Source organism: Coregonus clupeaformis, chromosome 31, assembly GCF_020615455.1.
Source record: "Coregonus clupeaformis isolate EN_2021a chromosome 31, ASM2061545v1, whole genome shotgun sequence".
Taxonomy (NCBI): Eukaryota; Metazoa; Chordata; class Actinopteri; order Salmoniformes; family Salmonidae; genus Coregonus; species Coregonus clupeaformis.
In genome coordinates, this window is record NC_059222.1 from 295,011 (window position 1) to 367,099 (window position 72,089).

General features: G+C 43.5%; 2 protein-coding genes across 5 annotated transcripts; both read right to left on the reverse strand.

Moving 5' to 3' along the window:
• Window positions 1-17,216: 17,216 nt before the first annotated feature.
• On the reverse strand, window positions 17,217-18,405 carry LOC121547942 (pentraxin fusion protein). Its single transcript, XM_041859344.1, has one exon. The coding sequence runs from the start codon at window positions 18,403-18,405 to the stop codon at window positions 17,938-17,940; it is 468 nt and encodes a 155-aa protein (XP_041715278.1). The 3' UTR covers window positions 17,217-17,937.
• Window positions 18,406-33,011: 14,606 nt separating this feature from the next.
• On the reverse strand, window positions 33,012-53,552 carry LOC121547203 (E3 ubiquitin-protein ligase CHIP). 4 transcript variants are annotated; one of them, XM_041858349.2, is made up of 9 exons: window positions 53,511-53,527; window positions 52,739-52,876; window positions 51,649-51,878; window positions 51,209-51,407; window positions 45,973-46,138; window positions 41,551-41,629; window positions 41,309-41,365; window positions 34,413-34,529; window positions 33,012-34,058 (listed from the first exon to the last, which is right to left on the reverse strand). In XM_041858349.2, the coding sequence occupies exons 3-9, from the start codon at window positions 51,760-51,762 to the stop codon at window positions 33,933-33,935; spliced, it is 858 nt and encodes a 285-aa protein (XP_041714283.1). In that variant the 5' UTR covers window positions 51,763-51,878; window positions 52,739-52,876; window positions 53,511-53,527; the 3' UTR covers window positions 33,012-33,932. The 4 variants fall into 4 exon arrangements, with proteins under 4 accessions (XP_041714283.1, XP_041714282.1, XP_041714281.1 ...); XM_041858348.2 differs by lacking the exon at window positions 53,511-53,527 and adding an exon at window positions 53,269-53,458; XM_041858347.2 differs by lacking the exon at window positions 53,511-53,527 and adding an exon at window positions 53,012-53,458.
• Between the last annotated feature and the right edge of the window lie 18,537 nt (window positions 53,553-72,089).

Below are 72,089 nucleotides of genomic sequence, written 5' to 3' on the forward strand. Positions count from 1 at the left end.
ACAGCGGAGTCACTCACCACCTTCCGGAGACACTTGAAACCCCACCTCTTTAAGGAATACCTGGGATAGGATAAAGTAATCCTTCTACCCCCCCTTACCCCACCCCAAAGAAAGAAAAAAAAACATATTGTAAAGTGGTTATCCGTGTGGTCCTCTGTAGCTCAGCTGGTAGAGCACGGCGCTTGTAACGCCAAGGTAGTGGGTTCGATCCCCGGGACCACCCATACACAAAAAAAAATTAATTATGCACGCACGACTGTAAGTCGCTTTGGATAAAAGCGTCTGCTAAATGGCATATTATTATTATTATTATCCCACTGGCTATCATAAGTTGAATGCACCAATGTGTAAGTCGCCCTGGATAAGAGCGTCTGCTAAATGACGTAAATGTAAATGTAAAAAGTGCATCTGTACACCTACGCAAGTCAATTTCGCGCGCTCAGACGTTTGGCAGTGCTTTGGCGCCCTACCGTGACAAAAATATTTCTACATGCAAATGTTTAGCGAGTACCACTTCCTCCCGATTTGGCCCGTACCTGGCACTATCTAGGGGCCTCTGCCTTGCTAGCACACATGTCCGCCTCCTGAAGCGTCTTACCAGTCGGAGCCACGCGAAAAGCTAGCTATTCACTCACGCAAGTGGGGACACTTCAGGCTGAGGAGTACGTTTCACACACCCCATGTTGAAGCACATCTCTTGCATTTCAAAGATGATGGAACAAAAAAAGATATAAAAAACGCATGTTTTTTTGTTTGTATTATCTTTTACCAGATCTAATATGTTATATTCTCCTACATTAATTTCACATTTCTACAAACTTCAAACTGTTTCCTTTCAAATGGCATCAAGAATATGCATATCCTTGCTTCAGGTCCTGAGCTACAGGAAGTTAGATTTGGGTATGTCATTTTAGGCGAAAATTGAAAAAAATAGTTAGATCCTATTCGGCTATTTCAGCTACACCCCGTTGCTGACAGGTGTATAAAGTCGAGCACACCGCCATGCAATCTCCATAGACAAACATTGGCAGTAGAATGGCCTTACTGAAGACCTCAGTGACTTTCAATGTGGCACCGTCATAGGATGCCACCTTTCCAACAAGTCAGTTCATCAAATTTCACAACTGCCTCTGGAAGCAACATCAGCAGAAGAACTGTTCGTCGGGAGCTTTATAAAATGGGTTTCCATGGCCGAGCAACCGCACACAAGCCATGCGCAATGTCAAGCATCGGCTGGAGTTGTGTAAAGCTCGCCGCCATTTGACTCTGGAGCTGTGGAAACACGTTCTCTGCAGTGATGAATCACGTTTAACCATCTGGCAGTCCAACTGAATAATCTGGGTTTGGCAGATGCCAGGAGAATGCTACCTGCCCAAATGCATACTGCCAACTGTAAAGTTTGGTGGAGGACGAATAATTGTCTGAGGCTGTTTTACATGGTTCGGGCTAGGCCCTTTAGTTCCAGTGAAGGGAAATCTTAAGGCTACAGCATACAATTACATTTTAGACGATTCTGTGCTTCAAACTTTGTGGCACTATGTCGGGAAGGCCCTTTCCTGTTTCAGCGTGACAATGCCTCCATGCACAAAGCAAGGTCCATACAGAAATGGTTTGTCGAGATCGGTGTGGAAGAACTTGACTGGCGTACACAGAGCCCTGACCTCAACCCCATCGAATACCTTTGGGATGAATTGGAACGCCGACTTCGAGCCAGGCCTAATCGCCCAACATCAGTGCCTGACCTCACTAATGCTATTGTGGCTGAATGGAAGCGAGTCCCTGCAGCAATGTTCCAACATCTAGTGAAACGCCTTCCCAGAAGAGTGGAGGCTTTTATAGCAGCAAATGGGGGACCAACTCCATATTAATGCCCATGATTTTGGAATGAGATGTTCGACAAGCAGGTGTTCAAATACTTTTGGTCAATCAATCAATCAATCAATTTTATTTTATATAGCCCTTCTTACATCAGCTAATATCTCGAAGTGCTGTACAGAAACCCAGCCTAAAACCCCAAACAGCTAGTAATGCAGGTGTAGAAGCACGGTGGCTAGGAAAAACTCCCTAGAAAGGCGAAAACCTAGGAAGAAACCTAGAGAGGAACCAGGCTATGAGGGGTGGCCAGTCCTCTTCTGGCTGTGCCGGGTGGAGATTATAACAGAACCATGCCAAGATGTTCAAAAATGTTCTTAAGTGACAAGCATGGTCAAATAATAATCAGGAATAAATCTCAGTTGGCTTTTCATAGCCGATCATTAAGAGTTGAAAACAGCAGGTCTGGGACAGGTAGGGGTTCCATAACCGCAGGCAGAACAGTTGAAACTGGAATAGCAGCAAGGCCAGGCGGACTGGGGACAGCAAGGAGTCACCACGGCCGGTAGTCCCGACGTATGGTCCTAGGGCTCAGGTCTCTCAGTTGGCTTTTCATAGCCGATCATTAAGAGTTGAAAACAGCAGGTCTGGGACAGGTAGGGGTTTCGTAGCCGCAGGCAGAACAGTTGAAACTGGAATAGCAGCAAGGCCAGGCGGACTGGGGACAGCAAGGTGTCATCATGCCCGGTAGTCCTGACGTATGGTCCTAGGGCTCAGGTTCTCAGAGAGAAAGAGAGAACGAGAGAATTAGAGAGAGCATACTTAAATTCACACAGGACACTGGATAAGACAGGAGAAGTACTCCAGGTATAACCAACTAACCCCAGCCCCCCGACACATAAACTACTGCAGCATAAATACTGGAGGCTGAGACAGGAGCGGTCCGGAGACACTGTGGCCCCATCCGAAGAAACCCCGGACAGGGCCAAACAGGAAGGATATAACCCCACCCACTCCGCCAAAGCACAGCCCCCGCACCACTAGAGGGATATCCCCAACCACCAACTTACAATCCTGAGACAAGGCCGAGTATAGCCCACAGAGGTCTCCACCACAGCACAAACCAAGGGGGGGGGCGCCAACCCAGACAGGAAGATCACGTCAGTAACTCAACCCACTCAAGTGACGCACCCCTCCCAGGGACGGCATGAAAGAGCACCAGCAAGCCAGTGACTCAGCCCCTGCAACAGGGTTAGAGGCAGAGAACCCCAGTGGAGAGGGGAACCGGCCTGGCAGAGACAGCAAGGGCTGTTCGTTGCTCCAGCCTTTCCGTTCACCTTCACACTCCTGGGCCAGACTACACTCAATCATATGACCTACTGAAGAGATAAGTCTTCAGTAAAGACTTAAAGGTTGAGACCGAGTCTGCGTCTCTCACATGGGTAGGCAGACTGTTCCATAAAAATGGAGATCTATAGGAGAAAGCCCTGCCTCCCGCTGTTTGCTTAGAAATTCTAGGGACAATTAGGAGGCTCTGCGTCTTGTGACCGTAGCGTACGTATTGGTATGTACGGCAGGACCAACTCGGAAAGATAGGTAGGAGCAAGCCCATGTAACGCTTTATAGGTTAACAGTAAAACCTTGAAATCAGCCCTTGCCTTAACAGGAAGCCAGTGTAGGGAAGCTAGCACTGGAGTAATATGATCAAATTTCTTGGTTCTAGTCAGGATTCTAGCAGCCGTATTTAGCACTAACTGAAGTTTATTTAGTGCTTTATCCGGGTAGCCGGAAAATAGAGCATTGCAGTAGTCTAACCTAGAAGTAACAAATGCATGGATTAATTTTTCTGCATCATTTTTGGACAGAAAATTTCTGATTTTTGCAATGTTACGTAGATGGAAAAAAGCTGTCCTTGAAACAGTCTTGATATGTTCGTCAAAAGAGAGATCAGGGTCAAGAGTAACGCCGAGGTCCTTCACAGTTTTATTTGAGACGACTTTACAACCATCAAGATGAATTGTCAGATTTAACAGAAGATCTCTTTGTTTCTTGGGACCTAGAACAAGCATCTCTGTTTTGTCCGAGTTTAAAAGTAAAAAAGTTTTCAGCCATCCACTTCCTTATGTCTGAAACACAGGCTTCTAGCGAGGGCAATTTTGGGGCTTCACCATGTTTCATTGAAATGTACAGCTGTGTGTCATCCGCATAGCAGTGAAAGTTAACATTATGTTTTCGAATAACATCCCCAAGAGGTAAAATATATAGTGAAAACAATAGTGGTCCTAAAACGGAACCTTGAGGAACACCGAAATGTACAGTTGATTTGTCGGAGGACAGACCATTCACAGAGACAAACTGATATCTTTCCGACAGGTAGGATCTAAACCAGGCCAGAACTTGTCCGTGTAGACCAATTTGGGTTTCCAGTCTCTCCAAAAGAATGTGGTGATCGATGGTGTCAAAGGCAGCACTAAGGTCTAGTAGCACGAGGACAGATGCAGAGCCTCGGTCTGACGCCATTAAAAGGTCATTTACCACCTTCACAAGTGCAGTCTCAGTGCTATGATGGGGTCTAAAACCAGACTGAAGCATTTCGTATACATTGTTTGTCTTCAGAAAGGCAGTGAGTTGCTGCGCAACAGCTTTTTCTAAAATTTTTGAGAGGAATGGAAGATTCGATATAGGCCGATAGTTTTTTATATTTTCCGGGTCAAGGTTTGGCTTTTTCAAGAGAGGCTTTATCACTGCCACTTTTAGTGAGTTTGGTACACATCCGGTGGATAGAGAGCTGTTTATTATGTTCAACATAGGAGGGCCAAGCACAGGAAGCAGCTCCTTCAGCAGTTTAGTAGGAATAGGATCCAGTATGCAGCTTGAAGGTTTAGAGGCCATGATTATTTTCATCATTGTGTCAAGAGATATAGTACTAAAACACTTAAGTGTCTCTCCCGATCCCAGGCCCTCGCAGAGCTGTGCAGATCCATGACAGCTAAGCCCTGGAGGAATACGCAGATTCAAAGAGGAGTCCGTAATTTGCTTTCTAATGGTCATGATCTTTTCCTCAAAGAAGTTCATGAATTTATCACTGCTGAAGTGAAAGCCATCCTCTCTTGGGGAATGCTGCTTTTAGTTAGCTTTGCAACAGTATCAAAAAGAAATTTTGGATTGTTCTTATTTTCCTCGATTAAGTTGGAAAAGTAGGATGATCGAGCAGCAGTGAGGGCTCTTCGGTACTGCACGGTACTGTCTTTCCAAGCTAGTCGGAAGACTTCCAGTTTGGTGTGGCGCCATTTCCGTTCCAATTTCCTGGAAGCTTGCTTCAAAGCTCGGGTATTTTCTGTATACCAGGGAGCTAGTTTCTTATGACAAATGTTTTTCGTTTTTAGGGTGCAACTGCATCTAGGGTATTGCGCAAGGTTAAATTGAGTTCCTCAGTTAAGTGGTTAACTGATTTTTGTCCTCTGACGTCCTTGGGTAGGCAGAAGGAGTCTGGAAGGGCATCAATGAATTTTTGTGTTGTCTGAGAATTTATAGCACGACTTTTGATGCTCCTTGGTTGGGGTCTGAGCAGATTATTTGTTGCGATTGCAAACGTAATAAAATGGTGGTCCGATAGTCCAGGATTTTGTGGAAAAACATTAAGATCTACAACATTTATTCCATGGGACAAAACTAGGTCCAGAGTATGACTGTGGCAGTGAGTAGGTCCAGAGACATGTTGGACAAAACCCACTGAGTCGATAATGGCTCCGAAAGACTTTTGGAGTGGGTCTGTGGACTTCTCCATGTGAATATTAAAATCACCAAAAATTAGAATATGATCTGCTATGACTACAAGGTCTGATAGGAATTCAGGAAACTCAGAGAGGAACGCTGTATATGGCCCAGGAGGCCTGTAAACAGTAGCTATAAAAAGTGATTGAGTAGGCTGCATAGATTTCATGACTAGAAGCTCAAAAGATGAAAACGCCATTTTTTTTTTGTAAATTGAAATTTGCTATCGTAAATGTTAGCTACACCTCCGCCTTTGCGGGATGCACGGGGAATATGGTCACTAGTGTAACCAGGAGGTGAGGCCTCATTTAACACAGCAAATTCATCAGGCTTAAGCCATGTTTCAGTCAGGCCAATCACATCAAGATTATGATCAGTGATTAGTTCATTGACTATGACTGCCTTTGAAGTGAGGGATCTAACATTAAGTAACCCTATTTTGAGATGTGAGGTATCACGATCTCTTTCAATAATGGCAGGAATGGAGGAGGTCTTTATCCTAATAAGATTGCTAGGGTGAACACCGCCATGTTTAGTTTTGCCCAACCTAGGTCGAGGCACAGACACAGTCTCAATGGGTATGGCTGAGCTGACTACACTGACTGTGCTATTGGCAGACTCCACTAAGCTGGCAGGTTGGCTAACAGCCTGCTGCCTGGCCTGCACCCTATTTCACTGTGGGGCTAGAGGAGTTAGAGCCCTATCTATGTTGGTAGATAAGAGGAGAGCACCCCTCCAGCTAGGATGGAGTCCGTCACTCCTCAGCAGGTCAGGCTTGGTCCTGTTTGTGGGTGAGTCCCAGAAAGAGGGCCAATTATCCACAAATGTTATCTTTTGGGAGGGGCAGAAAACAGTTTTCAACCAGCGATTAAGTGCTGAGACTCTGCTGTAGAGCTCGTCACTTCCCCTAACTGGGAGGGGGCCCAGAGACAATTACTCGATGCCGACACATCTTTCTAGCTGATTTACACGCTGAAGCTATGTTGCACTTGGTGACCTCTGACTGTTTCATCCTAACATCGTTGGTGCCGACGTGGATAACAATATCTCTATACTCTCTACACTCGCCAGTTTTAGCTTTAGCCAGCACCATCTTTAGATTAGCCTTAACGTCGGTAGCCCTGCCCCCTGGTAAACAGTGTATGATCGCTGGGTGATTCGTTTTAAGTCTAATACTGCGGGTAATGGAGTCGCCAATGACTAGGGTTTTCAATTTGTCAGAGCTAATGGTGGGAGCCTTCGGCGTCTCAGACCCCGTAACGGGAGGAGTAGAGACTAGAGAAGACTCAGACTCAGACTCCGACTCGCTACATAATGGGGAAAACCGGTTGAAGGTTTCTGTCGGCTGAATGAGCGACACCGGTTGAGCATTCCAACAGTATTTCCCTCCAGAAGCCATGAGAAAGTTGTCCGGCTGCGGGGACTGTGCGGGGGATTTATACTAACGTTACTGTCTGTACTTACTGGTGGCACAGACGCTGTTTCTTCCTTTCCTACACTGAAATTACCCTTGCCTAACGATTGCGTCTGAAGCTGGGCTTGTAGCACAGCTATTCTCGCCGTAAGGCGATCGTTCTCCTGTATATTATGAGTACAGCGACTGCAATTAGAAGAGATCATGTTAATGTTACTACTTAGCTTCGGCTGTTGAAGATGTTGATGAACCATGTCCAGATAAAGCGTCCGGAGTGAAAAAGTTGAATAAGGGAAAAAAGTTGCGATGGAAAAAAGGAAAATAACGTAAAGTTGGCAGCTAAAACGTACAGGAAAATGACTCTTCTGTCTCAGGATAAACGTCCGGGGTGAAAAAGTTTAACGAAAAAAGATGAGTGAAGATATTCACTGCTACGCAAATTATACACAACTTTACATTTCTGTGTCACCAGAGGATTTTAGCTTCACTTATGAATTATTATACTCTATTAGTGATTTAAAGACTTAGATGGCTCACAACTTCCTCCAGCTAAATCAAGACAAGACCGGGCCTCCCGAGTGGCGCAGCGGACTAAGGCACTGCATCGCAGTGCTAGAGGCGTCACTACATACCCCGGTTTGATCCCGGGCTGTGTCACAGCCGGCTGTGACCAGGAGACCCATGAGGCGGTGCACAATTGGCCCAGCGTCGTCCGGGTTAGGGGCAGGTTTGACCAAAGATAACCCTGAAGGACCTGCAAAGCTCCACAGCGGAGATTGGAGTATCTGTCCATAGGACCACTTTAAGCCGTACACTCCACAGAGCTGGGCTTTACGGAAGAGTGGCCAGAAAAAAGCCATTGCTTAAAGAAAAAAATAAGTAAACACATTTGGTGTTCGCCAAAAGGCATGTGGGAGACTCCCCAAAGATACGGAAGAAGGTACTCTGGTCAGATGAGACAAAAATTGAGCTTTTTGGCCATCAAGGAAAATGCTATGTCTGGCGCAAACCCAACACCTCTCATCACCCCGAGAACAACATCCCCACAGTGAAGCACGGTGGTGGCAGCATCAAGCTGTGGGGATGTTTTTCCATCGGCAGGGACTGGGAAAATAGTCAGAATTGAAGGAATGATGGATGGCGCTAAATATAGGGAAATTCTTGAAGGAAACCTGTTTCAGTCTTCCAGAGATTTGAGACTGGGACAGAGGTTCACCTTCCAGCAGGACAATGACCCTAAGCATACTACTAAAGCAACACTCGAGTGATTTAAAGGGAAACATTTAAATGTTTTGCAATGGCCTAGTCAAAGCCCAGACTTCAATCCAATTGAGAATCTGTGGTATGACTTAAAGATTGCTGTACAGTGGAACTCATCCAACTTGAAGGAACTGGAGCAGTTTTGCCTTGAAGAAAGGGCCAGTGGCTAGATGTGCCAAGCTTATAATAATAATAATAAAATAATATGCCATTTAGCAGACGCTTTTATCCAAAGCGACTTACAGTCATGCGTGCATACATTTTTGTGTATGGGTGGTCCCAGGGATCGAACCCACTACCTTGGCGTTACAAGCGCCGTGCTCTACCAGCTGAGCTATAGAGACATACCCCAAGAGACTTGCAGCTGTAATTGCTGCAAAAGATGGATCTACAAAGTATTGACTTTGGGGAGGGTGAATAGTTACAGTTGAAGTCGGAAGTTTACATACACCTTAGCCAAATACATTTAAACTCAGTTTTTCACAATTCCTGACATTTAATCCTAGTAAAAATTCCCTGTCTTAGGTCAGTTAGGATCACCCCTTTATTTTAAGAATGTGAAATGTCAGAATAATTGTAGAGAGAATGATTTATTTCAGCTTTTATTTATTTCATCACATTCCCAGTGGGTCAGAAGTTTACATACACTCAATTAGTATTTGGTAGCATTGCCTTTAAATTGTTTAACTTGGGTCAAACGTTTCGTGTAGCCTTCCACAAGCTTCCCACAATAAGTTGGGTGAATTTTGGCCCATTCCTCCTGACAGAGCTGGTGTAACTGAGTCAGGTTTGTAGGCCTCCTTGCTCGCACACACTTTTTCAGTTCTGCCCACAAATGTTCTATAGGATTGAGGTCAGGGCATTGTGATGGCCACTCCAATACCTTGACTTTGTTGTCCTTAAGGCATTTTGCCACAACTTTGGAAGTATGCTTGGGGTCATTGTCCATTTGGAAGACCCATTTGCGATCAAGCTTTAACTTCCTGACTGATGTCTTGAGATGTTGCTTCAATATATCCACATCATTTTCCTTCCTCATGATGCCATCTATTTTGTGAAGTGCACCAGTCCCTCCTGCAGCAAAGCACCCCCACAGCATGATGCTGCCACCCCCGTGCTTGACGTTTGGGATGGTGTTCTTTGGCTTGCAACCCCCCTTTTTTTCCTCCAAACATAACGATGGTCATTATGGCCAAACAGTTCTATTTTTGTTTCATCAGACCAGAGGACATTTCTCCAAAAAGTACGATCTTTGACCCCATGTGCAGTTGCAAACCGTAGTCTGGCTTTTTTATGGCGGTTTTGGAGCAGTGGCTTCTTCCTTGCTGAGCGGCCTTTCAGGTTATGTCGATATAGGACTTGTTTTACTGTGGATATAGATACTTTTGTACCTGTTTCCTCTAGCATCTTCCTAAGGTCCTTTGTTGTTGTTCTGGGATGGATTTGCACTTTTCGCACCAAAGTATGTTCATCTCTAGGAGATAGAACGCGAGGTCTTGGCTGATTTTCCCATGTTGTCAAGCAAAGAGGCACTGAGTTTGAAGGTAGGCTTTGAAATACATCCACAGGTACACCTCCAATTGACTCAAATGATGTCAATTAGCCTATCAGAAGCTTCTAAAGCCATGACATCATTTTCTGGAATTTTCCAAGCTGTTTAAAGGCACAGTCATCTTAGTGTGTAAACTTCTGACCCACTGGAATTGTGATACAGTGAATTATAAGTGAAATAATCTGTCTGTAAACAATTGTTGGAAAAATTACTTGTGTCATGCCCAAAGCAGATGTCCTAACCGACTTGCCAAAAATATAGTTTGTTAACAAGAAATGGTGGAGTGGCTGAAAACCTAGTTTTAATGATTACAACCAAAGTGTATGTAAACTGCCGACTTCAACTGTATGCACGCTCAAGTTTTCTGTTTTTTTGTCTCATTTCTTGTTTGTTCCACAATAAAAAATATTTTGCATCTTCAAAGTGGTAGGCATGTTGTGTAAATCAAATGATACAAACCCCCAAAAAATCTATTTTAATTCCAGGTTGTAAGGCAACAAAATAGGAAAAATGCCAAGGGGGTGAATACTTTCGCAAGCCACTGTACCCAGTAGGTCCCTCAGGTCCTCTGGCACTGGCCTTTTAACTATCCCAAAACCTAAGACCAAGAGACATACAGAGGCATCCTTTCGTTATTTTGCCCCCAGCCTCTGGAATAGCCTGCCAGAGAATCTGAGGGGGGCGGAAACTGTGGACATATTTAAAAGAGATTCTAAAACACACCTTTTTAGCTTTTCCTTAGGGTGCTTTTTAGTCATTCAGTTTTTATTGTTATTCTTTAGTTTTTTTGTTTGTTGTGTAGCAAATATTTCAGTTTTTATTTTCATTGTATTCATTTTTTCCTGTGAAGCACATTGTGTTGCATTCCATGTCTGAAATGTGCTGTATAAATAAAGCTTGATTTGATTCATAAAGAGTCACATACAGTGGGGGAAAAAAGTATTTAGTCAGCCACCAATTGTGCAAGTTCTCCCACTTAAAAAGATGAGAGGCCTGTAATTGTCATCATAGGTACACGTCAACTATGACAGACAAAATGAGAAAAAAAATTCCAGAAAATCACATTGTAGGATTTCTAATGAATTTATTTGCAAATTATGGTGGACAATAAGTATTTGGTCAATAACAAAGGTTTCTCAATACTTTGTTATATACCCTTTGTTGGCAATGACACAGGTCAAACGTTTTCTGTAAGTCTTCACAAGGTTTTCACACACTGTTGTTGGTATTTTGGCCCATTCCTCCATGCAGATCTCCTCTAGAGCAGTGATGTTTTGGGGCTGTCGCTGGGCAACACAGACTTTCAACTCCCTCCAAAGATTTTCTATGGGGTTGAGATCTGGAGACTGGCTAGGCCACTCCAGGACCTTGAAATGCTTCTTACGAAGCCACTCCTTCGTTGCCCGGGCGGTGTGTTTGGGATCATTGTCATGCTGAAAGACCCAGCTACGTTTCATCTTCAATGCCCTTGTTGATGGAAGGAGGTTTTCACTCAAAATCTCACGATACATGGCCCCATTCATTCTTTCCTTTACACGGATCAGTCGTCCTGGTCCCTTTGCAGAAAAACAGCCCCAAAGCATGATGTTTCCACCCCCATGCTTCACAGTAGGTATGGTGTTCTTTGGATGCAACTCTGCATTCTTTGTCCTCCAAACACGACGAGTTGAGTTTTTACCAAAAAGTTATATTTTGGTTTCATCTGACCATATGACATTCTCCCAATCCTCTTCTGGATCATCCAAATGCACTCTAGCAAACTTCAGACGGGCCTGGACATGTACTGGCTTAAGCAGGGGGACACGTCTGGCACTGCAGGATTTGAGTCCCTGGCGGCGTAGTGTGTTACTGATGGTAGGCTTTGTTACTTTGGTCCCAGCTCTCTGCAGGTCATTCACTAGGTCCCCCGTGTGGTTCTGGGATTTTTGCTCACCGTTCTTGTGATCATTTTGACCCCACGGGGTGAGATCTTGCGTGGAGCCCCAGATCGAGGGAGATTATCAGTGGTCATGTATGTCTTCCATTTCCTAATAATTGCTCCCACAGTTGATTTCTTAAAACCAAGCTGCTTACCTATTGCAGATTCAGTCTTCCCAGCCTGGTGCAGGTCTACAATTTTGTTTCTGGTGTCCTTTGACAGCTCTTTGGTCTTGGCCATAGTGGAGTTTGGAGTGTGACTGTTTGAGGTTGTGGACAGGTGCCATTAATACAGGTAACGAGTGGAGGACAGAGGAGCCTCTTAAAGAAGAAGTTACAGGTCTGTGAGAGCCAGAAATCTTGCTTGTTTGTAGGTGACCAAATACTTATTTTCCACCATAATTTGAAAATAAATTCATAAAAAATCCTCCAATGTGATTTTCTGGATTTTTTTCCTCAATTTGTCTGTTATAGTTGACATGTACCTATGATGAAAATTACAGGCCTCTCTCATCTTTTTAAGTGGGAGAACATGCACAATTAGTGGCTGACTAAATACTTTTTTTCCCCACTGTATTGTTAGGATTACATTCTTTGTCATGAATCTGTAATACGGTTATAACAAATTTTTTGAAATTGTGTGATGAAAATAAATTACCTGATGATATGTGCTTATTTCTGTATTGGATTAAACACCAGACACACTCTTAACTTCCCATGCCTCTTACACACAGTAAATCAAATCAAAGTTTATTTGTCGCATACACAGATTAGGATATGTTAAAGCAGGTGCAACAAAATGCTTGTGTTTCTAGCTCCAGCAGTGCAGTCAATGTCTTACAGTACAATACACAGAACAAGCAATGTCAGAGACCAGACTATAAATATGTGGTGTGTATAGACAGTATGGGAAATATATAAGTAGGAAGAAGGTATGTACAGTTGTAGTATAGGATGAGCTATGTTGTGAATACTTTATGTACATAGAAAGTGAGTAATCAATTAGCTTAATTTCTCAGAGATCAAATAACATGTCAACTAAATAATGTTGCAGGAATGCCAATCTTATCTGTTTCTAACTACACTGAACAAAAATATAAACGTAACATGTAAAGTATTGGTCCCATGTTTCATGAGTTGAAATAAAAGTTCCCAGAAATGTTACGCACAAAAATCGTATTTCTTTCAAATGTTGTGCAGAAATGTGTTTACATCCCTGTTAGTGAGCAATTCTCCTTTGCCAAGATAATTAATCCACCTGACAGGTGTGGCATATCAAGAAGCTGATTAAACAGCATGATCATTACACAGGTGCACCCTGTGCTGGGGGACAATAAAAGGCCACTCTAAAATGTGCAGATTGTCACACAACACAAAGCCATAGATGCCTCAAGTTTTGAGGGAGTGCGCAATTGGCATGCTGACTGCAGGAATGTCCACCAGAGCTATTGCCAGAGAATTGAATGTTCATTTCTCGACCATAATGTCGTTTTAGAGAATTTGGCAGTACGTCCAACCGGCCTCACAACCGCAGACCACGTGTAACCACGCCAGCCCAGGACCTCCACATCCAGCTTCTTCACATGCGGGATCGTCTGACACCAGCCACCCGATGAAATTGTGGGTTTGCACAACAGAAGAATCTCTGCACAAACTGTCAGAAACCATCTCAGGGAAGCTCATCTGCGTGCTCGTCGTCCTCACCAGGGTCTTGACCTGACTGCAGTTCGGCGTTGTAACCGACTTCAGTGGGCAAAAGCTCACCTTCGATGGCCACTGGCATGCTGGATAAGTGTGCTCATCAAGGCTGAATCCCGGTTTCAACTGTACCGGGCAGATGGAAGACAGCGTGTATGGCGTTGTGTGCAGGGAGCGGTTTGTTGATGTCAACGTTGTGAACAGAGTGCCCCATGGTGGCGGTGGGGTTATGGTATGGGCAGGCATAAGCTAAGGACAACGAACACAATTAGATTTTATCGATGGCAATTTGAATGCACAGAGATACTGTGATGAGAACTTGAGGCCCATTGTCGTACCATTCATGTTTCAGCATTATAATACACTGCCCCATGTTGCAAGGATCTGTACACAATTCCTGGAAGCTGAAAATATCCCAGTTCTTCCATGGCCTGCATACTCACCAGACTTGTCACCCATTGAGCATGTTTGGGATGTTCTGCATTGACGTGTACAACAGCATATTCCAGTTCTCGCCAATATCCAGCAACTTTGCACAGCCATTAAAGAGGAGTGGAAATACATTCCACAGGCCACAATCAACAGCCTGATCAACTCTATGCGAAGGAGATGTGTCGTGCTGCATTAGGCAAATGGTGGTAACCAGATACTGGCTGGTTTTCTGATCCCACAGCCCTACCTATTTTGTAAGGTATGTGTGACCATCAGATGCATATTTGTATTCCCAGTCATGTGAAATCCATAGATTAGGGCCTAATTAATTTATTTCAGTTGACCGATTTCCTTATATGAACTGTAAATCAGTAAAATCTTTGAATTTGTTTCATGTTGCGTTTTAATATTTTTGTTCTGTGTACATAAACGATTTTAACAATAAACATTATTAAAGTGACCAGGGTTCAATGACTATGTACATGGGGCAGCAGTCTCTAAGATGCAGTGTAGAGTACCGGGTGGTAGTCGGCTAGTGACTTTGTAAGGTGCAGGGCAGGGTACCGGGCGGAGGCCGGTTAGTGATGACTGTTCAAAAGTCTGAAGCCTGGAGATAGAAGCTGTTTTCAGTCTCTCATTCCCAGCTTTAATGCACCTCTATTGTTCTCTTGCTAGATGGTAGCATGGTGAACAACCCAGTAACCAACCAATGCATGTAAAATATAATACAATTAGATATGAATACTTTTTTATATTACTCCAAAAAATGTTTGACCTTATATAAATATTGGGAACTGTAATCGTGTTATACAGTATGCCTTGTTAGGATTAAACAGTCGTTGTTTTATGAGAACAATAGCAGGCTTAACATCCACATTTTAATGGGATGAAAATTTCTGCAAGAAAGCTCTTTAAAAATTATCCATCTGTTCATTGCTCACATGCCAGAGCTCACATGGATAGCTCGTAGCACTGTCTTGCTTATGCAAATATGTTTTGCCTGGAAATCTATTTGAAGTTGCTCGAAGGAATCCAGAACGGGCCTCCTTCTGTCTCCCCCACCGGCTCTGCGGGCCTCCATTGCGCCATCTATCTCCTCTCGTGTGGAAGACATTTCACCAGCTCACACACGCAGGGACGAGCCGCATGCGCCACAACACGCCGCCTCAGACGGCCCCACCATGGGCGATTATGCAGATCTCACAGGCCGCCGCTGCTGGCTCTCTCTGGCTCTGTGAGCATGACAAGGCGCCCCACAACTGTTTGCTCAGTTGTATAATACAAGCTATAGACCCTATTCAGAGGACAAAGAGTAAATAATTTAAGGCCTACTTTTTTATTAGAGTTGGCCATAAAGAGGTGAAATAGGCTCTACAAGCAATGTTTAGGGGTTGTAGGTGAACCTAACTTTTAGGTAAAAGGTCAAATATGTGACAATTTTTTAACATCAATTTGTGAAGTTTTTTGGTGACAAACTAACGGGATGAGACCAGGTTGTACATAATCCTATAAAATAATGTTTTAAACAAATATGCTGATAGTTGATTGTGTATAAAGGGTTTTAATTAGTAAAATAAAATTAAAATAGTGCCTCGATATCGAACAAAAAAACTAAAGGTTGACATTTAACATGCCATAAACCTAATGAAATATAATGATTTGTTCAGAAATATTCCAAAAATATTCTTAAATCACTCATCTCTACTACAATATGGGATGCATTTATAGTTAATTCATAGTGCATCCGATCTAAAAAATAATAATAATTTTAAAAAAAACTTTACTTAACTTAAAAGTGAACCTTCCATAAGTAGAAGTAAAGATGATATGGTGGTATGGGTAGGGGGTGTAGTGTTATGGGGGTCGGTGTGTGTGTGTGTGTGTGTATAGGCTGGAAGACAGCTAGCACTCCTCTTGGGCAGGGATGTGATTGGAGAAAAAGGAGGAGAGGAGAAAGAGAGCCATGTGGTTGGAACCAGAGGGCTGAGGAGCCTGCCTGGGCAGATGGTCCACAAAGGTGTTACCACACAGTGAGCGGGCAGCGCGATTGATGCATTGCAACATTCAAGAAGGTGGAACATTTGGCTGCTGACCCGCAGTCAGAACTCATTCGCCTTCCCTCCCTCCTTATTTAGCTGCTGCTGCGAGAAAGCCGACGGGACATTGGGTCCAAATAAGCACACACACACACACACACACACACACATTCGGAACGCTGCACTTTCCCACCCTCTGGGGAGCCTAGGCTGTGTGTTCACTGAAAACTTCTCCTTCCTCTCTAAGGAGGTGGAGGGGAGGAGGGAGAACATGTTCATAGTGAACAACAAGCATACTACTACAGTACATGGTGGCTACTAAGTCTGCACAGGGACTTGAGGAGACATGCTTTCTCTCAGTGGTCAACGTTACCAGGACTTTACCCTATACTACATTATTGTCACGTGAACAAAAGTCTATACTGTTTCTGTGGTGTTGTTCCTTTTGAGTTAGAACATCATTCACAACGTATAGGCTAATAAACATGTACATATGTACAATTTCATTTTAGAACAACAATTTAAAAGAAGAATACAAGTTAAAACAATGGAATAAAATATACCAACAAAATGTGACCTTGTGAAGGTCTCACCAGCATTATAGGTAGGCTATAATGCAAATAGGATGCTCAAAAAGTTCAATGACCTATTTTCTCTTAAACAACACATACTTTTAGTGATGCACATGCCAGCATTTAATTTCAGACCCAAAAGCATTCTTACATCAGTTTAAACATAGACACTTTATGAGGGAGTGTGCTAACCAAAGGCAACATTATGGCAATGGTTAAATATCGCACAGTTAAATTATTAAGTATAAAAATAATGAATCGTCCTTCTCTTTTATGCTTTAATTCACACCCTTTCACGCTCACTTGTTCGCTCATCCTGTTTTCCATAAAGAATTGTAAAAATAGGGTAACACTATTGTTAATTTTTAAGAATAAAATCAATATCAAATAATTAAAAGGACATGCTTGATTTTAACATTGCAGCTCTAATGTAAAACAGATTCAATTAAGCCATTAGTGGGAACAAAAGCAATTGAAATCTTGAGCATAAGAATGTCACACCATTTGTGTGTTTGTGTGAGGGGACACACACAAACACACTCTAACACACACATCATCATTTAGTTGTAATGTTTGTATAATTATTTTGTTGTATTGTTTGTATATCGTTGTATTATACATTTGTGGGACTGTCCTTGTGTATCAGTGCTTTGTTACTTGTCATGTTGTGTTTTTTGTGGACCCCAGGAAGAGTAGCTGCTGCATTTTCAAAAGCTAATCGGGATCCAAATAAACAAATATGTAATGTCTTATTCGTTGCTCACTGAATAAAGACTAGCATATACTGCCACCCTGTGGTTAATTCGGGTACATCAACAATTAATTCCATTGAAATTAGTGCTCACCAGCCACGTGACAAATGTATAAATCCCTAGGAGCCTGGCATACAAGGCCACATAAAAAAGAAAATCATGCTGAGAGAAACAAATACATAAGCTCTGTAACTAAATAACAGCTTAATTTTCATACTGTACGTAAATTGTACTGAACATTTATGATAATTAGCAGGTTGCAAGAGGCGACCAATAAACTTCTACTGTGAAATAATAGTTACCACATTTTCACATCTTGTTCCATAAGTTAACATAATGACTGCAATGCTTATCAAATATGGTTAATCTCACCATCCATGCAGTAGGTGAATGGACATACTGTATCCATCCTATAAATAGTGAATTTCTAAAGAATAATTGTGTTGAAAGAGGGTAGTGCTATACATGTGCCTGCCTGGTGAAGGATCTTTAGGAATCAACTGGTTTTGATCTGCATAGACTATTTAATGCTCACAAAATGTAAGTCAATAATTTCTTATGAACCACTGATATTTTGTGAGTGAGCATAGTTCATTGACTACATAAGGTGTGAAGGTGACTAAATCTAGAAGACCAAACTAAACAAAAAGGTAATTAGAAGTCCGGCACAGACACACAAATGGATCACATCCACATTTGTTCGCGATTCCACTCCGAGTCAGTCATCATCCACCACCATCACATTCCCGTTCAGCTGGTACTCAATGGTGGCCCAGTCAAAGATGTTTCCCTTGGTTATCTTATGTCCGTAATGCAGGGCTTGGATCTGTCTCCTCGGCAAGACATAGTCCCACATGTTGAGGTCGGTCACCTCCCCCACAAAGCTCTGCAAAGCCTCCAGGTCTCCAAGGTGTTTGTCCGCATCTTGCCCCAAGAGGACGGTCCCCTTGGGCCGGATAGTGTGGCCCGGCTTGTACACCTGGTAGGTACTGCGGCGGCCATCCACCCAGAAGGCAGCCAGCCCGGTCCGGGACTCCCAGGTGAGGCAGAGACTTGTTCTGAAGGTGATGGGCGGCAGGTGGAAGAAAGCGCCATCGCCGCTCAGGTAGAAGGTGACGCGGCCATCTTTCTCGCGCCACACGTTGAGCTCGTCGTAGTCAGGGGTGCAGTAGGCGAACAAAAACATACCTTCACTTGCTGAGGTGACACCGACGATACCCAGTAGGACTATTGCACTGGCAGCTATCTTTTCACTTGAGATTGTCTACCACAACAAATACATATCATAATGGCAAAAGATGCCACTACTACAGTCATTGTGAAAATAATAAATAGTAGTAAATGCATAATATACTATAAACTGCATAGCCTGCTACCGAAATGCCTCAACACACACAAAACACTAACAGTATTGCTCTTACCATGTTGATTTAAGGTTGTTATTCCACTGAAAGGCCTTGTGATGCTAGGTCACTGTCACGCCTGTCTATTCTTAACGCCATGGGACACCTAGTACCAGATCATTACATCACTTCAATAGACGGGTGTGCTGACAATGGATCCAGTGTGTGTGACGGGGCTTGGGTCTGGGTGACACTGGTCTGTTTGTGTTGACTGACACACGTGTGCGGACGTGCACACACACACACACTTTGGCTCCCATTCCGGAACATGTGATTGTGGGTGTGTGTGCCTATCAAGTCATGTAATGACTGTGTTTTGAGTTAGGGTGGCTTCTAAGGTTGAGCAACCTCATGGTCTCTTGTTTATGTAAGTTTTGTTTTGACCTTTACTGATTTCTGATTGACAGGTTGATTCACTTACATACCACTTTATTGTCCATCGAAGCGGAACTCGTCTTTTTGCAGTCTGCTTTTTAATTCCCAACCTCGGCAGGACACACACAGACCTCAGATGCTGGAAGCAGCTCATGCAGCACTCCTGGAGCAGGTTAGGGCAGTGCTTTTCAAACTTTTCCTAATCTTGATCATTTTTTTGAACACTCACTTATAAAACGTGACCTGTGGAATGCTCATGGAATTTTGACTTGGGTGCACCAGTGCCGTTCAAATAAATACATTTAATTGCACATGGTTACATCTACACTGAGTGTACAAATATTAGGAACACCTGCTCTTTCCATAGACTGACCAGGTGAAAGCTATGATCCCTTATTGGTGTCACTTGTTAAATCCACTTCAAATCAGTGTAAATGAAGGGGTGGAGACAGGTTAAAGAAGGATGTTTAAGCCTTGAGACATGGATTGTGTATGTGTGCCATTCAGAGGGTGAATGGGCAAGACAAAATATTTAAGTGGCTTTGAACAGGGTATGGCAGTAGGTGCCAGGTACACCAGTTTGAGTGTGTCAAGAACTGCAACACTGCTGGGTTTTTCACGCTCAACAGTTTCCCATGTGTATCAAGAATGGTTCACCACCCAACAGACATCCAGCCAACTTGAGACAACTGTGGGAAACATTGGAGTCAACATGGGCCAGCATCCCTGTGGAAAGCTTAACACCTTGTAGAGTCCATGCCCCAACAAATTTAGGCTGTTCTAAGAGTAAAAGGGTGTGCAACTCAATATTAGGAAGGAGTTCCTAATGTTTTGTACACTCAGTGTATATTGTTGATGTTTTAAATCCAGTGCGCTCAGGCATGTTGTTACATTTGAATAAATTGAGGGACACAGAATTTTATTCTGATTAGGTTTAGTTGTACCACAGCCTCTGCCATAGAAACAAACGGAACCTGGCTTTGTTTCCGTGGTTGCACCTTTACAATGCAGAAAACAATTAGTCTCTAGCTCAAACCGTTCAAAACGAGATACCTATTTTACCAGAGCTACATTTAATTTTTTGCACAGATTCATGGGAAGCTCTTAAAGGGGTACACACAAATGAATCATCATGAGTAAGGAAAAATGAAAATAGTTCAAATAAACCATATTTAATCCATAAAAAACATTTGTCGAAGAAAATAGATGATTTTGCAGTATGGTTGAGATGTGATGGAAGTAATTACCACTAAATAAATTAATAGGTACATAACAGCCTGAATTTTAAATGGATAAAATGTAGATAACATTTTTTTAAACGAAAAGCTAAAATGTCTTGAGTCAACAAGTATTCCACCACTTTGATATGGCAAACCTAAATACAGTGAGGGAAAAAAGTATTTGATCCCCTGCTGATTTTGTACGTTTGCCCACTGACAAAGAAATGATCAGTCTATAATTTTAATGGTAGGTTTATTTGAACAGTGAGAGACAGAATAACAACAAAAACATCCAGAAAACGCATGCTGAGTGGCGCAGTGGTCTAAGGCACTGCATTGCAGTTCTAACTGTGCCACTAGAGATCCTGGTTCGAATCCAGGCTCTGTCGCAGCCGGCCGCGACCGGGAGACTCATGGGCGGCGCACAATTGGCCCAGCGTTGTCCAGGGTAGGGGAGGGAATGGCCGGCAGGGATGTAGCTCAGTTGATAGAGCATGGCGTTTGCAACGGCAGGGTTGTGGGTTCGATTCCCACGGGGGGCCAGTATAAAAAAATATGTATTCACTAACTGTAAGTCGCTCTGGATAAGAGCGTCTGCTAAATGACTAAAATGTAAAAATGTAAATGTCAAAAATGTTATAAATTGATTAGCATTTTAATGAGGGAAATAAGTATTTGACCCCTCTGCAAAACATTACCTAGTACTTGGTGGCAAAACCCTTGTTGGCAATCACAGAGGTCAGACGTTTCTTGTAGTTGGCCACCAGGTTTGCACACATCTCAGGAGGGATTTTGTCCCACTCCTCTTTGCAGATCTTCTCCAAGTCATTAAGGTTTCGAGGCTGACATTTGGCAACTCGAACCTTCAGCTCCCTCCACAGATTTTCTATGGGATTAAGGTCTGGAGACTGGCTAGGCCACTCCAGGACCTTAATGTGTTTCTTCTTGAGCCACTCCTTTGTTGCCTTGGCCGTGAGTTTTGGGTCATTGTCATGCTGGAATACCCACCACGACCCCTTTTCAATGCCCTGGCTGAGGGAAGGAGGTTCTCACCCAAGATTTGACGGTACATGGCCCCGTCCATCGTCCGTTTGATAGAGTGAAGTTGTCCTGTCCCCTTAGTAGAAAAACACCCCAAAAGCATAATGTTTCCACCTCCATGTTTGACGGTGGGGATGGTGTTCTTGGGGTCATAGGCAGCATTCCTCCTCCTCCAAACACGGCGAATTGAGTTGATGGCAAAGAGCTCCATTTTGGTCTCATCTGACCACAACACTTTCACCCAGTTCTCCTCTGAATCATTCAGATGTTCATTGGCAAACTTCAGACGGGCCTGTATATGTGCTTTCTTGAGCAGGGGGACCTTGCGGGCGCTGCAGGATTTCAGTCCTTCACTGCGTATTGTGTTACCAATTGTTTTCTTGGTGACTATGGTCCTAGATGCCTTGAGATCATTGACAAGATCCTCCCGTGTAGTTCTGGGCTGATTCCTCACCGTTCTCATGATCATTGCAACTCCACGAGGTGAGATCTTGCATGGAGCCCCAGGCCGAGGGAGATTGACAGTTATTTTGTGTTTCTTCCATACTTATTTCCCTAATTAAAATGCAAATCAATTCATAACATTTTTGACATGCGTTTTTCTGGATTTTTTTGTTGTTATTCTGTCTCTCACTGTTCAAATAAACCTACCATTAAAATTATAGACTGATCATTTCTTTGTCAGTGGGTAAACGTACAAAATCAGCAGGGGATCAAATACTTATTTCCCTCACTGTAAGTTCAGGAGTAAAAATTTACTTAACAAGTCACATATGTTGCATTGACTCACTCTGTGTGCAATAATAGTGTTTAACATGATTTTTGAATGACTACCTCATCTCTGTACCCCACACATACAATTATCTGTAAGGTCCCTCAGTTGAGCAGTGAATTTCAAACCCAGATTCAACCACAAAGACCAGTGACGTTTTCCAATGCCTCGCAAAGAAGGACACCTATTGGTGGACATTAAATATCCATTTGAGCATGGTGAAGTTATTAAATACACTTTGGATGGTGTATCAAAACACCAAGTCACTACAAAGATACAGGCGTCCTTCCTAACTCAGTTGCCGGAGAGGAAGGAAACCGCTCAGGGATTTCACCATGAGGCCAATGGTGACTTTAAAACCCTTGCAGAGTTTAATGGCTGTGATAGGAAAAAACTGAGGATGGATCAACAATATTGTAGTTACTCCAAAATACTAACCTAATTGACAAAATGAAAAGAAGGAATCCTGTACAGAATACAAATATTTCAAAAACATGCATCCTGTTTGCAATAAGGCACTAAAGTAAAACTGCAAGAAATGTAGCAAAGAATTGATCTTTACAGTGCATCGGAAAGTATTCAGACCCCTTGACTTTTTCCACTTTGTTACATTACAGCCTTATTTAAAAATGGATTAAATAATTTTTTCCCCCTCATCAATCTACACACAAAACAGGTTTTTAGGAATTTTTGCAAATGTATTAAAAATCAAAAACGGAAATATCACTTTACATAAGTATTCAGCACCTTTACTCAGTACTTTGTTGAAGCACCTTTGGCAGTGATTACAGCCTCGAGTCTTCTTGGGTAAGACGCTACAAGCTTGGCACACCTGTATTTGGGGAGTTTCTCCCATTCTGCTCTGTAGATCCTCTCAAGCTCTGTCAGGTTGGATGGGTAGCGTCGCTGCACAGCTATTTTTAGGTCTCTCCAGAGATGATCGATCCGGACTCTGGCTGGGCCACTCAAGGACATTGATCCGGACTCTGGCTGGGCCACTCAAGGACATTGAGACTTGTCCCGAAGCCACTCCTGCATTGTCTTGGCTGTGTGCTTAGGGTTGTTGTCCTGTTGGAAGGTGAACCTTCACCCCAGTCTGAGGTCCTGAGCGCTCTGGAGCAGGTTTTCATCAAGTATCTCTCTGTACTTTGCTCCATTCATCTTTTCCTCAATCCTGACTAGTCTCCCAGTCCTTGCCGCTGAAAAACATCCCCACAGCATGATGCTGCCACCACCATGCTTCACCATAGGGATGGTGCCAGGTTTCCTCCAGACGTGACACTTGGAATTCAGGCCAAAGAGTTAAATCTTGGTTTCATCAGACCAGAGAATCTTGTTTCTCATGGTCTGAGAGTCCTTTAGGTGCCTTTTGGAAAACTCCAAGCGGGCTGTCATATGCCTTTTATTGAGGAGTGGCTTCCGTCTGGCCACTACCATGAAGGCCTGATTGGTGGAGTGCTGCAGAGATGGTTGTCCTTCTGGAAGGTTCTCCCATCTCCACAGAGGAACTCTGGAGCTCTGTCAGAGTGACCATGGGGTTCTTGGTCACCTCCCTGACCAAGGCCCTTCTCCTCCGATTGCTCAGTTTGGCCGGGCGGCCAGCTCTAGGAAGAGTCTTGGTGGTTCCAAACCTCATCCATTTAAGAATGATGGAGGCCAGTGTTCTTGGGGACCTTCAATGCTGCAGACATTTTTGGTACCCTTCCCCAGATCTGTGCATCAACAGAATCCTGTCTCAGAGCTCTATGGACAATTCCTTCGTCCTCATGGCTTGGTTTTTCCTCTGACATGCACTGTCAACTGTGGCACCTTATTATGTCCAATCAATAGAATTGACCACAGGTGGACTTCAATCAAGTTGTAGAAACATCAATGATGATCAATGGAAACAGGATGCACCTGACCTCAATTTCGAGTCTCATAGCAAAGGGTCTGAATACTGTAAATAAGGTATTGGTTTTTTATTTTTAATAAATTCGCACACCAAACAATTACCTGGTCTGCTTCATCATTATGGGGTATTGTGTGTCGATTGATGAGGGGAAAAAAATGCAAAACTGAAGGGGTCTGAATACTTGCAAAGTGTTATGTTTGGGGCAAATCCAACACAACACATCACCGAGTACCACTCTTCATACACTGCTCAAAAAAATAAAGGGAACACTTAAACAACACAATGGAACTCCAAGTCAATCACACTTCTGTGAAATCAAACTGTCCACTTAGGAAGCAACACTGATTGACAATACATTTCACATGCTGTTTTGCAAATGGAATAGACAACAGGTGGAAATTATAGGCAATTAGCAAGACACCCCCAATAAAGGACTGGTTTTGCAGGTGGTGACCACAGACCACTTCTCAGTTCCTATGCTTCCTGGCTGATGTTTTGGTCACTTTTGAATGCTGGCGGTGCTTTCACTCTAGTGGTAGCATGAGACGGAGTCTACAACCCACACAAGTGGCTCAGGTAGTGCAGCTCATCCAGGATGGCACATCAATGCGAGCTGTGGCAAGAAGGTTTGCTGTGTCTGTCAGCGTAGTGTCCAGAGCATGGAGGCGCTACCAGGAGACAGGCCAGTACATCAGGAGACGTGGAGGAGGCCATAGGAGGGCAACAACCCAGCAGCAGGACCGCTACCTCCGCCTTTGTGCAAGGAGGAGCAGGAGGAGCACTGCCAGAGCCCTGCAAAATGACCTCCAGCAGGCCACAAATGTGCATGTGTCTGCTCAAACGGTCAGAAACAGACTCCATGAGGGTGGTATGAGGGCCCGACGTCCACAGGTGGGGGTTGTGCTTACAGCCCAACACCGTGCAGGACGTTTGGCATTTTCCAGAGAACACCAAGATTGGCAAATTCGCCACTGGCGCCCTGTGCTCTTCACAGATGAAAGCAGGTTCACACTGAGCACGTGACAGACGTGACAGAGTCTGGAGACGCCGTGGAGAACGTTCTACTGCCTGCAACATCCTCCGGCATGACCGGTTTGGCGGTGGGTCAGTCATGGTGTGGGGTGGCATTTCTTTGGGGGGCCGCACAGCCCTCCATGTGCTCGCCAGAGGTAGCCTGACTGCCATTAGGTACCGAGATGAGATCCTCAGACCCCTTGTGAGACCATATGCTGGTGCGGTTGGCCCTGGGTTCCTCCTAATGCAAGACAATGTTAGACCTCATGTGGCTGGAGTGTGTCAGCAGTTCCTGCAAGAGGAAGGCATTGATGCTATGGACTGGCCCGCCCGTTCCCCAGACCTGAATCCAATTGAGCACATCTGGGACATCATGTCTCGCTCCATCCACCAACGCCACGTTGCACCACAGACTGTCCAGGAGTTGGCGGATGCTTTAGTCTAGGTCTGGGAGGAGATCCCTCAGGAGACCATCCGCCACCTCATCAGGAGCATGCCCAGGCGTTGTAGGGAGGTCATACCGGCACGTGGAGGCCACACACACTACTGAGCCTCATTTTGACTTGTTTTAAGGACATTACATCAAAGTTGGATCAGCCTGTAGTGTGGTTTTCCACTTTAATTTTGAGGGTGACTCCATATCCAGACCTCCATGGGTTGATAAATTTGATTTCCATTGATAATTTTTGTGTGATTTTGTTGTCAGCACATTCAACTATGTAAAGAAAAAAGTATTTAATAAGATTATTTCATTCATTCAGATCTAGGATGTGTTATTTTAGTGTTCCCTTTATTTTTTTGAGCAGTGTATTTTCAAGCATGGTGGTGGCAGCATCATGTTATGGGTATGCTTTTCACCAGCAAGGACTAAGGAGTTTATGATAAAAAATAAACAGAATAGAGCTAAGCACAGTCAAAACCCTAGAAGAAAAACGGGTTCAGTCTGCTTTCCAACTAGTGCTGAGCGATAGTGCTTTTTGAGGTCAGTTCGGTAATAAAAAACTAATCAAGATTTTCGATTTCAATATTTTTTTTAAAAATTAAATGCACTATGCATTATGTGGGTTTAATGCTGTAACATAGAACAAAACAATTAATAAAAGTCCCATGATGGTAGTGGCTGCCCATTACTGCTTATCACTTATTAACCATAATTTATTCACGACATTTACATTTTACATTTACATTTTAGTCATTTAGCAGACGCTCTTATCCAGAGCGACTTACAGTTAGTGAGTGCATACATTATTATTATTTTATTTTTTTCTTCATACTGGCCCCCCATGGGAATCGAACCCACAACCCTGGCGTTGCAAACGCCATGCTCTACCAACTGAGCTACATCCCTGCCGGCCATTCCCTCCCATACCCTGGACGACACTGGGTCAATTGTGCGCCGACCCATGGGTCTCCCAGTCGCGGCCGGCTACGACAGAGCCTGGATTCGAACCAGGATCTCTAGTGGCACAGCTAGCACTGCGATGCAGTGCCTTAGACCACTGCGCCACTCGGGAGAGTAAATTAACGACTTTACTTAAATAAAATATTTAAGTTGTGTTTATTACGTTTGTTTTATTTGATTACTTGATTTAATTCCAAGTCATCATCTCATATCTATAGAGCTGCTGCCTATGCTGTCTGACAAAATCACAATTTTAGTAGTTCTTTAAAGTAAATAAGGCATACATTTATGACTGCTGAATACCAACTATTAATCACTTAGATCATGTCTTTTCAGGTATAAATAACTGTTCTTTATGTATCGCGCATTCTTCTGGCTCTTACGTAGCGGACCTAAAAGAAACAGACCGGACACGTAGGCGTGCAATAGATTATGGTCATTGTACACTGAACAAAAATATAAATAACATGCAACAATTTCAAAGATTTTACTGAGTTACAGTTCATACAAGGAAATCAGTAAATTAATTAATCTAATCTATGGATTTCACATCTGGTAATACAGATATGCATCTGTTGGTCACAGATACCTTTAAAAACAAATAGGGGCGTGGATCAGAAAACCAGTCAGTATCTGGGGTGACCACCATTTGCCTCATGCAGTGCTACATCTCCTTTGCATAGAGTTGATCAGGCTGTTGATTGTGGCCTGCGGAATGTTGCCACACTCCTCTTCAATGGTTGTGCAAAGTTGCTGGATATTGGCGGGAACTGGAACACGCTGTCGTACACGTCGATCCAGAGCTTTGTACACTTTGCTTTACAGCTTTGTGTACAGATCCTTGCGACATGGGACCATGCATTATCATGTTGAAACGTGATGATGCCGGATGAATGGCACGACAATGGGCCTTAGGATCTCGTCATGGTATTTCTGTGCATTCAAATTGGCATCGATAAAATGCAACTGTGTTCGTTGTCTGTAGCTTACGCCTGCCTGCCAATACCATAACCCAACCGCCACCATGGGCCACTCTGTTCACAGTGTTGACATCAACAAACCGCTCGCACACACGACACCATACACACTGTCATCTTCCGGGTACAGTTGAAACTGAGATTCATTCATGAAGTGTATGAAAAATGTATGCACTCACTAAAAACTGTAAGTCGCTCCGCAGGTGAAGCCGGATGTGGAGTTCCTGGGCTGGCGTGGTTACACGTGGTCTGCAGTTGTGAGGCCGGTTGCACATACTGCCAAATTCTCTACAACGACGTCGGAGGCGGCTTATGGTAGAGAAATTAACATTCAATTCTCTAGCAACAACTCTGGTGGACATTCCTGCAGTCAGCATGCCAATTGCACGCTCCCTCAAAACTTGAGACATCTGTGGCATTGTGTTGTGTAACAAAATTGCACATTTTAGAGTGGCCTTTTATTGTCCCCAGCACAAGGTGCACCTGTGTAATGATCATGCCGCTTAATCAGCTTCTTGATATGCCACACCTGTCAGGTGGATGGATTATCTTGGCAAAGAAGAAATGCTCACTAACAGGGAGGTAAAGAAATGTGTGCACAAAATTTGATAAGAAATAAGCTTTTTGTGCGTATGGAACATTTCTGGGATCTTTTATTTCAGCTCATGGGACCAACACTTTAAATGTTGCATTTATATTTTTGTTCAGGGTAGTTAATTATCAAAGTTTTCTGCGCTAAACTATGTAGAACATTGGCCTGTTGGAAACTACAACTCCATAATACATCGCACAGTTCGGGCATGATCTGATTTACAGTGGCTTGTGAAAGTATTCACCCACCTTGGCATTTCTCCCATTTTGTTGCCTTACAACCTGGAATTAAAATGGATTACAGCAATCTTTAAGTTATACCACAGATTCTCAATTGGATTGAGGTCTGGGCTTTGACTAGGCCATTCCAATACATTTAAATGTTTCCCCTTAAACCACTTGAGTGTTGCTTTAGCAGTATGCTTAGGGTCATTGTCCTGCTGGAAGGTGAACCTCCGTCCCAGTCTCAAATCTCTGGAAGACTGAAACAGGTTTCCCTCAAGAATGTCCCTGTATTTAGCACCATCCATCATTCCTTCAATTCTGACCAGTTTCCCAGTCCCTGCCGATGAAAATGGTGTTCTCGGGATGATGAGAGGTGTTGGGTTTGCGCCAGACATTTTCCTTGATGGCCAAAAAGCTCAATTTTAGTCTCATCTGACCAGAGTACCTTCTTCCATATGTTTGGGGAGTCTCCCACATGCCTTTTGGCGAACACCAAACGTGTTTGCTTATTTCTTTCTTTAAGCAATGGCTTTTTTCTGGCCACTCTTCCGTAAAGCCCAGCTCTGTGGAGTGTACAGCTTAATGTGGTCCTATGGACAGATACTCCAATCTCTACTGTGGAGCTATGCAGCTCCTTCAGGGTTATCTTTGGTCTCTTTGTTGCCTCTCTGATTAATGCCCTCCTTGCCTGGTCCGTGAGTTTTGGTGGACGGCCCTCTCTTGGCAGGTTTGTTGTGGTGTCATATTCTTTAAATTTTTTAATAATGGATTTAATGGTGCTTCAAAGTTTCTGATATTTTTTTATAACCCAACCCTGATCTGTACTTCTCCACAACTTTGTCCCTGACCCGTTTGGAGAGCTCCTTGGTCTTCATGGTGCCACTTGCTTGGTGGTGCCCCTTGCTTAGTGGTGTTGCAGACTCTGGGGACTTTCAGAACAGGTGTATATATACTGAGATCATGTGACAGAACATGTGACACTTAAATAAAGTCCACCTGTGTGCAATCTAACTAATTATGTTACTTCTGAAGGTATTTGGTTGCACCAGATCTTATTTAGGGGCTTCATAGCAAAGGGGGTGAATACATATGCACTCACCACTTTTCCGTTATTTATTGTTTTGAATTTGTTGAAACAAGTTATTTTTTTCATTTCACTCACCAATTTGGACTATTTTAGTGTATGTCCATTACATGAAATCCAAATAAAAATCCATATAAATTACAGGTTGTAATGCAACAAAATAGGAAAAACACCAAGGGGGATGAATACTTTTGCAAGGCACTGTATCTCTAGAGAAACTGCAGCACAATGTGCGCATTGAGCTCACAGAAAAAAAAGAACGAAATGGAATTCAAATAATTGAACTGATGTTGGTGAATTAGTTCTTTAAAAACCGAAAAATAACCGACATTTCGGTTAATCGCTCAAATCAAGATTTGATTAGATTTTGATAGTAGCGTTTAAAATTTAATTTTTTACAAATGTTAGAATTTTTCATCAACTTTGACAGAGTATTTTGTGTAGATTGTTAAAAAAGACAATTAAACCCATTTTATTCCCACTTTGTAACCACAAAATGTGGAAAAGGTAAAGGGGTATGAATAGTTTCTCTAGGCATGTGCTGCAGAATTTTTTCTCCCATCAAGGTGTGCTACGGTTCCTAAAAGGTTGGGAACCACTGGGTTAGTGGCCCATTAGATGTGAGCAAAATCCGATTAACATTTTACAAGGAGACAAAGGAACAACAAACCAAGGTCAAGTGTATTATTAACATATCTACATTTAATACAGTTGGTTTTTGTTCAAGCTCTCCATACATCTTCAAACACCCAAATCGGTTTCATCAAGAAATAAAATCAGAAATCCACAACTAAACAGCCTGCACCCTCACCCCAACAAAACTTGCAGTTCACTAAATTCACATACATTTAGTTGAGGGGAAAGGGGACTTTTGTAAACTAATTAAGAAAAACTGAGAAATATCTAAACGCAATCTGTCAATTTGTCAGATTTCCAAGCTCCTAGTCGAGGTACTGGAACATCGATTGTGGTGGTTGTCCCCCTTTCAGCATTTCTAACCATAGGCCAGATCAAAATAAGGCAAGACACTTTCAAACTCTAAAATTAGAAGGTAGATGATACTGAAAATATTGAGAATTTGACCAGCTTAGACGATTAAATTAAGTTGTTATAGACTTACATTTTTAAGTTGTGACTACCTGCTGCTGCTGCTGCTGCTGCTGCTACTACTACTACTACTACTACTACTACTACTACTACTACTACTACTACTACTACTACTACTACTACTACTACTACTACTACTACTACTACTACTACTACTACTACTACTACTACTACTACTACTACTACTACTACTACGTTGTAATAAAGTAAGCATGTATGAAAGGGCTTTTCCAATATAATGTAATGGAGGGGGAAAACTATTCTTTGCGAAGCAGACCTGAATGCGTAGCCCTTTACACTCGTAACCGTAGACAGGTTGAAAATGGCAGATTTAGGCACTGATAAACACCTAAATGGGAAAATGCAGTGGTTATACAATGGGTGGGTCTAATCCTGATTGGTTTAAACCGCATTCCAGCCGGTGTCTATTCCACAAGTTACCACCGGCTAAATCTATGACGTTAAAATACCTATTTACTCTGTTCTACCTGATTGCACAATCCACTGTCTCATCAGCCCAGCCAGGCAATTTATAAACTTGATCTCCACTATAAAAAGCATCCAGACATTATCTCCCATTTCTTTTATACTAACATTTAGTTTTCAACAGCGGAGATTTGTATAAACCTTGCTGTCTGTCTCTCCGACATTTGCAACATTGTTTCAATATTCAAATTCTATCTCCAGCTGTCCCATAGTAATGTTGAACGTGTCGGGAGTCAGGATGAGAGACAGGCAGGCAGCTTTTCTCAGCTAGTCGAAATCACGAATCAGCATCATTTTTATGGATATATAAAAATAACTGTCAATAGAAAACAGGTAAAACGAAATTAAGTGCAGCTAGTTTGCCATCTTTACAGCTTCAGTTTGAAGGGATTGTGTTAGCTGTGTTGTTGGCTAACTCCTGGGTCGTGTCTCTGGCAACCAAACTGATGGAACGAACGACCAGCCGGCTTGGGTAGCAACCCTAGATTTTTGTCGGGACTATATCTTGTGGAAGGATGAAATAGTATGAATAAATTAATCAAAATATGTCAATCATTAATTGAATATGTTGGTAACCCGTTGTATAAAAGTGAGAATGCCCTCAAAGCCGGTGTTTGGAGGTTATATTGGCACATTTTGCCGGCACTCAACTTTGTCTCGGGGCTAACAGCACCCGTGCCAATATATCCTCTAAACACCGGCTTTGAGGGCATTATCACTTAAACATGCTATACATGACGTCAGAGCTCTGGCTCTGCACTTCGCAGCGCTGTATGGGTTTTGACTGACAGCCGTTCTTAACTTGAGCACTTCGCGCGACAAGAAGTTGCCCCCACCCCTCCCACTAATTGGGCAACATTTGCAATTTTTTTGCTGTCTGAGGGAAATGCTGTAAATTAAGAACACTATGTATTTTGAAAGATGACACATTGAGGATTATATTAAATACCACTGATGTCATACAAGCACGCCAAACATGTGCACTTCACATTCCATATCATAAAACTCATGTCATATAGTGTCAACGTTTACGATCACTATGTTTGATGTACAGTTACAAGATTACATGTTTCATACCCTTGGTTATTCTGAACAGAATGAGACCGTCTGCCTATTGTGAAGAACATTTGCCGCGGCACACACACATGAATGCACTCATGACTCCTTTCTATGTGCACCAAAATTATGATCGGTCTCTCTGAATTGCATTGTGAAAGCCTAACACTGTAATATCATATTTTATAAATTAGCTAGTCATGCTGGCAATAGAACAGGCTTTCAAATGATGCCCACCTGAGCCAGATTGAGATTTATAATGGGACCATTTTTGGTTTGTGTAAACTGTAATTGTGTGAGGGCGGGGATGCACGGTTGTGTTTCAAATAAAACTACAACTGTGCTTGCTCTAGTTCCTCAACTGCACAGCTAGAAGAGCTAAAAAAGTGCATTGAAATTACTTAGGAACTGTGCACACGTTGGAGGTGTGCGGCCACTGAGACACCAGTGAGTCCTCTCACTCAAACCCTTGTCATTTGTTTGTCTTATGTTGTACCTACCCCACATTTATTCAGGAATATTCTTATCATGTTACTGAATTTATCCAGAGTATTTTCAGATTTCATTATCAACAAATGCAGCAAAAATAACAGTAAATGAAAAATTCACAAAATCAACAGTGGTATGTTTGGATTCAGTCTTGTGTCAGGTAAACTGTTATGTCCTCACCTTTGGTCTAATAATTTTCCCATAATGTTAAAACTGTTCCATTTCAATTCCTATTATGGCTATGCATATGCTTTTCATATTTATTCTGTAAGAAACATTTCAATTTAGTCATATCCATATAGGCCAATTGACACGAGTGTAAAGGGTTAACCTCAGCAGACCTCATGCTTAGCACTGTAGGGAGTCCATTGTCATGTCAATCACATACTGTTGTGGCAGGTGCCCTACTAGCCAATTGCCAAACACATTGTAAATGCGCACAGACACATTGTTTTGTCTCTAAGAACAGCAAATACAGCACAGTCTTTCAAAACATATTTCAAGAACTTCAAACCCACAAAGAAAGCAAAGATGACCTTCTCATACCATCAAAATGCAGATATTATTTGAACCATTATAGAGTGAATAGAAAAGACCATGTAGTGTCTCTCTGCTTTCCACTGATTAACAGTCTATCATTCACATCTTACAACTCGTCGTGAAATAAAATAGGTTTAATTTATTCACTCTCACTATAAGCGTACATTCAACACAGTATAACTGCCCGCTATGTGGGACTGATATAATGCAATAGAGGTCAGTTGACCATCGGTCGGAACATTCTAGTTTGTATGACCTCATGTTATAACTCCCCAGCAAAGGCAAATGACTTGATAAAGACTGATTTGGTTGGTCAGTTTCTTTCATAATCCATCTCACATTTTATATTGTCTTGCATAAAAAAATCCACACTAGATTGTTTGAAAACTAAAACAATGCTTTGGCATTGACCAGGACCTCCAACACTGAATTGTAGGAAATAAGTAATTACGGTAGGTACAACTAACTATACTACTAACCCATTCTTTTTTCAAAAATCAAAGTAAACAAAATAATACTGGAGTAAGAGCAAGATAAAAGGCCAATATTTTCATAGTTTGGATAGATAGTGCCGATGTTATTTGAGAGGAGATCGGAAGCTTTACATTAGAGGGTTCTGAGACACCTGAGTGCAGAGTGAAGTGTTCAGTGAGGATTGTGGCACTGAGAGAGAGAGAGAGAGAGAGAGGGGAAGAGACAGAGTCAGGGAGAAAGAGCGAGACAGAGAGCGCTGGAGACAGGGAGAGCGAGAGAGACCTGAGAAAACATGGCCCCCGATTCTGAGGGAGAGAGAGGACTATCAGAGGAAGGGAAGAGAGAGAAAGATTTAGAGAGACTGATTGGGAAGGAGAGAGGAATCACCTTGAGCTATGGCTGTCATTTGGCAGTCCATAGTATGGCCCCCCCTGTGTGTAAAGTGCATGTCCTGGAGGGAATCTGAATTCTGCCACGTCTTCTTTTTTTTTGTTTTTACACTTCTGGTGTGGGTCTCAGCTCTGGGCTGTGTGGGTATCTGAGCCATGGGGGGTTATGGGAGTTCAATAGTCCTCCACCCAACCGTTCTCCTGGATAAAGGCGTCGATGACCTCCTTCATGGCCAGGTTGGGGATCAACTGGTCCTGGGTCAGAGGACTCCGGGTGACCGGGTCAAAATGGCCCACTCGCTACAGAGGATGGAGGAAGAATGTTATGATTGTTTGAGGTATTGGTGTTGCTGTGAGAAGGTAGCTTTCATTATTATGATATTTTGTATTTTACTCATGATTTACAGTTTACGTTGGACAGTATTACCTCTGTGGATGAGTGGATGGTAGTCTAGCAACTGCAGGTGTATTTATAGGTATATGAATAGATTATAATTTAGCAGTAAGTGATTGGTAGTTGGTAGTGTGGATGAATAGAACATAGAATGTAGGTGAGAGGATAGAACAGTATGTCTATGAACGGTCGACGGTTTACCTATACTTCTGTTGAGTAGAGGTCTATGTGTATGACCATGAAAGGATGGTATAATGTACCTGTAGGTGCTCCTCAATGTCTTTGCGGTCGTAGGTGATCCCACTGGGGGTGATGCAGGGCTCCCTCATCAACTCAAAGCTGATCTTTCCACACAGGTAGTCAGGGATCTCCCGCTTCTGTGGGGTTCAGAACAATATACATACATGAAGATGATACATGTATGTACATCAAAATACTTCCCTCTAGACACCATCTATATCATATTCATTAGGTACCAAATGGAAGAAAACTGACTGAAACAGGGACGGACTACCTGAACTTGTCCAATAAGTGGGGGGGGGGAATCGATAGATATCGCAATATTATGTTTGGACGATATTATATTGATACTTTGAAACAAAGTATCGATTTGTAAAATTAAAATACACTTATTTTTTTGCTAGGTAGCATTAGCTAGCACTAGTAATCTGTACCTGCACCAAAACACTGGTATTTTTCATCCTATACCTTGTTCTCCAGCTTCTTTTTAAATAGTGAGCCAACATGTTTTCAGCATGTTTTCCATGACTGATCAAAACTAAATTTCTCATGCTCTCATCTCTCTGCAGCAGCCATATAGTGAGCAATATGTTTGGAGCATCAAATTGCAATATCGAATGATAATAGGGTAAATCCATATGAATCCCTTTCGATTTAAACAAAAAACTTTCCATACATGTTTGTCCATGGAAGAAGTGTTCATAAAGTGAGACTTTTTGGACCTAAATGCCAAAACATTTAGAAAATATAGGTGCTCAAAGTTCCCCCATTTTGCATCCTCCACCATACCATGAGACATCCATGTCTTTATTACTGGAAAATATAAGTTTGACAACATTTAAAAGCTTACAAAACTACTTATTAATTTATTTTAAACAAATATTTGTATAACCTTTTAACGTAAATTATCTAAAAACGTGTAAACTCCTGATTTCTTCCATACTCGCATATATTGTAGCTTAAACCCTATTTTACATCATCTGAAGTTGTGTCAACTTTGCACCATGTCTTGAATATTGAGGCATTCAATTCCAAAAAGTCACTGTGAGAACAATGGGCAAATACAATGAGTGTACAAAACATTAGGAACACCTGTTCTTTCCATTAAATAAACTGACCAGGTGAAAGCTATGATCCCTTATTGATGTTACCTGTTAAATTCACTTCAAATCAGTGTAGATGAAAGGGAGGAGACAGGTTAAAGAATCATTTTTAAGCCTTGAGACAATTGAGACATGGATTGTGTATGTGTGCCATTCAGAAGGTGAATGTGCAAAACAAAAGATTTAAGTGCCTTTGAACAGGGTATGGTAGTAGGTGCCAGGCACGCCGGTTTGAGTGTGTCAAGAATAGTAACGCTGCTGGGTTTGTCACGCTCAACAGTTTCCCGTGTGTATCAAGAATGGTCCACCACCCAAAGGACATCCAGCCAACTTGACACAACTGTGGGATGCTTGGAACGCTTTCGACACCTTGTAGAGTCCATGCCCCGACAAATGTATTTATTTAACCTTTATGTAACTCGGCAAGTCAGTAAAGAACAAATTTTTATTTACAATGACGGCCTACCAAAAGGCCTCCTGTGGGGACGGGGGCTGGGACACACATCACGACAAGAGAGACACCACAACACTACATAAAGAGAGACCTAAGACAACACAGCATGCCAGCAACACAACATGCCAACAACACGGTAGCAACACAACATGGCAGCAGCACAAAACATGGTACAAACATTATTGGGCAGTCAACAGTACAAAGGGCAAGAAGGTAGAGACAATACATCATGCGAAGCAGCCACAAGTGTCAGTAATTGAGAATTGAGGTTGTTCTGAGGGCAAAAGTGGGCGCAACTCAATATTAGGAAGGTGTTCCTAATGTTTTTTATGGAAGGTTCCATTCAAATCAAAAGGGTTGCTGTCAAAAATGATCAATTCAAATGGATTTACCCAATACATATAGAATGGTGAGAATCCCAATTCATATCGTATCGGCATTTAAGTATCGTGATATCGTATCACGAGGTCCCTGGCAATTCCCAGCCCAATTAGAATTACTTATTTTCGTTTTCAATTGTAAAACGTTTTGTGGTGTGCCCTAATGAACAAAACCCAGTATAGCAGTTTGAAACACCAAATGTTGAGGCAAGACGATGACAATTACATGCACTAAATCAACATTTTTACATTTACATTTTAGTCATTTAGCAGACGCTCTTATCCAGAGCGACTTACAGTTAGTGAGTGCATACATTTTCATACTGGCCCCCTGTGGGAACAACAATGTATAGGCCCCAAATAATCCTTCATAACAAGCCTTGACAGGCAACTTGAGGTGGTGGTTGCCGTAGAAACGGCTTGGACTGGAAATAGGAGACGGAGGGGCTAGTCTATTTTGGTAACGATAACACTGGCACCTCGAAGTGTCAAAGTAAGGTGGCGGGTCAAATCCAGCTGATCACAGAAACAGAGTGTGGACAGATTGTATACGTTTCTCAAAAATAATGTTTTTATATATAAAAAATATTTGTTTATATATTTTATAAATACATTTTAAGAATAAGATCGAATATGTATTGTTATTTCAGTAATGCATAGAGCTCTGTGTTGTGCTATATCTAACAATATTGAAAAATATGTAACATTCAGTGAAATGACCATTAGTCTGGATTGAAAGTTGCTTATAATAAAGTGCAATAGTAATGGCGTCTTTTTGTAGGCACTAACTCCGTCATGGCTCGTTGGCCAAAGCCTACTGGAAATTAATGTTGTTGTTTTTTTGTAGGGTTTTTGTATAAATGCTGAAAATAAGGTCTGTGGTAAATACAGGCATAGGAGATCTTAAACATTTTGTTCTATGAGATAATCTTCAGCTTGCGTCACTTTTTGTGAATTTTGAAGCATGTATGTAATCAAAACAAGCACATAAAGGGTTCTGTCACACCCTGGCTCTGGGACTCTATATGTTGAGCCAGGGTGTGTTCATTCTATGTGTTCTATTTCTATGTTGGGGGTTCTAGGTTGTGTATTTCTATGTTGGCCTGAGTGACTCCCAATCAGAGGCAACGAGTGTCAGCTGTTGGCTGGTTGTCTCTGATTGGGAGCCATATTTATACTGTCTGTTTTCCTTTTGTGTTTGTGGGTTCTTGTTCCGTGTCGGTCATTGTTACCGTGGACTTCACGAGTCGTTTATTGTTTTGTTGTTTCGTGTGTGCACTTTAATTAAATAAAATAAACATGTTCGTTCATCACGCTGCGCATTGGTCTCTCCCTGACAGGTTCATAATTCATGTTCACTGACTGATAAGATCTTCTAAGCCTGTGTTAACCTCGGACCTTATTTTTGACGTTTATCCCAAAACCACATTCTTTCCCCATTAATTCCCCCATAGGAATGGCCTAAAGAACCAAGTTTCAAGTTAATGTCACATGCACAGTGAAATGCCTTTCTTGCAAACTCAAAACCCAACAATACAATAATCAATAACAACATATTACTAGAAACACACACGATAAATAAGAATAGGAAATATGAAATACACAAAGTAGGTAAGCAAGCATACTATATACAGGAAATATTTAAAAAGTCAGTTCCAATACCATATTTACATGTGTAGGGACTCTGAAGTGATGGAGGTAGATACACTACATGGCAAAAAGTATGAGGACACCTGCCCGTCGAACATCTCATTCCAAAATCATGGCCATTAATATGGAGTTGGTCCCCCTCCACTCATCTGGGAAGGCTTTCCACTAGATGTCGGAACATTGCTGCGGGGTCTTGCTTCCATTCAGCCACAAGACCATTAGTGAGGTCGGGCACTGATGTTGGGCGATTAGGCCTGGCTCGCAGTCGGCATTCCAATTAATCCCAAAGATGTTCGATGGGGTTGAGGTCAGGGCTCTGTGCAGGCCAGTCAAGTTATTCACACCGATCGACAAACCATTTCTGTATGGACCTCGCTTTGTGCACGGGGGCATTGTCATGCTGAAACAGGAAAGGGCCTTCCCCAAACTGTTGCCACAAAGTCAGAAGCAAATAATCGTCTAGAATGTCATTGTATGCTGTAGCGTTAAGAGGCCCGACCAATGAAAAACAGCCCCAGACCATTATTCCTCCTCCACCAAACGTTACAGTTGGCACTATGCATTGGGGCAGGCAGCATTCTCCTGGCATCCGCCAAACTCAGATTCGTCCGTCAGACTGCCAGATGGTGAAGCGTGATTCATCACTCCAGAGAACGTGTTTCCACTGCTCCAGAGTCCAATGGCGGCGAGCTTTACACCACTCCAGCCAAAACTTGGCATTGCGCATGGTGATCTTAGGCTTATGCGCGGCTGCTCGGCAATGGAAACCAACTTCATGAAGCTCCCAACGAACAGTTCTTGTGCTGACATTGCTTCCAGAGACAGTTTGGAACTCGGTAGTGAGTGTTGCAACCGAGGAACGTATTTTTAAGCGCTACGCGCTTCAGCATTCGCCGTTCCCATTCTGTGAGCTTGTGTGGCCTACCACTTTGCGGCTGAGCCGTTGTTGCTCCTCGACGTTTCCACTTCACAATAACAGCACTTACAGTTGACCGGGGCATCTCTAGCAGGGCAGAAATTTGACGAACTGCCACATTGAAAGTCACGGAGCTCTTCAGTACGGGCCATTCTACTGCCAATGTTTGTCTATGGAGATTGCATGGCTGTGTGCTCGATTTTATACACCTGTCAGCAACGGGTTTGCCTGAAATAGCCTAATCCACTAATTTGAAGGGGTGTCAACCTACATTTGGCCATGTAGTGTATTAATAGGGGTAAGGGGACTAGGCAACAGGATATAAGATAAACAGAGTAGCAGCAGCTTGTATGTGAGTGGGTGTGTAGAGTCAGTATAAATGTATATGTGCATATTATGTGTGAGTGAGAAAATGTTGGAGTGAGTGTTTGTGTGTGTGTGTGTGTGTGTGTGTGTGTGTGTTGGAGTAAAGGTGTGTGAGTGTGTAGGGCCCTGTGAGTGTGCATAGAGAGTTTGAAATAAAAGGTAAATAAAGATACAAGGTTAACTCAGATAGTCCTTGTAGCTATTTTGTTAGCTATTTATCAGTCGTATTGCTTGGGGATAGAAGCTGTTCAAGAGCCTGTTGGTGTCAGACTTGATGCACTGGTACATCTTGCCGTGCAGCAACAGAGAAAATAGTCTATGGCCTGGGTGGTTGGAGTCTTTGACGATATTCTGGGCCTTCTTTTCACACCGCCTGATATAGAGGTCCTGGATGGCAGGGAGCTCGGCCCCAGTTATGTACTGGGCTGTCTGCACAACCCTCTGTAGCACCATGTGATCGAGGGCGGTGCTATTGCCATACCAAGCAGTGATGCAGCCAGTCAATATGCGCTTAATGGTACAGCTGTAGAACCTTTTGAGGATTTGAGGGCCCATGCCAAACTTTTTCAACCTCTTGAGGGCGAAGAGGCATTGTTGCGCCTTCTTCACGACTGTGTGTTTGGACCATTTTAAGTCTTTAGTAATTTGGACACTGAGGAACTTGAAGCTGTCTACCTGCTCCACTGCCGCCCTGTCGATGTGGATGGGGGTGTGCTAGCCCCCCCCACCCTTTCCTGTAGTCCACAATCAGCTCCTTGGTCTTGCTGACGTTGAGGGAGAGGTTGTTGCTCCAGCACCACACTGCCAGGTCACTGACCTCCTTCCTGTAGGCGGACTCATCATCGCCGGTGATCAGGCCTACCACCGTCGTGTCGTCAGTGAACTTGGTGTTGGAGTCGAGCGTGGCCACACAGTCATAGGTGAACAGGGCGTACAGGAGGGGACTAAGCACACACCCGTGGGGCCCCTGTGTTACGGGTCAGCGTCGGCCTCGGGAGTGCGAGATATCACTCAATCCTCTGGGTCGGTGACGGCCCTCACACATGGCTCGATGTTGTTGTCAAAGCGTGCATAAAATGCATTGAGTTTGTCTGCTAGAGAGGCATCGTTGGGCAGATCACGGTTGGGTCTTCCTTTGTAATCCGTAATGACTGTAGCCCCTGCCACATGCGGCAGGCGTCGGAGCCGGTGTAATATGATTCCACCTTATTCCTAGATTGTCCTTTTGCTGATTTGATGACTCTGCAGAGGTCTTCTTGTACTTATTCCTGTCTTCGGCCGTAGCATCATGGTGGGCCACGATAGCTCTGTTTTCGGTAGCCCTGTTCTTTAGTTTAGCGCCAACCTCTGCGTTAATCCAGGGCTTTTGATTGGCGAAACCTCACCGTGGGTACAACGTCGCCGATGCATACAGGTGGTTAGCTCGTCAATGTTATTGGTGGATTCTCTAAACATATTACAATTAGCACTAGCAAAGCAGTCCTGTAGCATAACCTCTGATTCTGGCGACCATTTCTCAACGGAGCAAATCACAGGTACTTCCTGTTTCAGCTTCTGCAGATTCATGATCATATTTGCCGCATGGCAATGGAAGGCCTTGTACGCTTGCTTGTGGGTAGAATAGCAGTGGTCTAGGACTTTATTGCCCCTAGTGGCGTTGGAGACGTGTTGATGGAAGTTGGACATTACGTGTCTTAGTGACTACAAATTAAAATTGTCGGCAACCAGAAAGGCAGTTTCTGGGTGTAGGTTTTCCTGCTTGTTTATAGTCTTGTACAGTTTGTTAAGCGCCAGCTTGTTATTTTTATTGTCCTGAGGTGGAATGAATACATCAGTCACGATAACAGCTGAAAACTCCCTCAGGAGGTAGAAGGGTCGGCATTTGACCATCAGGTACTCTAAGACAGGTGAACAGTGGGTTGACACTTCCACCGCGCTGGAATTAGCACACCAGAGGTAAACCATTTCCATTTTTTAGGACTACAAGCTGGCGAGCTCTATAGCAGTAAATGGTGTGTTCAGCTAAATAAAATGTATCATCACTCACTTTTCTCTTCTCGTCCACTTGTGAAAAGAGCTCATCCATGTCCATAAGGAACTTGTCCTATTTAGGAAAAGAGCAGAGTTGGTGAGGCTATCACAGAGCATTAATACAAATACCCCTCAATATCAATGGGATATTGAGAAATAGGCTATATGATGGCAATTCAGTTACACAACGCCAGTGCTCAAATGCTTAAGGCGAGTGGTCCCTGAATATAGACATAGGAGAATATGGACATAACCCACATGTTTTGATTTGATCTTGACGACATCACCTCCACTCTGATTGTCCTCCTCTTTGTTTTCCCGGCAATCCTCCACTTCCCTGAGAAAATATGAAGATGTACATTCAACAATAGGGCTCTGACAATCATGGAATTTTGGGTTACGGTTATTTGTCAGGCAAATGTCCATGGTCACCGTTATAAACAGAAAAATTAAAGGCACACTTTTCTCGTCTCAACCCTGTCTGCTGCGCTCAGGGGGGGACGACTACCCCCTCTCATTGAAGCCACGGAAGTTCAAGGCCGACCGCGGTACTGCAGGCATTGTTAGCAGAAATCAGAATCCCCATTATAGTGAATGGAAAAATATCAATCTTCGTGCAAAAAATACATAGAAATGTTTATAAGACAATCATGGTACAAATAATTGCTCTTAATACAACAAAGGTATGTCCTTCAACCAATTATTTTAAAATCGCACAAAGAAGAATTAAAGATAATTTAGGTGCAGTACCATGGTCTGCCTTCAACTTGAGATTCTCAATGAGAGGGGGCAGCATTGGGCTAGCCTGCAAAGTCACTTCCTGGAGTAGCTCAAACTGCAAATGTTATGTCTCCATGAGATGCAATCTGAACCAACTTCACTTGGCTTCAATGCGCTATTGAGTCTTCACATAGGAATGAATGGTGTCACCATCGAGAGCATCCTGACTGGTTGCATCACCGCCTCGGATTTCGACCGCAAGGCGCTACAGAGGGTAGTGTGTACGGCCCAGTACATCACAGGCGGTGTCAGAGGAAGGCCCTTAAAATTGTCAAAGATTCCAGCCACCCTAGTCAGACTGTTCTCTCTGCTACCGAACGGCAAGCGTTACCAGAGTGCCAAGTCTAGGTCCAAAAGGCTCCTTAACAGCTTCTACCCACAAGCCATAAGATTGCTGAACAATTAATCAAATGACTACCCAGGGTTTGAAAAATCAATGCGAGAAGTTAAAATGTTTCCTTAGATGTTAATTTTCTCTAAATCTAAAAAGGCGCAGCCTAGACTCAAGCCAATGTCTAAAATAGTTGAACATGTTATTAGTCCAACCTCGTGAAAGTGACAAACTGACATGATTAAATTTTCGTAAAAAACAACTTCACATCGAAGGAGTGCCTTTGATTTGACGGCCTGAACATGCGCAGTTCGGTGCAAGACTACCATTAGAAACACGTCATCGTGTCTACGCATAAGCTTAGCTAGCCATTGCATACAAGTGTGATCAGGAATTTATATTGGAGAAGCAGTTTTAGCCTATCTTCACACTGTACCATCTTTGGCACCACGCAGATTTTTGTTTCCTAGCAAACGCAGTAAACAAGTCTATCACACAGTGGTCATGCAGTTGCAGTGTGCAGCTATATTATATTTACTAGCCTAGCATGGATTTCAACTTTGGTTTTCATCACTTTGTCTCAGACTCACATTCACTTACAGTGGGGAGAACAAGTATTTGATACACTGCCGATTTTGCAGGTTTTCCTACTTACAAAGCATGTAGAGGTCTGTAATTTTGAACTCGTTACCTGTATAAAAGACACCTGTCCACACACTCAAACAAACAGACTCCAACCTCTCCACTATGGCCAAGACCAGAGAGCTGTGTAAGGACATCAAGGATAAAATTGTAGACCTGCACAAGGCTGGGATGGGCTACAGGACAATAGGCAAGCAGCTTGGTGAGAAGGCAACAACTGTTGGCGCAATTATTATAAAATGGAAGAAGTTCAAGATGACGGTCAATCACCCTCGGTCTGGGGCTCCATGCAAGATCTCACCTCGTGGGGCATCAATGATCATGAGGAAGGTGAGGGATCAGCCCAGCACTACACGGCAGGACCTGGTCAATGACCTAAAGAGAGCTGGGACCACAGTCTCAAAGAAAACCATTAGTAACACACTACGCCGTCATGGTTTAAAATCCTGCAGCGCACGCAAGGTCCCCCTGCTCAAGCCAGCGCATGTCCAGGGCCGTCTGAAGTTTGCCAATGACCATCTGGATGATCCAGAGGAGGAATGGGAGTCATGTGGTCTGATGAGACAAAAATAGAGCTTTTTGGTCTAAACTCCACTCGCCGTGTTTGGAGGAAGAAGAAGGATGATACAACCCCAAGAACACCATCCCAACCGTGAAGCATGGAGGTGGAAACATCATTCTTTGGGGATGCTTTTCTGCAAAGGGGACAGGACGACTGCACCGTATTGAGGGGAGGATGGATGGGGCCATGTATCGCGAGATCTTGGCCAACAACCTCCATCCCTCAGTAACAGCATTGAAGATGGGTCGTGGCTGGGTCTTCCAGCATGACAACGACCCGAAACACACAGCCAGGGCAACTAAGGAGTGGCTCCATAAGAAGCATCTCAAGGTCCTGGAGTGGCCTAGCCAGTCTCCAGACCTGAACCCAATAGAAAATCTTTGGAGGGAGCTGAAAGTCCGTATTGCCCAGCGACAGCCCCGAAACCTGAAGGATCCCTGCTGCAGTGTGTGCAAACCTGGTCAAGACCTACAGGAAACGTATGATCTCTGTAATTGCAAACAAAGGTTTCTGTACCAAATATTAAGTTCTGCTTTTCTGATGTATCAAATACTTATGTCATGCAATAAAATGCAAATTAATTACTTAAAAATCATACAAATGTGATTTTCTACGATTTTTGTTTTAGATTCCGTCTCTCACAGTTGAAGTGTACCTATCATAAAAATTACAGACCTCTACATGCTTTGTAAGTAGGAAAACCTGCAAAAATCGGCAGTGTATCAAATACTTGTTCTCCCCACTGTATAAATGTCCACACTCAACAAGAATGACATTTGGTAGTTCATTTCAGCAGAGATGGTGGCTTTTAGCATCGTTTTTTCATCTTTACAAACCGGACAAAACGTATAGCCAGAGCACTATGCATAAGGTAGTACAGATAGATCGTGTTACAACAACATTGTTTATAATAATCATTCATTTACACTACTGTTATCATATATTTACTTAAAAATACAATAAAATGAACGTCAGAACGGTTATTTTATTAATGGGTCTTCATCAATAATCGTCGGTTACACAGTTTTATACAATTACCGTTCCAGCCCTATTGAACAAAAGAGAAAATGCAACGGCAAATTGTAATGCATTAACCAGATTCATTCCTAGAACCAGACTCATTCCCAAGATTTGCATCAACATCTCAACAGTTGTATTCTCACTAGGGCTGACCCCATTTAGTCGACTTGGACGATCAACAGTATTTTTTTTAGGTGAGCAGTAGCAAATATATATATATTTTTAATGGCACACGAGACACCAGCCTGATTCGTGACTGTCTCAGTGGACTAATCAATTGCGGAGGCAGCGGGGATGGCACAATGCAAGAAGAAGGGGAGTGTGGCTAAGATGCACGTCTCTCCCCAGAATGCATTCTCTCCCGCCAATTCATGCACGTTCATTGTTTCATAACTTCATTGTGTGAATTGTTTGCCCTTGGATTGTTAGTGTCTTATCAATTCCCCATGACATATCACCAGTAGTACATTTACTGTTAATTCCCATAATTTCTCATCTAAAATGTTTGTTTGATTACGGTAATTTCCGGGAATGCATTCAATATATTATTATTGCAGTCTTATACCGTTCTCATTGTCGGAGTGGACACATTGTTTGCAGAGCGCACAACCTATGCTACACCTGTGAGAAACAAATGTTGGTTTATTTCATTCCCTTTACGAGTTTTGTCAATTTATTCATTGTCTTTTGTTTGGAGCGCTCCTGTCAATGATGAGTAAGGACGGGAACCTGATTACGCATAGAAGTAGGCCTAGGCTATGAATGTGCCCATTTGGGGATCTGATAGTATTTCTGATTGTCTTAACACCACTGAGCTGTGGAGCTTCTCAAAGTAATGTTTCTTCACCTCTAACAGTAAGTCAACAAAGTCTGAGAATAGTTCCTCAATGTATTTGAAAAATCTTTCCAGCTCTCTGCCTTTTGATAACCACTTGGTGTGAAGGGGAGTGGGAGGAGGAGGGTCGGATACAGGTTTTCTGGCTATCTTGATATGAGTCATATTCTTATTTCATCAAAGTGTGCTTTAAGCGTCAGACAAGCTCAATGCATATAGTTGATTTTATTAAAACACATAGTGTGTCTATATGGAAAAATACACGTTTTTAAACGTCAAAAGGACATACTTTTTTTTTTGTCGGGGACAGCCCTAATTATCACACATGATTATTAATGTGTAGCAACTCATTTAATTTCATACAAGGGGGTTCTGGCAATGAACTCGTATGCAATGAACTCTTATGCAATGAACTCGAATGCTTTTCTAAAGGAATAGGAATATCAGTGCAGACGTTTTGCTCATACAAAAGTATCAACCCAAAAGCCTATCTCCCGGTCCCTCCCTCACCTCTCCTTCTCTGCCAGGATAAGTTTGGTGAGATAGGCGTGCAGCTCGTTCTCCTGGTTGATGCGCTTCTCCTCAATGCCATTCCAGCGCTTCTTCTTGGCGACCCGCAGGGCACTTGGGATGTCGTCTCCAAAGTTCAGCCTCTGCTCCTTGGCCAGGTTGTAAGCTGCCGACAGAACGGGTCCAGACATCAATGTTGTCCATTGAAAGTAAGAGCATAAAACAGTAATGCTGCCTCTTTTCCATCTACAGATCTTAAACATTATACAAGAGAACATTGTAGTTACACTACATCATTCAAAACAATTGCAGTTTAGTACCATATCCTCACAGAGATGCCTAGTACTGGGTATAGTTTGAATGTGGCAGATAGCATTCTAAATTGCACTCAACCCACTACTGCACATCTTCAGTGCATTCGGTAAGTATTCAGACCCCTTCACTTTTTACACATTTTGATACGTTACAACCTTATTCTAAAATGTATTAATTCATATTTTTTCTCAATCTACACACAAGACCCCATAATGACAAAGCGAAAACAGGCTTTTAGAAATGTTTGCTAATGTATTGTAAAAAACTAAAACAGAAATACATTATTTACATAAGCACTCAGACCCTTTGATGAGAGACTTGAAATTGAGCTCAGTTGCATCCTGTTTCTATTGACCATCCTTGAGATGTTTCTACAACTTGATTGGAGTCCACCTATGGTAAATTCAATTGATTGGACATGATTTAGAAAGGCACACACCTGTCTATATAAGGTCCCACAGTGCATGTCAGAGCAAAAACCAAGCCATGAAGTCGAAGGACTTGTCTCTAGAGCTCCGAGACAGGATTGTGTCGAGGCACAGATCTGGGGAAGGGTACCAAAACATTTATGCAGCATTGAAGGTCCCCAAGAACACAGTGGCCTCCATCATTCTTAAATGGAACAAGTTTGGAACCACCAAGACTCTTCCTAGAGCTGGCCGCCATGCCAAACTGAGCAATCGGGGGAGAATGGCCTTGGTCAGGTAGGTGACCAACAACCCGATGGTCACTCTGACAGAGCTCTGGAGTTCCTCTATGGAGATGGGAGAACCTTCCAGAAGGACAACCATCTCTGTAGCACTCCACCAATCAGGCCTTTATGGTAGTGACCAGACGGAAGCCACTAATCAGTAAAAGGCACATGATTTGCCAAAAGGCACCTAAAGACTCTCAGACCATGAGAAACAAGATACTCTGGTCTGATGAAACCAACATTGAACTCTTTGGAAGCATGGTGATGGCAACATCATGCTGTGGAGATGTTTTTCAGCAGCAGGGACTGGGAGACTAGTCAGGATCGAGGGAAAGATGAACAGAGCAAAGTACAGAGAGATCCTTGATGAAAACCTGATCCAGAGCACTCAGGACCTCAGACTGGGGCGAAGGTTCACCTTCCAACAGGACAACGACCCTAAGCACACAGCCAAGACAATTCAGGAGTGGCTTCGGGACAAGTCTCTGAATGTCCTTGAGTTGCCCAGCCAGAGCCCGATCTAACATCTCTGGAGAGACCTGAAAACAGCTGTGCAGCGACACTCCCCATCCAACCTGACAGAGCTTGAGAGGATCTGCAGAGAAGAATGCAGGGGTGCCAAGCTTGTAGCGTCATACCCAAGAAGACTCAAGGCTGTAATCGCTGCCAAAGGTGCTTCAACAAAGTATTGACTAAAGGGTCTGAATACTTACGTAAATGTGACAGCAGTTATTTATTTGTGTACTTTTGCACAAAAAAAAATCTAAAATTCAGTTTTTGTTTTGTCATTATGGGGTATTGTGTTGATTGATGAGGAAAAAAATATTTTTTAAATCCATTTTAGAATAAGTCTGTAATGTAACAAAATGTGGAAAAGGTGATGGGGTCTGAATACTTTCCGAATGCACTGTACATTGTGGGGGGCATTAAGTGTTTACCTGAATACTGAGGAAGGCATACAAAAACTGTCCATATAAATGTATTCATTATACACTGGGACACTTTGGGCACGATTCCGACCAGAGTTAAGCGCGCGTAATTGGAACGTAATTCCTTTTCTTTTCTCTCCATGTGTATTCTGACGAATTTAAGCATGAGAACAGCGTGCTATTCACCTACTATTCATTTTGGGTGGAGATCGAATAAATGACTGTGTGGCGGAGGTGTCTAACGATTCGCCGTATTCTGATCTTGCCTTAATTCTCTAATAATTCCACCACCTTTACGCATGAGGAAACCATGAATAAGGTTTAGCGAACCTACCGGCTCCAAGTGGAAAAAGCATTACTTTATTTTTCCAGATTGAAATAACACCATTGTCCATGCACTGTAATTTACAGCTTGATAAAAGCTATTAATAAGAGCTATGTAACTTAGTAAACTTTTTGGATGAGGAACTTGTAAATATAAATGACATTAGTTTTAGAAATATTTGACCTTATAATTGCTGGAGACAAAAGTGAAGCAAGTCATATGGCAGAAAACTAAAGCATATCAACTTTCCTACAGTAAAGTTTGTGCCATCATGCAGAATTTCAATTGTACAGCCTTTTAACTTGCAGGGATGGGAACTCTTGAATGTCTTAATTATAGGCTACTCCGACTTTCTCTATCTCCTATTTCTGTCATGTTAAATATTAACCACTATGAGTATCGACCGTCAGTTGGCTTAATAATAACACATATTCAACTGCCAATTTACTATTAGTTCCCTTCAGTTGGTAAAACCTACATTATCATTCCATTTAATTACATTGTTTCGTTTACTTTCATTTGCTTCCTCTGTAAACGCCGTCACGGCCATGTGGTTGTTACTAAGGTTCATTAGTACCAGTTGACAATATATACAGTTGAAGTCGGTAGTTTACATACACTTAGGTTGGAGTCATTAAAACTCGTTTTTCAACCACCACAATTTTTTCTTGTTAACAAACTGTAGTTTTGGCAAGTTGGTTAGGACATCTACTTTGTGCATGACAAGTAATTTTTCCAACAATTGTTTACAGACAGATTATTTCACTGTATCACAATTCCAGTGGGTCAGAAGTTTACATACACTAAGTTGACTGTGCCTTTAAACAGCTTGGAAAATTCCAGAAAATGATGTCATGGCTTTAGAAGCTTCTGATAGGCTATTTGACATCGTTTGAGTCAATTGGAGGTGTACCTTTGGATGTATTTCAAGGCCTACCTTCAAACTCAGTGCCTCTTTGCTTGACATGGGAAAATCAAAAGAAATCAGCCAAGACCTCAGAAAACAATTGTAGACCTCCACAAGTCTGGTTCATCCTTGGGAGAAATTTCCAAATGCCTGAAGGTACCACGTTCATCTGTACAAACAATAGTACACAAGTATAAACACCATGGGACCACGCAGCCGTTATACCGCTAGAGATTAACGTACTTTGGTGCGAAAAGTGCAAATCAATCGCAGAACAACAGCAAAGGACCTTGTGAAGATGCTGGAGGAAACAGGTACAAAAGTATCTATATCCACAGTAAAATTAGTCCTATATCAACATAACCTGACAGGCCGCTCAGCAAGGAAGAAGCCACTGCTCCAAAACCGGCATAAAAAAGCCAGACTATGGTTTGCAACTGCACATGGGGACAAAGATCGTACTTTTTGGAGAAATGTCCTCTGGTCTGATGAAACAAAAATAGAACTGTTTGGCCATAATGACCATCGTTATGTTTGGAGGAAAAAGGGGTAGGCTTGCAAGCTGAAGAACACCATCCCAACCGTGAAGCACGGGCGTGGCAGCATCATGCTGTGGGGGTGCTTTGCTGCAGGAGGTACTAGTGCACTTCACAAAATAGATGGCATCATGAGGAAGGAAAATTATGTGGATATATTGAAGCAACATCTCAAGACATCAGTGAGGAAGTTAAAGCTTGGTCGCAAATGGGTCTTCCAAATGGACAATGACCTCAAGCATACTTCCAAAGTTGTGGCAAAATGCCTTAAGGACAACAAAGTCAAGGTATTGTAGTGGCCATCACAAAGCCCTGACCTCAATCCTATAGAACATTTGTGGGCAGAACTGAAAAGGTGTGTGCGAGCAAGGAGGCCTACAAACCTGACTCAGTTACACCAGCTCTGTCAGGAGGAATGGGCCAAAATCTACCCAACTTATTGTGGGAAGCTTGTGGAAGGCTACCCGAAACGTTTGACCCAAGTTAAACATTTTAAAGGCAATGCTAAAAAAATACTAATTGAGTGTATGTAAACTTCTGACCCACTGGGAATGTGATGAAATAAATAAAAGCTGAAATAAATAATTCTCTCTACTATTATTCTGACATTTCACATTCTTAAAATAAAGTGTTTATTCTAACTGACCTAAGACAGGGAATTTTTTACTAGGATTAAATGTCAGGAATTGTGAAAAACTGAGTTTAAATGTATTTGGCTAAGGTGTATGTAAACTTCCAACTTCAACTGTATATTTTTTAAATGCTAATTAAATCGTTATGGAGCGGAGCACAGACCAAGACATAGCAGTTTGAACCCGACGCATGGCGCAATACTTGGCTGTGTCATCACCTAGTTCCATGGTTAGTGCAGGCAATAGACGAGGGTCTAGCTATTGTACGCTATTCTCTCTATTATAATTATCTATGTACACGACTCTTCCAACATTACCACAGGTTAAAGAACTGAATGTGGCAATTTTCAGAATGAATCAAATTACAGTTCTTTCTTTTGTGCATAAAGGCTCTCCATAAATACTTTCCTGACCCTAAAAAAATCTACAAGATCAGAGTATTTTAAAATCTACCAATTGGTGCTGAAACAGAGACGAATATGTATATATTTTGATGGCTTTCTTTAATTGATCCCTAATATTCTGAACCGTTCTCTCTATATATTCTATTGAGTCTGTCGACAAAAATACAAACTTAAAAGGTACACTGTATTTAAAGGGATGACTTAAGACAAATGTACTGAAAACCCTATTGAATGAAAACTCCATGAGAAAATCTGTTGGCCTGCCAGTGGGAAGGTTTTCAGCGGTTCAATTACACTTATATGGCACGCGCAAGCGAACCACGCCTGCAAAGCCGTTACGCAACTTTATAAGGTTAGTCTGAATACCAACTACTGAGAAGTGCATAGGAAAGGCCTGCCTAAGAAAGGCGCCATTTCCAAAATCGGACCCTTAGTGAATACAGGCCCAAACTAAGTCTGTGTCTACGAAACTGGCCCAGAGGGTTGGTCCTGACCTCTCTGCAGGTTGCCGATGGCCTCGTCGTAGTTCTCCAGCTCCAGGTGACACTGGCCCAGGAAGAAGTGGGCCTTGACCGACTGGGGGTCCAGTTCCAGCGCGTGCTTGCAGTCCGCCAGGGCTTTGTCGTGCTGCTGCAGCTTCACGTGGCACAGAGCCCGGTTGGTGTAGTACACCGCCACTGACGGGTTCCGGTTCTGTTGGCAGGATATATAAACACACAGGCGCAACCACGCACATGTTAGGCCTACATATTGCACAAGCTACTGTTGTAAGGGTGCATTAGGCCAAGCTACTTCTATTCGGACATCAGTCTATTCACAGTAGGTTAATAAGACAGTGTTAAGATCTCAAGTCATATAGCCGTTCAAAGCCATCTGAAATGGTGTAGCCATTTTACATCATCACTCCCATTAAGAGCAGCAGCTCGCTACTCACTATGGCTTTGCTGTAGCAGGTGGCAGCTTCCTGGTACTTGCGGCAGAGGAACAGCCGGTTGCCCTGCTCCTTCAGCTCCTGTGCTGTGGAACTCTTCTCTGGGCTGCCAGCCATCTTCTCTGGTGGCTCCTCGGCGCCCGCTGCGCGCTGTTTCCCTATCCTGTTCCCCGTCTCTCCGGCTGGCTAGCTTTCAGGTGAAAGAATGTACCTGTTTTTTGTCTTCTCAGCAACTAGAAAAGAAAGATAGGCAGCATCAGCAACAGTCAATGCGTTGCTGCTGCTTGTGGTGCAGTCGCTGTTGCAACGCATACATTGAGCCCTGACATTTCACTGGCTAGCTAGTTATGCATTACATTTACATTTTAGTCATTTAGCAGACGCTCTTATCCAGAGCGACTTACAGTTAGTGAGTGCATACATTTTTCATACTGGCCCCCCGTGGGAATCGAACCCACAACCCTGGTGTTGCAAGCGCCATGCTCTACCAACTGAGCTACAGGAGGCCCATAGTAGCTATGCATCATCATATGGTTGTGCAACTGTAACATGCTGAAGTCAATGGTTGAGACGCATTAAAGCCAGTCACCATCGGGCACACCACCTGGCCATGACCACACTGATAGGACTGTATTTGTCAAAATGCTGCTATACACCCAAATGTCAAAGCTACGCTAACTAGCTAATGGCTGACGTTGCTCCCTCCCTCAGTCCCTGTGTCACTGCAAAAAACAAGGTAAGTTAGCTAGCTAGCTGCGTTGGCAAAGACAGTGGACTTTCCCCATGGGTTTGCTGATATGGTGTACTGAGTCAAATGTCTCCTGCATTGCAACGTCCAAATCCATGCAAACCCCACAACATCCCCACGGCTAAGCAACTATGCTAACGCTAGCCCAATAGTGGACTAAAAGGAGCCTAGCGTTACTCCTTTGTCCAAGGACCTTAGCTACATGTTCTGTTTAAAGGGCGAAATATTCAATCTAAACGTGAATCGATTCTCAATTGCGGTAACGTTACGGTTCTTGAAATAAATCATTCTACTTTCATATCACATCAAAATAATTTCACTAATGCAGAAAAAATACACACTTACTGTACACTGGTTTTAACACACAACCGTATTTTTCAGTGACAACACGTTCGTGGCGTCTGTCTTCCGTTTACACACAGCAGGCGTTTTCGGGGGGCGCAGATAGCTAATTAGCACAGGTAGTCCACTCTGTCTTCCGACCTGTTTTCCGTAAACAAGCGATGTGAAATGGAAATATGGTGGTGTGGGAACATTAGCCCTATAAAGCTGTGTATCAATTTAACCTTTTGTTTTTTGAAAATGATTGATCACTGATATGAAAGATAAGGTCCTTACGCTTCCAAAAACGTATCACAAGCGATGCTTGTTAATGTTCAGACCGAGCGTCACGGCTCTTAACAAAACTCCCTCTACAGAATACGCCTTCATCCAATGATTTAGCTACAGTATGTCTAATGTAATGGAACTCAAGAGTCATGATGATCAAGTCAAGTGCTAACTAACGGCTAGCCAAGCTCAAATGTCGGTTATTAAAACTAGCTAGCTACTGATTAGTATTGAGCTACACACAAAATAACCATCTTCAACCTCACATTTTCAAAATAATTTCATATACAGACGATTGATGTGCCAGTATCTTCCAATTTCAAGTCTTAATTGATTTGCTTTTCCCATTGAGCTGTTAGCTATGGCACAGCGCTAAGAGCTAACTAGTTTGTTGTCATGCTGACGTCATGTATACTACGGAACCCCGCGAGGTACGCTTCAGTAAAAAAAAAAGTTGTAGGTTACTGAATGGTTGCGCTATCCAGAGACCTTGGGACGTCAACCTTACCTTAACCAAGTAAGACCAAGGAGCTGATCGTGGACTACAGAAAACGGGGGGCGAGCACGCCCCCACCCACATCGACGGGCTGCAGTGGAGTGGGTCGAGAGCTTCAAGTTCCTTGGTGTCCAAATCACTAAGAACTTAAAATGTTCCATGTGCACAGTCTTGAAGAAGGCGCGACAGTGTCTCTTCCCCCTCAGGAGGTTGAAAACAAAGATATTAATAACGAACCCCCTTCTGTCTGTGTTGAAAAGGTTTGGCATGGGCCCTCAAAAAGTTCTACAGCTGTACAATTGAGAGCATCTTGACTGGCTACGTCACTGCTTGGTATGGCAAGAGCACCGCCCTCGAGCACATGGCGCAATAGAGGGAGGGTCTACTTCTTCTTCTTCTATGATATAAGGCGGTCCGCAAACAAACGTTAAAGGTGCATGCCGCCACCCACTGCGCTGGAGTGTGTGGTCAATCATTGTTTACAACATTTCTAAATCCTCCTACTCAACTCAGTCCCTCTGAGGGAGGGTTTATCCTACGTGTTCTACAGATATACTAAATATTCTATCCAGTATCACATACTGTCCATAATGTCTATACATCCCATTACATATATATCTTTATACTCCGGACCCCGACATTGCTTGTCCTAATATTTACATATTTCTAAAGTCCATTATTTTACTTTTAGATTTGTGTGTAATGTTGTGAATTGTTAGATATTAAGCACTGTTGGAGCTAGGAACACAAGCATTTCGCTACACCCGCAATAACATCTGCTAAATATGTGTAGGCAACCAATCAAATTTGATTTGATTGGATCACTGGGGCTGAGCTCCCTGCCATCCAAATAAAATCTAATCAAATTTGATTTGTCACATACACGTGTTTAGCAGATGTTATAGCGGGTGCTTATACTTCTAGCTCCGACAGTGCAGTAATATCTAACAATTACACAACATATACCCAATACACACAAAAAAGTAAGGAATGGGATTTAAGAATATATACATATATGGACAAGCAATGACAGAGCGGCATGGACTAAGATACAGATGAATATTATATACATATGAGATGAGTAGTGCAAGATATGTAAACATTATTAAGGTGTCTTGGAGGGCGGGTAGTTTGCCCCCGGTAATGCGTTCGACAGACCGCACCATTAAATAAATAAATAAATTACATCTGGAGAGCCCTGCGGTTGTGGGCGGTGCAGTTGCCGTACCAGGCGGTGATATAGCCCGACAGGATGCTCTCAATTGTGCATCTGTAAAAGTTTGTGAGGGTTTTAGGTGATAAGCCAAATTTCTTCAGCCTCCTGATGTTGAAGAGGCTCTGTTGCGCCTTCTTCACCACACTGTCTGCGTGGGTGGACCATTTCAGTTTGTCGGTGATGTGTACGCCAAGGAACATCCAGGACCTCTATATCAAGTGGTGTGAAAGGAAGGCCTGGAAAATCCTTGAAGACTCCAACCACCCAAGCCATAGACTGTTCTCTCTGCTTCCGCACGGCAAGCTGTACTGTTGCATCAAGTCTGACATCAACAGGCTCCTGAACAGCTTCTATCCATGCCATAAGACTGCTAAATAGCTTAATAAATAGCTAACAAAATGGCTACACGGACTATCTGAGTTGACCTTTGTATTTTTTTTCTTTTTTTTTGCTCTCTCTATGCACACTCACAGGGCCCTACACATTAAGCACACTGATATTACAACACACATACAAACACTCACTCCATAATTTGCTTACACACACATAATATGAACATACATTTATACTGACTCTACACACCCACTCACATACAATCATCATATACGCTGCTGCCACTCTGTTTGTCATATAGGGCTCCAGAGTGGCGCAGCGGTCTAAGGCACTGCATCTCAGTGCTTGAGGCGTCACTACAGACCCCCTGGTTCGATTCCAGGCTGTATCACAACCGGCCGTGATTGGGAGTCCCATAGGGCGGCGCCCAATTGGCCCAGCGTCGTCCGGGTTTGGCCGGTGTAGGCCGTCATGGTAAATAAGAATTTGTTCTTAACTGACTTGCCTAGTTAAATAAAGGTAAAATAAAAAAATAAAAAACATCCTGATACCTAGTCGCCTTTCCCTTTACATACACTATATATACAAAAGTATATGGACACCCCTTCAAATTAGTGGATTCGGCTATTTCAGCCACACTTGTGTTGACAGGTGTATGAAATCGAACACACATACATGCAATCTCCATAGACAAACATTGGTAGTAGAATGGCCTTACTGAAGAGCTCAGTGACATTCAACATATAAACGTCATTGGATGCCACCTTTCCAACAAGTCAGTTCGTCAAATTTCTGCCCTGCTAGAGTGGAAACGTCTAGGCTCAACAACGGCTCAGCTGCAAAGTGGTAGGCCACACAAGCTCACAGAACGTGACCACCAAGTGCTAAAGCGCGTAGGGCGTAAAAATAGTTTGTCCTCAGTTGCAACACTCAGTACCAAGTTCCAAACTGCCTCTGGAAGCAACGTCAGCACAATAACTGTTCATCGGAAGCTTCAGGAAATGGGTTTCCATGGCCAAGCAGCCGCACAAAAGCCTTAGTTGACCATGCGCAATGCCAAGCGTCGACTGGAGTGGTGTCAAGCTCGCAGCCATTGGAGCAGTGGAAACACATTCTCTGGAGTGATGACTCACGTTTCACCATCTGGCAGTCCGACGGACGAATCTGGGTTTGGCGGATGCCAGGAGAACTCTACCTGCCCCAATGCATAGTGCCAACTGTAACGTTTGGTGGAGGAGGAATAATGGTCTGGGGCTGTTTTTCATGGTTCGGGCTAGGCCCTTTAGTTTCAGTGAAGGGAAATGTTAACGCTACAGCATACAATTACATTCTAGACGATTCTGTGCTTCCAACTTTGTGGCAACAGTTTGGGGAAGGCCCTTTCCTGTTTCAGTATGCACAAAGCGAGGTCCATACTGAAATGGTTTTTCAAGATCGGTGTGTAATAACTTGACTGGCCTGCACAGAGCCCTGACCTCAACCCCATCGAACACCTTTGGGATTAATTGGAATGCTGACTGCGAGCCAGGCCTAATCGCCCAACATCAGTGCCTGACCTCACTAATGCTCTTGTGGCTTAATGGAAGCAAGTCCCTGCAGCAATGTTCCGACATTGACATTTACATTTTAGTCATTTAGCAGACGCTCTTATCCAGAGCGACTTACAGTTAGTGAGTGCATACATTTTCATACTGGCCCCCCGTGGGAAACGAACCCACAACCCTGGCGTTGCAAGCGCCATGCTCTACCAACTGAGCTACAGGGGACTATAGTGGAAAGCCTTCCCAGATGAGTGGAGGGGGACCAACTCCATATTAATACCCATGATTTTGGAATTAGATGTTTTGACGAGCATGTAGTGTATCCAGTATCCCTGCACAGTGTAAAAATGGTACTGGAACTGACTCTGTATATAGTATGCTTACTTACTTTATCGTGTTCTTCAAATGTATTTTCTGTGTGTTTTTGTTCAATCTTATTCTTTTTAGTATTACAGTATTATTGATTACTGCATTGTTGGGGCTAGAGCTTGCAAGAAAGGCATTTCACTGTACTTGTGACATTATTAAAAACTTGAAACAATTTAAAATGTCCACTTCAAATGGGGTGACATCAGAGTTGGGACGTCCCAAGGATCCCGGATAGAAGCCTACGTATCTGTCTAACATGTCATCTCAAATAATATATGCTCATGCAATTTACAGGACTAATGCATGTAAATTATACACATTTTTATAATGTGTTCATTGATTCTGTATCATCAAAGTCAGGGTTGATATGATTGCCTGTCAGCAGCAACTGAGGCTCCCACGCCTAGCTTAACAGGGTTGGTCCTGACCAATCCCTGGATCCCCCTAATGTTGCTGGAAGTGCTGGATAGCCAGTATGGGGCTTTTTTGTTTGTTAAAAAGGAACTCAATGCTGGGCAGTGATTGGGGATACTGCCCTGCAAAGGATGCTGTAAACATAGAGATCACACAATGTAATTATATGGCTGTGATACTGATGAGTAGGCCTATTCTTAGGGAAAAAAATGGGTGATCTAGCTATAAAATATCTATGGAGAAAAGAAGAACACTGAGGTAAAGAGCTGGAGCAAACACTAGTTAATCTGGCCTGGTAGGTTTCAATAAAGCCTAATCTCTGATGCGACCTTAAAGGGAGTCATTGTCGAAGGGCAGTATTTGCTCCGACTTGTTCGAGGTCACATCGCTAGCACCGTGGCCTCATCCAGCGCTGTGCAACTAGCCCAGTCTCTCTGGGACTGTCCTTCCATGGAGAGCATACGACAGGAACGTTCTGAACGCTCCCTGGAGAACCAAATAACACGACTGCCCGGTGGGATATGTTCAAGCAGAAGAGAGGCATTCTGCATCTCCTGGAGACCCTGCTGTGTGTTATACTAATCACTGTGGTGGAACACAGCTTGGTGTGGAGCATCTTTGCCTGGTCGTTCTGCCTCCAGATCACCCCAGTGACCACCACTGCCAAGCTCTGCTTCAGGGAGTTCCTGGACAGGGATGACCTCACCGCCTGGTGCTACTGGACACCCTCCTAATCCTCTTGGCTTTGGTCATCTACGAACTGTTCTAAGTTAGTAGTGCGAGTCAGCTGTTTGTTTAGCCGCACACTCCCGCAATTGTTATTAACCCACCCGCAACCACCCGACTATATGTGATAAAGTGAACATCTGAGGCCCACACCCAATATAGAAAATGCACTGTAGGCTACAGTCAGAGACGGCATAATTTTTTTTTGACAGGGGGTGCAGGATTTGTTTTTTGCCTAATTTTATAAATGTTTCTGCTTATAATTTCCGACATTTTGGTAGGGTATTTGTTAGTCAACTTGTCTATAATTAGATACATGCATCTTCGGTAACACTTCATTTTAAGGGGTACTTATTAAAGTGTAATTACATATCTAATTACACTGTAACAAGTGTTAATTTAGTTACACTGTAACATGTAACTGGTGGTAATTGCAGTCTGTAATTCCAGAGGTGTAACAACAAATGCTTGTTACCATGCTTATTACAAATGTTAAAGTTTCCAATAGCATCCCAACCAAATATCCCAACGCACCATATTTTAGCCTGCACATTTCCCCCTGCACAAACCATGTGATAAGTGTTAGCCAATTTAAAACCGACCACCTCATTGACACAATTCTGCTATAAAAGGCTCTGGAGTCAGATGCCCAGGCCCAATGGCAAAAACGAGTTCACAAACGGTTCACATTTTTAAAAAAAACTTTAAATTGTTAAATCAATTAATGGTGCATTTGACAATGGGTCAATTACTTTAACCATCAATTATATTTTTTAGACACATTAATAAACAGTTATGGTTAAAATTGTGAGATAGTCATTCATGCTTGCCAAATTGTAATTATATTAAGGTTGGTTGAATAATGGTTATAAAAGCTCTTAAAATTATAATAAGACCAACTCTTATTCCATCATGTAACCTTGCAAGGGTTTCACTGTTGTGAACATTCTCACTTTTGGATGGGATGCATTGGTGCCATTATGTATTTATCCCAGGAATTGAGGCATCATGTCAAGATCTATCCATCTGCACAACACGCTCGAAATAACGACAACCTTGAAAGGGCCTACATTTGTTGACACTGACTTCATGTGACAGTGCGCAAAGAATGGGTCGAGTAGAAGGTCATGACACGTTCAAAACAACTGGGAACTTGGAACTCTGAAATCTCAGACTTTCGACATGCGTGTGTTCAAGACAACTGGGAACTCTGAAAAAAACTAGCTCAGACTGGGAACAATCATTTTGAACGGTCATCAAACTTCGAATTCCAAATCGGAAACTCTGGCATCTACAGATCCGATTTTCCGACCTGAAGATCACTAACGTTGTCACGACTTCCTCCGAAGCTGCCTCCTCTCCTTGTTCGGGCAAGCTTCGGCGTTCGTCGTCACCGGCCTTCTAGACACTGCCACTCCATATCTCATAATTCCATTTGTTTTGTCTTGTCTATTACACACACCTGGTTCATATCCCCTCGTTAGTACGTGTATAAGTGTTCCCTCTGCCCCCCTTGTCCTTGTGGGTGATTGTTTATTGTGAGGAGTAGTAGCTCGGTTGAGCTCAGTGTATTTTGTATTGCCGGGGTATATTTTCTCTGTGTGCCTGTTTTGTTCCAGTGCGCCTGTTTTGCTCACTGGACTGGTTGACGCTATTCTGCGTAAAGCTGTATTACGGAATAAACTATGTATTCTGTGATTTACCCTCCTGCGCCTGACTTCTTCAAATCACGCATCACAGAATCACCCACCCGCTATGGAGTCAGCGGGAGAGAAGCGCATGCCTGGAGTCGTGGCACGGGTCCAGGAGCATACAACAATGATAGCCAGCTTGGGAGAAGCGATGGATCGGGTTCTCCAGGTCGTCCAACGCCTGGAGAGGAGAGGACCTGATCTGTCGAGACCAGTGGGCGACCGGATCCAGCCACCCACACCCCAGCACCCAGAGGGATCCAGATATCCTGACCACGGGATTTCGACGGCACAGCTGCTCTCTGCCAGGGATTCCTCCTCTAACTGGAGCTCTACTTGTCCAGCATCAGCCCGTCCCATCTGAGCAGGAGAAGGTGTCCGCCCTCGTCTCCTGCCTCTCGGGGAAAGCCCTGGAGTGGGCCAACGCGGTGTGGAATGAAGGAGGAGCCGCATTGGACAACTACGGGGAGTTCGCTCGCCTCTTTCGGGCTGTCTTAGATCACCTGCCTGATGGTCGAAAGGCGGGCGAGCGGCTGGTCCACCTGAAGCAGGGGACGAGGACCGCGCAGGACTTCGCCCTGGAGTTCTGGTCTCTAGCAGCTGGGTCCGGGTGGAACGAGCAGGCCCTTATCGACCATTTCTGGTGCCATCTGCGGGAGGACGTCCGAAGGGAGCTAGCCTGCCGGGACACCATGTTGTCCTTTTCTCAACTGGTGGACATGGCCATCCGTTTGGACAACCTGCTGGCTGCCAGAGGACGTCCTGGAGGGGGTCTGCACGTTCCAACTCCGCCCGACACGGATCACGAGCTGATGGAGCTGGGTGGAACCATGATCCGAGAGAGCGGAGGACGACAGCGCCGGTGTCACTCTGGTGGCACGAGAGGACATTTCACCGCACAATGTTGTCAACGTTCTTTTGGGTCTGGAGGCGGCAGGCAGGGCACTCTCGCATCACCCCAGGTATCAAACACCCACACTTGTTCAGAGCCCTCTACTGCGCATTGTATCCTACCCATCCACTTTCCTGATTACATTGTAATTCCCCAGTGTAAGGCGCTAGTCGATTCTGGCGCAGCTGGGAACTTTATGGACAGGTCATTCTCACACAGTTTAGGCATTTCATTGATTCCCCTCTATCCATTCCACTCCCCATCAGAGCACTTGACAGTCGACCATTAGGGTCTGGGTTTGTTAGGGAAGTCACAACATCAGTCACTATGGTTACCCACGAGACTCATTGCGAGCAAGTCACTTTTTTTTTAAATATTGAGTCTCCTGCTTTCCCTGTGGTATTAGGTCTCCCTTGGTTAGCACTCCACAACCCCAGCTTCTCATGGCCGCAGAGGGTTCTCACGGGGTGGTCGCGAGAGTGTCAGGGTAGGTGTCTCTGTGTTTCCGTTGGTGCAACCACGGTGGAAAGTCCAGACAGTACCTCCACTGTGCGCATTTCCCCCAAATACCTCGATTTGGCGCGCACGTTTTCCAAAACGCAGGCGACCAAGTTACCACCTCATCGGGCAGGGGATTGCGAGATAAACCTTTGGGTAGACGCTGTGCCTCCCAGGAGTCATGTGTATCCCCTGTCACAGGCTGAAATGGAGGCTATGGAAACGTACGTCACCGAGTCCCTGCGCCAGGGGTTTATACGTCCCTCCACTTCGCCCGCCTCCTCAAGTTAATTTTTTGTGAAGAAGAAAGACGGTGGTCAGCGCCCTTGCATTGATTATCGATCACTGAACAAAGAGACGATACGATTCAGTTATCCTCTCCCCCTCATTCCTTCAGTGATCGAGTCAATGCATGGGGCGCACTTCTTCACCAAATTAGATCTCCGGAGTGCGTACAACCTGGTGCGTGTCCGAGAGGGGGATGAGTGGAAGATAGCATTCAGCACAACCACAGGGCATTATGAATACCTGGTGATGCCCTACGGTTTGAAGAATGCTCCATCTGTCTTCCAGTCCTTTGTGAACAAGGTGTTTCGGGAAATGCTTGGTCGCGGTGTAGTGGTCTACATCGATGACATTTTGGTGTATTCCACTACGCGCGCCGAGCATGTGTCCCTGGTTCGCAAAGTGCTGTCCCGACTGTTGGAAATGACCTTTATGCCAAGGCAGAAAAGTGTCTGTTTTTCGAGCAGTCCGTCTCCTTCCTCGGATAGCGCATTACCACCTCAGGTGTAGAGATGGAGGGAGATCACATTTCAGCCGTGCATAATTGGCCGACTCCAACCATGGTTAAGGAGGTGCAGCGCTTTATTGGCTTTGCCAACTACTATCTGAGGTTTATCCGGGGCTTTGGCAAGGTCGCAGCTCCCATTACATCTCTGTTGAAGGGTGGGCTGTCCCGGCTCCGCTGGTCTGCTGAGGCTGACAGAGCCTTCAGTAACCTGAGGGGTCTGTTCACCTCAGCCCCGGTACTGGCCCACCCCGATCCATCACTACCGTTCGTAGTGGAGGTGGATGCGTCCGAGGTAGGGATAGGCGCTGTCCTATCTCAACGCTCGGGCACGCCACCAAATCTCCGCCCCTGTGCCTTCTTCTCCAAGAAGCTCAGCCCGGCGGAGCAGAACTACGACGTTGGTGATCGGGAGCTGTTGGCTGTTGTCCGAGCCCTGACCGTGTGGAGGCATTGGCTCGAAGGGGCGAAACACCCTTTCCTCGTCTGGATGGACCACCGTAACGTGGAGTACATCCGGGCAGCGAGGAGGCTGAATCCTCGCCAGGGACCAGCTGCTACCCCACCTAATGTTCTCAATCCGAGAAGTACCCCAATCCTCCCCTGGGTTTTTCCCGTTTGAACTCCTCTATGGGAGGAGGCCACGTGGCCTACTGGACCCCGCCAAGGAGGTGTGGGAAGCCCAACCAACCCCCTTACACAGCGTGGTGGAGCACGTGGAGATGATGCGGGAGCAGATGACAGCCATATGGCCAGTCGTGAGAGAACTTACGGAGAAGGCACAACGCGCCCAAGCTCAGGTCTACAATCGGGGAGCCCAGCCCCGAGAATTCCAGGTGGGAGATGGTGGGTGTTGGTGTTGATCCCCACAGCCGAAAGTAAGTTCCTGGCAACATGGCACGGACCATACGAGGTGGTCGAGAAACTGGGACCTGTCAACTACCGCGTACGGCAACCAGGGAGACTGAACCTCAACAGATTTACCACGTGAACCTGTTGAAGAAGTGGCACGAGAGGACAGCCTTGGCCGTGTTATGGTCGGGACCCAGGACACCAACGGTACCAGTGGTGGTCCCGAGCAGTGAGGATCTCGAACCGGCCCAGAAGCAAGAGCTCCAGGAGCTTGTCGATCGGAACACGGCGGTGTTCTCCGAGAAGCCGGGCCGCACGACCCTCATTGAACACCACATCCGTACCCGGCCCGAGGAAAACCGGACGGTAGCCTCCGCTTCTGTAATGATTTCCGGGGTGTGAAAAACATAAGCATATTCGATGCCTACCCCATGCCGAGGGTGGACGAGCTAATCGACCGATTGGGAAAGGCCCGGTACATCAGCACCCTTGACCTGACCAAAGGATATTGGCAGGTACCATTGGCAGCCTCCTCCCGGGAGAAGACGGCGTTTTCAACACCAGACAGTCTGTACCAGCACCGGGTGCTCCCGTTCGGTCTCTTCGGAGCCCGCCCACATTCCAGCGACTGGTGAACAGAGTGCTTCGACCCCACCAGCAGTACGCAGCGGCCTATCTGGATGATATCATCATCCACAGCCAAGGTTGGGAGGAGCACCTGACGCGCCTCCAGGCGGTGCTGGACGCGCTCAGACAAGCCGGGTTGACCGCAAACCCCAAGAAATGCAAGCTAGTGTTCGAGGAGGTGTAGTACCTGGGGTATTTGATCGGACGGGGGAATGTCAAGCCCCAGGAGAGGAAGGTTCACGCGGTACGTGAATGGCCCGTTCCACGCACCAAGACACAGGTCAAGTCCTTCCTGGGACTGGCAGGATACTATAGCCGGTTTATCCCCAGCTTTGCGGCTATAGCTTCCCCTCTCACCGATCTAACCAGGGCCCGCCTCCCGAAAACAGTGAAATGGACGGACGAGACAGAAGCAGCGTTCAGCCGTCTGAAGGAAGCGCTGTGCTCCCATCCGATTCTCGTAACGCCCGATTTCTAGGTGCCGATGGTGGTCCAGACGGATGCATGTGATACAGGACTAGGGGCCATTCTGTCCCCATTATGTAAATCAGCCTAAAGCTGATACCGAGATAAAAAAAATACTCAATTGTTGAGAAAGAGTGTCTGGCGGTGAAGTGGGCGCTAGACACTCTCAAGTATTAGGTACCCACTTCACCCTGGCCAGGGGAAAAGACACAAACGATCGGGTCACCAGGTGGTTCTTGTCCCTTCAACGCTTCTCTTTTGGGGATGGGGCGTACAGCAGGTCATTTACATTTTACATTTTAGTCATTTAGCGACTTACAGTTAGTGAGTGCATACATTATAATTTTTATTTTCATACTGGCCCCCCGTGGGAATCGAACCCACAACCCTGGCGTTGCAAACGCCATGCTCTACCAACTGAGCTACATCCCAGCTACAGGTCAGCCACCAGGGGGAGACTCATCGAGTATACATATATACATCAGTAGGCGGTATGTATATGTATATATATATATATATATATTTGCGAGAGAAAAAAAACATATGAGGGATTGGAAGTGATGCAGACAATTACATTGATGGAAGTTACAATCTATCTGCAATATTAAAGCTGATCTACCCCCCCCAAAAAAAATAATAATAATAATAATACAATTACAAAGATTTTACTGAGTTACAGTTCATATAAGGAAATCAGTCAATTGAAATGAATTCATTAGGCCCTAATCTATGTATTTCACATGCCTGGGAATACAGATATGCATCTGTTGGTCACAGATACCTTTAAAAAAAAAGTAGGGTCGTGGATCAGAAAACCAGTCAGTATCTGCTGTGACCTCATGCGGCACGACACATCTCCTTCGCATAGAGTTTATCAGGTTGTTGATTGCGGCCTGTGAAATGTAGTCCCACTCCTCTTCAATGGCTGTGCTAAGTTGCTGGATATTGTTGAGAACTGGACCACGCTTTTGTACACATCATGCAGGCCATGGAAAAACGGTGACATTTTCAGCTTCCGGGAATTGTATACAGATCCTTGCGACATGGACCATGCATTATCATGCTGAAACATGAGGTGATGGCTGCGGATGAATGGAATGACAATGGGCCTCAGGATCTTGTCACGGTATCTCTGTGCATTCATATTGGCATCGATAAAATGCAATTGTGTTCGTTGTCCGTAGCTTATGCATGCCCATACAATAACCCCACTGCCACCATTGGGCACTCTGTTTACAACGTCTGTCATCTACTCGGTACAGCTGAAACCGGGATTCATCCATGAAGAGCACACTTCTCCAGTGAGCCAGTGGCCATCGAAGGTGAGCATTTGCCCACTGAAGTCGGTTACGACGCCAAACTGCACTAAGGTCAAGACCCTGGTGAGGACGACGAGCATGCAGATGAGCTTCCCTGAGATGGTTTCTGACAGTTTGTGCAGAAATTCTTTGGTTGTGCAAACCCAGTTTCATCAGTTGTCCGGGTGAAGAAGCCGGATGTGGAGGTCCTGGGCTGGCGTAGTTACACGTGGTCTGCAGTTGTGAGGCCAGTTGAACGTACTGCCAAATTCTCTAAAACGACATTGGGGCTGATTGGGCTTATGTTGGAGAAATTAACATTCAATTCTCTGGCAACAGCTCTGGTGTACATTCCTGCTGTCAGCATGCCAATTGCACGCTCCCTCAAAACTTGAGACATCTGTGGCATTGTGTTGAGTGACAAAACTACACATTTTATAGTGGCCTTTTATTGTCCCCAGCACAAGGTGCACCTGTGTAATGATCATGCTATTTAATCAGCTTCTTGGTATGCCACACCTGTCAGATGGATGGATTATCTTGGCAAAGGAGAAATGCTCATTAACAGGGATGTAAACAAATTTGTGGACAAATTTTGAGAGAAATCAACTTTTAGTGCGCATGGAACATTTCTGGGATCTTTTATTTCATGTCATGAAACATGGGACCAACACTTTACATGTTGCGTTTATATTTTTGTTCAGTATAATTCAATTTTACATGTACTTTGTGGTGTAGTTGTGTGTTTATCCTCCCACTTGAGGATGACACACGTATGGTAGACCCCAGTCAGTGAGGTTGACCAACATCTTATCTGTTTTTGTAAACTCAACCAAGTTAACCCAGATGGTACACTTTTTGGGGGCAAGTGCTAGCAACAACATTGAGTGGACATTTTGAAGAGTGTGCATTCACAGGTAGGTAGTTAGAGCTTATGTAATCTCGGGACACCCATGCATGTGTCCACAAAACATTACAACCTTGTGATAGTTACCACTGAATTGGATGCAGTTGAGGAGAAACAAAACACTAAATTGGTGAATTTAGTGGAAACTTGCCCATTTGTAACAAGCATGGTAACAAACATTCATTGTTACACCTCTGTATTTACAGACTGCAATTACCACCAGTTACATGTTGTTATACAGTATAACTATGAGTTATTACAATTAAATATAATGCTTACTACATTGTAATTACACATGTAATTACACTGTAATAAGGACCCCTTAAAATGAAGTGTTACTGCATCTTCTCTTCTGTCATTATATCTTGCCCTAGAATACTAAATAAACCCTTGCTCACCAGAATAATGTCATAAATGGATGGAATGAATACTTCAATCTAGTTGTGATCTCTGCTTCTTTCGCGGAGCAAAGACTTTTAGGGACCGGACAGTGGTGGAAAAAGTAACCAATTCTCATACTTGAGTAAAAGTAAAGATACCTTAATAGAAATTGAGTTAAGTAAAAGAGAAAGTCACCCAATAAAATACTACTTGAGTAAAAGTCGAAAAAGTATTTGGTTTTAAATAGACTTCATTATCAAAAGTAAATGTAATTGCTAAAACACACTTACATAATTTCAAATGACTTATATTAAGCAAACCAGGCGGCACAATTTTCTTCTTTATTTTATGTAGTAATAGCCAGGGGTACACTCAGACATCATTTACAAATGAAGAATTTGCGTTTAGCGAGTCCGCCAGATCAGAGGCAGCAGGGATGACCAGGGTTGTTCTCTTGATAAATCCGTGAATCGAACCATTTTCCTGTCCTGCTAAGCATTCAAAATGTAACAAGTATTTTGGGTGTCAGGGGAAATGTATGGATTATTTTCTTTAGCAATGTAGTGAAGTAAAAGTAAAAGTAGTCAAAAATATAAATAGTAAAGTAAAGTATCGATACTAAAAAAGTACTTTAAAGTAATTTTAGTTAAGTACTTTACATCACTGCAACCGGGGAGAAAATGCAATAATAAAACGAATAAAAACAGGGAAGATTGTCAGTGCAAAATTTCCAAATTACATCAGTTTGACCAGTTGTAAGGAAATATAAAGCTGTGAAAATGACCCAAAATGATTCTGATAAGATTTAAGTTTGGCTTGGATGGATATTTTAGGGGAGAACTGGGACAAAGTAACACTTTGTTTTTTTCCTAATTACTCAGATCGATAGAGCTAGAGACACCATATTTTAAACAACGTAGTGCATTCGGAAAGTATTCAGACCCCTTGACTTTTTCCACATTATGTTACATTACAGCCTTATTTTAAAATGGATTAAATCCTTTTTTTCCCTCATCAATCTACACATAACACCCCATAATGACAAAGCAAAAACAGGTTGTTCGAAAAAATGAATTAACACATTTACATAGGTATTCAGAAACCTTTACTCAGTACTTTGTTGAAGCACCTTTGGCAGCGATTACAGCCTCAAGTCTTCTTGGATATGACAATACAAGCTTGGCACACCTGTATTTGGGGAGTTTCTCCCATTCTTCTCTCCAGTTCCTCTCAAGCTCTGTCAGGTTGGATTGGGAGCGTCGCTGCACAGCTATTTTCAGGTCTCTCCAGAGATATTAGATCGGGTTCAAGTCCGGGCTCTGGCTGGGCCACTCAAGGACATTCAGAGACTTGTCATGAAGCCACTCCTGCATTGTCTTGGCTGTGTTCTTAGGGTTGTTGGAAGGTGAACCTTCGCCCCAGTCTGAGGTCTTGAGCTCTCTGGAGCAGGTTTTCATCAAGGATCTCTCTGTGCTTTACTCATCTTTCCCTCGATCCTGACTAGTCTCCCAGTCAATGCCACATCCTCACAGCATGATGCTGCCACCACCATGCTTCACCGTAGGGATGGTGCCTGGTTTCCTCCAGACGTGACGCTTGGCATTCAGGCCAAAGAGTTCAATCTTGGTTTCATCAGACCAGAGAATCTTCTTTCTCATGGTCTGAGAGTCTTTAGGTGCCTTTTGGCAAACTCCAAGCGAGCTGTCATGTGCCTTTTACTGAGGAGTGGCTTCCGTCTGGCCACTCTACCATAAACGCCTGATTGGTGGAGTGCTGCAGAGATGGTTGTCCTTCTGGAAGGTTCTCCCATCTCCACAGAGGAACTATTGAGCTCTGTCAGAGTGACCATCGGGTTCTTGGTCACCTCCCTGACCAAGGCTCTTCTTCCCTGAATGCTCAGTTTGGCCGGGCGGCCAGCTCTAGGAAGAGTCTTGGTAGTTCCAAACTTCAATGCTGCAGACATTTTCTGGTACCGTTCCCCAGATCTGTGCCTCGACACAATCCTGTCACGGAGCTCTATGGACTATTCCTTTGACCTCATGGCTTGGTTTTTGCTCTGACATGCACTGTCAACTGTGGGACCTTATATAGACAGGTGTGTGCCTTTCCAAATCATGTCCAATCAATTGAATTTACTACAGGTGGACTCCAATCAAGATGTAGAAACATCTCAAGGATGATCAATGGAAACATGATGCACCTGCGCTCAATTTCGAGTGACATAGCAAAGGGTCTGAATACTTATGTAAATAAGGTATTTCTGTTTTAGTTTTCTTATAAATGTGCAAAAAGTTCTAAAAACCTGCTTTTGCTTTGTCATTATGGTGTATTGTCTGTAGATTGATGAGGATTCTTTATTTATTTAATCAATTTTAGAATAAGGCTGTAATGTAACAAAATGTGGAAAAAGGGAAGGGGTCTGAATACTTTCCGAATGTACTGTATGTCCTCTAACATTAGCAACTGTAATTTCATTTCTACGGTAGCCTAAATGAGTTGAAATTAAATAGACCGAGAACAGAACTACCTCAAAGTTACTTTTGTACCTGCCGGCGGGGCGGGAGTAACACAGCCTTGTGATGGAAGTAACATCTGGCGAGAAGTGCACAATATCTGTCTTATCTCCATGTTTCTGGTTTGTAATGCTTGTTACTTTCAACAAATGTACTATCAGCCATAATTTCATGTTCTTGTCGATTTGAATAATTAATGCTATAGGTTCAAATGTATGAAAATGAAGCATGCGTCAAGATCGCAATGTTGCGCAACCACAATATTTTGCCTTACAATATTAAATCGGACTAAAATTGATCACATTATAGCTATATTAACCATCTTTTTCTAATCTCACTTCAATAGGAATGTAGTAGGAGATGTGTTTCACCATTTTCAATGCCTATTATTGCTTAACCCTAACAATCAGGTGTGCTCCAGCTGTCCTTGTCATGCGCACTACTCGTGTCTTGATAGAATAAATATCTTAATTAATTTAATAAATGGCAAACTCATCATGCTTATCACATGGCTTGACATAAGGTAATTGACCACCAGTATCATGAATATGTATATTTTCAACCACTATCCTGTCAATAAAAGCTTATGTGAGAAGCTGTATAATTCTAATGTCATATATAATTTTCAAACAGTCACTTATTTTGCTAATATTATAAAAGCAATATGAACTACAGGAGACAATGGCCTGTGCTTACATTTTATTTTATTCCAGGTCATTAGTTTACACTGTGTTACTTTCATCCCACCCTCTCCTGTAACTTCTTACACGCTGACACCCAAGACTAGCTAGCATGATAGTGGCTTGCGAAAATATTCACCCCCCTTGGAATTTTACCTATTTTGTTGCCTTCAACCTGGAATTAAAATGGATTTTTTGGGGGTTTGTATCATTTAATTTACACAACATGCCTACCACTTTGAAGATGCAAAATAGTTTTTATAGTGAAACAGACAAGAAATGAGACAAAAAAAGAAGAAAACTTGAGCGTGCTATTCACCCCCCCCAGAGTCAATACTTTGTAGAGCCACCTTTTGCAGCAATTACAGCTGCAAGTCTCTTGGTGTATGTCTCTATAAGCTTGGCACATCTAGCCACTGGGACCACAACACTTTCACCCAGTTCTCCTCTGAATCATTCAGATGTTCATTGTCAAACTTCAGACGGGCATGTATATGTGCTTTCTTGAGCAGGGGGACCTTGCGGGCGCTGCAGGATTTCAGTCCTTCACGGCATAGTGTGTTACCAATTGTTTTATTGGTGACTATGGTCCCAGCTGCTTTGAGATCATTGACAAGATCCTCCCGTTTAGTTCTGGGCTGATTCCTCACCGTTCTCATGATCATTGCAACTCCACGAGGTGAGATCTTGCATGGAGCCCCAGGCCGAGGGAGATTGAGAGTTATTTTGTGTTTCTTCCATTTGTGAATAATCGCACCAACTGTTGTCACCTTCTCACCAAGCTGCTTGGCGATGGTCTTGTAGCCCATTCCAGCCTTGTGTAGGTCTACAATCTTGTCCCTGACATCCTTGGAGAGCTCTTTGGTCTTGGCCATGGTGGAGAGTTTGGAATCTGATTGATTGATTGCTTCTGTGGACAGGTGTCTTTTATACAGGTAACAAACTGAGATTAGGAGCACTCCCTTTAAGAGTGTGCTCCTAATCTCAGCTCGTTACATGTATAAAAGACACCTGGGAGCCAGAAATCTTTCTGATTGAGAGGGGGTCAAATACTTATTTCCCTCATTAAAATGCAAATCAATTTATAACATTTTTGAAATGCGTTTTTCTGGATTTTTGTTGTTGTTATTCTGTCTCTCACTGTTCAAATAAACCTACCATTAAAATTATAGACTGATCATTTCTTTGTCAGTGGGCAAACGTACAAAATCAGCAGGGGATCAAATACTTTTTTCCCTCACTGTATGCTTTTGCTGTTATTGAGGACACTGCAGTGCAAGCATTCCTTGACACAGGCTCAGAAATATGTCAATCCGCTCACTTAGAAAGAAACCACTCCACAAATCCTGTGTTAGTAAAGTCAGTGACTGGCGAGTGTCTTGATACCCTGGGTACCCTCTCCATTGCTGTTAGAATAGGAGAAGAGATGTTCACCCATAATGTACAAGTAGTCAGAAACTCTAGTCAGTAATTTATTCTAGGCTGGGACCTTTTGCTCACACACCACGCTGTCATAGATCTGAGAGAGGAACAGTTACGGCTGTGCTATTGGGCTGTGCCCTTGCTGTGTTCTAGCCCCACTCAGATGCAATGCTGTTACTTTAGTTCCCCTGTGCATCCCCGCCATGTCCTAGATTAACATTTTAGCTAAAGTAGGACCCCAACTGAGCATCAGTCAATGTCCTCCAACTGCATAGGGCTACTTGAACCTGACCTTATCAACTTCCCAGATCTGTACGTGGCACGTACTATGTCCCCAGTCAAGAAAAGTGTCATATTAATCTGTGTAATGAACCCCACCAATGATGACTGTCATGTCCCAAGTGACACCTTGCTAGGAGAGTTCCATTCTCTTGTCAGTCAGGGAGGTGAGGAATACACTGTAGTTGAGACCATCATGAACAATGTGCAGGCACAACCACAGGCTCTCCCAAAACTTGACCTTCAGCACTCACCAGTGGACAGTGAGCAGCGCCAGCAGCTGGAGAACATGGTGCACAAACACTCTGATGTCTTCAGTGCTCATGATCTGGACTATGGACACACAGATCTCGTCAAACACACTATCAACACAGGAGACTCCCTACCCATCCGTCAGCGTGCATACAGGACTTCGCCCAAGGTGAGAAAAGATCTGGACAGGCAAGTTGAAAAGCTATTAGTTCAGGACCTTATTGAGGAGGGCAACAGCCCCTGGGCTTCTCCTGTTGTGCTAGTGAAAAAGAAAGATGGCAGTTACAGATTTTGCCTTGATTTCAGGAAGCTGAATGCAGTGACAGTGCGAGACTCATATCTCCTGCCGTTGAAATCAGATGCTTTGGACAGCTTATCAGGTGCGTGCTGGTTCAGTACAATGGACATATCTAGTGGTTACTGGCAAGTTGAACTAGCTGAGGAA

What these genes read in the sequence shown, in the direction of transcription:
- LOC121547203 (XM_041858351.2), bottom strand. Translation starts at nt 51,762, where the DNA reads ATGGCTGGCAGCCCAGAGAAGAGTTCCACAGCACAGGAGCTGAAGGAG. An exon ending in TCAAGATCAAATCAAAACAT is followed by an intron (nt 41,366 to 41,550) that starts GTGGGTTATGTC and finishes TTTCCTAAATAG; the next exon opens with GACAAGTTCCTTATGGACAT. An exon ending in ACATTGAGGAGCACCTACAG is followed by an intron (nt 34,059 to 34,412) that starts GTACATTATACC and finishes CATCCTCTGTAG; the next exon opens with CGAGTGGGCCATTTTGACCC.
- LOC121547942 (XM_041859344.1), bottom strand. Translation starts at nt 18,405, where the DNA reads ATGTTTTTGTTCGCCTACTGCACCCCTGACTACGACGAGCTCAACGTG.